The 72089-nt window shown below is 33.9% G+C and overlaps 3 protein-coding genes and 1 pseudogene across 6 annotated transcripts; 2 read left to right on the forward strand and 2 right to left on the reverse strand.

The window, feature by feature from the left end:
• The first annotated feature begins 12064 nt into the window (after window positions 1-12064).
• Window positions 12065-18273, forward strand: LOC120193812 (MLO-like protein 3). Its single transcript, XM_039196245.1, has 15 exons — window positions 12065-12324; window positions 12409-12466; window positions 12550-12779; window positions 12848-12964; window positions 13044-13104; window positions 16350-16438; window positions 16540-16614; window positions 16696-16784; window positions 16896-16945; window positions 17020-17060; window positions 17131-17304; window positions 17405-17440; window positions 17519-17586; window positions 17683-17743; window positions 17836-18273. The coding sequence occupies exons 1-15, from the start codon at window positions 12193-12195 to the stop codon at window positions 18142-18144; spliced, it is 1590 nt and encodes a 529-aa protein (XP_039052176.1). The 5' UTR covers window positions 12065-12192; the 3' UTR covers window positions 18145-18273.
• A 2700-nt stretch (window positions 18274-20973) lies between these two features.
• Window positions 20974-25772, forward strand: LOC120194029 (annotated as a pseudogene).
• A 1670-nt stretch (window positions 25773-27442) lies between these two features.
• Window positions 27443-43011, reverse strand: LOC120194154 (tRNA ligase 1-like). 4 transcript variants are annotated; one of them, XR_005522948.1, is made up of 29 exons: window positions 42862-43011; window positions 42676-42762; window positions 42334-42609; window positions 42176-42226; window positions 41633-41715; window positions 40996-41095; window positions 40408-40486; window positions 39790-39913; window positions 39060-39166; window positions 38159-38287; window positions 37402-37466; window positions 37120-37269; window positions 36515-36675; window positions 36363-36394; window positions 35506-35681; window positions 34026-34105; window positions 33569-33634; window positions 33185-33474; window positions 32429-32536; window positions 31777-31874; window positions 30899-30959; window positions 29847-29923; window positions 29678-29749; window positions 29527-29603; window positions 29046-29126; window positions 28646-28748; window positions 28145-28300; window positions 27606-28059; window positions 27447-27575 (listed from the first exon to the last, which is right to left on the reverse strand). XR_005522948.1 is itself a non-coding variant. In XM_039196544.1 (28 exons), the coding sequence occupies exons 1-28, from the start codon at window positions 42994-42996 to the stop codon at window positions 27667-27669; spliced, it is 3417 nt and encodes a 1138-aa protein (XP_039052475.1). In that variant the 5' UTR covers window positions 42997-43011; the 3' UTR covers window positions 27443-27666. The 4 variants fall into 4 exon arrangements, 3 of the variants coding, with proteins under 3 accessions (XP_039052475.1, XP_039052476.1, XP_039052474.1); XM_039196544.1 differs by having other exon boundaries at window positions 27443-28059; window positions 42334-42634; window positions 42701-42762; XM_039196545.1 differs by having other exon boundaries at window positions 27443-28059; window positions 37402-37469; window positions 38171-38287.
• A 27457-nt stretch (window positions 43012-70468) lies between these two features.
• LOC120194116 (dof zinc finger protein DOF2.1-like) lies at window positions 70469-71824 on the reverse strand. The gene is made up of 2 exons (XM_039196510.1): window positions 71677-71824; window positions 70469-71364 (listed from the first exon to the last, which is right to left on the reverse strand). The coding sequence occupies exons 1-2, from the start codon at window positions 71701-71703 to the stop codon at window positions 70642-70644; spliced, it is 750 nt and encodes a 249-aa protein (XP_039052441.1). The 5' UTR covers window positions 71704-71824; the 3' UTR covers window positions 70469-70641.
• Between the last annotated feature and the right edge of the window lie 265 nt (window positions 71825-72089).

Genomic DNA, 72089 nt, shown 5'->3' on the forward strand with positions numbered 1-72089 from the left:
AATGAAAAGGGGATGATATATGAAGTGTTTGAGAGGAAATGAAGTAATTTTCGGGTTGAAAATATGATTTCTGGGCAAGGGGAATCGGTACCCATTCAAGGGGAACCGATACCCCTTCAAACGACAAAATTTCCAGAATGTCATGAGGGAATCGATACCCCCTCAGTAGGGAACCGATTCCCCTTAAAGGAAAAATGGGAATATTGGTTTAATAAGTTCGTTTAAGTTGCTAGTATCTAATTAAAAGGTGTAGGTATCTAATGATTACCTCGAAATGTACATTTATGTAGATTCTACGCATAAAGAAATTCCGGAACGTTTGGCAAGTAAGATCGATCAAGGGAAAGATAAGAGATTGGAATTGACTAGTGAGGTCAGGTGAGTGCATATTCATAGTATACGATGTGCGATGGGAATAACTTGCGATGAGTCTATTTCCTAAAGTGTTACACATGAATTCATGATTAAAGGCATGAGTGGAATATGCATGTATGTATGCTTGATTATATGGATTGATCTGTTCTTTTATGTGTTGGATGATAAAGTATAAGTAATTCCATAAGAAAGGTTATGAATTATATGAGATATAAACTATGTGATCATAGTAAAATATAATTATTATTATATGATAAGTGAAATAAGCTGGATAATATTCTATAGGATGAAGTGAGAATAGTACACTAACTAGGATTTGAACATAAATGATAAGATGAACATATAAGATAAGCTAGATGGGAAAGATTCATATGTTTAAATAAAACTATAACACATGGGTTGTATGATAGAAAATTATGATTATATGAGAAGATTATAGGAGTTATATGAAATTGAATTAAGTAAACATATTAGATTATATATAGAGAAATAATAGTGAGATATGTTTATAAGTCTGCCCTAGATGATATGAATACGAAATATAAGAGTGCTATATGATTTATATTAGGATAATCTTGAGGATATATATATAGATAGATATGAAATGAAATGAAATGAGTTATATGAATACACAATTATGTGATGAAATGGTGGATTACCTGAACATGTGAATATATATATATATATATATGTCTAAGAGAAGCATAAGATTAAGATATAAGCAATGTGACTATAAGTATATGTGCTCTAAGTGATATGACTTATAAGTATTTCTATTATAATGTTACATGATATGTTATGTATGTTAAAGGAATTATGTGATGGTATAAGAATTGATATGAAATATATATGTGAAAACAAGTATATGTTATGAGACAAAACCTATGATTATAAGCTACGTGAAAGTGTTCCTATCTGTTATATGAAGTATGTGATCATATGAAAAGAAGCTATGTGATAAGTGATATGTGAAAGTGAATTACAAGTTTATGTGAATATTTGAAATGAAATAAATGATAACGCCCATGTTATGTGTCATGAGAGCTAGGGTATAGTTGGCATGCCAAGAGTCGAGGGTCTACGCGTTCTTCGGGACATAATTCTTTGGAACATGTGTGAAGTCTGGAAAGACACATACTTGATCCCTAGCATATGTATATGATTCTTAAAGAATTCTATGTGGTCCTTATGGACATTATTATATGGCACTACGGTGCAATTCTACGCGTTCTTCGGACATATGTATATTCTTTGGAACATGTGTGAAGTCTGGAAAGACACATACTTGATCCCTAGCATATGTATATGATTCTTAAAGAATTCTATGTGGTCCTTATGGACATTATTATATGGCACTACGGTGCAATTCTACGCGGTTCTTCGGGACATATGTATATTCTTTGGAACATGTGTGAAGTCTGGAAAGACACATACTTGATCCATAGCATATGTATATGATTCTTAAAGAATTCTATGTGGTCCTTATGGACATCATTATATGGCACTACGGTGCAATTCTACGGGGCACTTCGGTGCATTTATACGAGCTGTGGTAACAGCATAGTGCACAACTCTATAGACTCACATATCGATAGTTCTCACATATGTACATGGGCTAATCCAGAGATATGAACAAATATAGTTAGTGGTATGATAATGCTATGGAAATGATATGTTGTGTGTGTATAGTGTTTGATTGAAAAAGTATGTGATTATATGATAAACTGTTAATGATGAATTATGTGTATGTATGTATTTACTGCAATTAATCTGATATGATTTTATACGATATGAAAAATGCATGGAATTGCTATAACATGATAGAACAGAACATGCATGTATCAATATATGTTTTAAAGTGCATTATAAGTTGTTATGCCTCACTAAGTCTTCGACTTAGCGTGTGATTGTCACACGTAGTTTCGAGAAGAGTAAGAGGGATGCGGAGCAAGACATGTCAGTTTTCCTTACCAAAAGATCAGATTAGAAATATTTGACAAAGTATGTATTTGATTATGTATAAAGTGTTGGCATGTAATAAGTCATTAAGTACGAGCACTCTGATAAAGTCTTTATTTTGATTTAAATAAAGTTTTAAATTTCCCGGGATTTTTCTTAAGAGTCAAGGTTTGAAAAGTCAATGTGACACTTCGGACTCGTATTCGGGTCGGATACGGGTTGGGGGTGTTACACGTTTATTGTCAAATAGTTGAGAGTCTTCAGAACATATACTATCACTTGTATCAACCATAAATTAATATAAAAAAATACCTCTTCGAAATTTTTACACGGACATTGTTTTGGGATGAGTTACGTACTGAAGGTTTGCATGGAAATATTTGAGAATGGATTTTAAATTAAGGAATTTTAAGATTAGGTCAAGTCAACATCTTAATTCACTCGTACAATTAAAATTAACAGAATAAATAAAAGTCAGTAAATCTTACTTAGACTTATTTCAACATAAAATCTTGAATTAATAGATAAATAATGATTTCTTAAAATATTTAATATAATCGAATTAAGTATTTAATGTTATATATTATTATTATTTAAATGTTAAACCGACAATAACTTTTTTCTCTCTAAACTTTTAATAGAGGTTTAACTTTTCTTTATTTTTTGATTTATAGACGGCAAAACTAGCCTTAATGTTGATTATCGCCACGTATTTTTCTTATTTTTTCTTTATTTTTTATATTTTATCTTTGATTTTTTTTAATAAATTAACCTTTATGATTCATTTTTTCTTTGTCTTTATAGTACGTTTTCCTTTACATTTTGGCATATTTTTTCTTGTTTGCTCATTTTCTTTGTTTATCTTTTTCAGGGTTGAATTTGATATAATCGCGATTGATCAAGATAGTGTTTATTTGTTATCATGATAATCTTTCATGCTTTGAACCTCGTATTGGGTTAGATATGCGATTTGTATTCGTAGATAGTTTTCTCACATTGATCAACTCTGATTAGCAATATTTCGGTGGTTTTTCAATTGCTTAATCTCCTATTATGGTTTGTTTACCGATGTAATCAGATATGTTCGTATCTACCTTTCATTCGAGTTTACTTGGTTAGATTTTTTAACATTTTTCTTGTATGATTTTATGTTATGTTAAGTAGTTAGGTTCTTGTATTGATGAATATAAAAAAATGTCCTATTATGGGTTTAGTTTACACTTATAATTGCAAACATTCATTATAATTCAATAATTTATATTTTTAATAAAACTAAATATTTAAAAAAAAAATTGAACCACTCCCCAATATCTTCTCCTCTCCTTTTTCCTTACAACTTTTTGTTAATTTCTATAGATCAAATTAATTTTTTCTTTTTTGATTTTGTTTAGCTGACGACGGCATTGATTTTGATATCGGTTATTGACCGTCGATTGTATTTTCTCTTTGTTTTTTTAATTTTTTTAATAAGAATAATTATGTCTTTGTGACATGTTTATCTTTGTCTTTATGGCACGCTTATCTCTATATTTGTAGCACGTTTTTCTCTACCTTTTGGTAGTTTTCCATTGTTTGGCCGTTATTTTTGTTTATCTTTTTTCTTAGGGTTGTATTTGACATTGCCACGACTAATCAAGATGGTGCTTATTTGTTATCATGTTGATCTTCCCTGCTTTGGACTACCAAATTGATTTAAATAGGCGTTTTGCACTTGTGGATAGTTTTCTCATGTCGCTTGACTCTGATTTGCGATTTGTCAGTGGTCGTTCAGTAGTTTCATCCTCTTTTGTGGTTCATTTTTCGATGTAGTCATGTTTGTTCGTATCTTTATTCTGTTTGAGCATTGGTTAGGTTTTTAAACTTTTTCCTTTTTTATCCTTGTATGATCTAGGTGACTATTTTTTGTGTCATTGGTTATAATAAAATGTCCTAATTATAATTTAGTTTACGACTATGCTCGTAAATCTTTATTATAATTCTGAATATTTTCTAATTTTAATAAAACTAGCGGTTCCTATAAAAAAAATTGAACCAACAATCAACATTCATTGAAAAATATATATATCCAATAATTGATTGACATCAAAATTAAAGTAAATTATTTTAATTAAAAAATCCTTTTTCTTCTCCTTCAATGTATATTCAAACAACCCTCTCCTACTCCTAGCACGGCCTTTCACGACTACCGTCAAACCTTCTCCGACGAACTAAAATCATACAAAAAATGAACCACAATCAAAGCAAGATGTCAATTAAATTGCAATGTTTAACCTCAATTTTTCCATTTCTTCATATTCTCAATAAATTTTCATCTTTATCTTCTCGCATTCCATTTCACCTCATGTCATCTATCAACCATTAATCAAACACCCAATCAATTTTGTGCTTTATCCATTATAGTTGAATTGACCATCACATTAGCCCATAACCATCCTCGCTTAACCTCCATCTTTCCTTGTGATTATTGTTGCTAAAACACTTAAAAATTGAATCTCAATTGAGTCAATTTAAATTAAAAAAACCAAAAAAAAAAAGCTCATTCGACTTTGGTGTATCTCCTTCGATTATAGCCTTCATTTAAAGATCTAAACTGTACAGAGTCCTCTCCTAGAGCGGGAAACAACATATCTCCATTCAAATTTCGTCTAATACTAAGTATCATAGTTTTATGAATAAGAAAATAAAACGTTCAATGTTAGTTCGTGGAATTTTTGGAATGTTTTTGTTAAACAAATATCAAAATTAGATTTAGGAGGACGAAATGAGTTTAATGAGAATTTTGAGATTCATCGGTCATTAACTCCGATAACCAAAACGACTGTTAATGTAGTGATTAGTCATTAGGAGCAATGACAAAAATTAGTTTGGTTCGGATAGACAGAGAAAATGAGGGGGGGAAATAATAAAAAGAAAGAAAGAAATTTGAATTTATATATTATTTTGGAGTGGATTTATTTTTTCTAAGAATTTAAAATGATGTTATTTTGGTGTAAATTATCATATCATCACATCATTCGTGGTTGAACAAGATAGTGACTAGAACAAGAGGGCAAAAGCTTAATGTGGTTCTTTGGAAAGCTCGGCGTCTTTAGGTTAATTTTCCATGATTGCTTTCTCGGCGTCTTTAGGGTTATGAAACTATGGGAATGCTCGGCTTCTCAGCAATTTGCCTGTGGTATATCTCGGCGTCTTCTGCATGCTACAAGGAATGCCAAGGTGGATCTCTCGCGTCTTCACCTGTCGTCTGATGTTGATTTAACAGTTGAATATAATAATAGGAGTGCTCGGCGTCTTTAGTTAATAGGGTTACAGGGGCGTTCGATTTCCCGGCGTCTTAAGCTATACATGGAGAATATTTGGTTGCAGGTGGTCGTGATATCTCGGCGTCTTCTTCTTCCGAGATTCGTTCTGCATGCGCCTGTCTTCTTTGTGTCCGAAGCGTGAGATTCGTCTGAAACGTGAGATTCGTCTGAAGCAAGTTGGTTTACTCGAAGTCTTTAATTACTTGTTATAAAATAGGGATGGGTATTGTATTTCATTGCATGCAGTTTGTTGTAACTTACAGAAGCAAGTGAGAGATTTTTTTTTTTGCATTAGATTCAATTGAAGCTGCTGCTTGAAGTGATATTGGAGATTTTTGTTGGTTCGGTAATTTTTCGAGCTTTGGTTTAACGTCGTTCAAAAACACGTAAGTTCTTTCTCGTTTCCCATGCGAACTCTGTTTTTTTCGTGTTGAAAGAATGCTCATATATGTTAGGAGAATGATACATTTAAATTTTGTTCATGAGACCATAGTAATGTAATTTAGAGTACTAATGATAATTTAAAATTAGAAAATGTAAGTTTGATGATTAGGTATACAGAAAATTTAAGTTTGAGTATTATTGTTAATTTAAATTTCGTGTAATTTTTAGTTTGTATTTTTATATAATATTATTAGAATTTTTATTTTGATTTAGTGGGTAAAAAATTCCCATTATGTAATCCTGATATTTTTACCGTAATAATAATGTATTTAAGTATTTTTTTAAAAACAATTGTTAACATAATTTATATTTATTATTTATAGTTTTGTAAATAATTAATTTTCATTACATTATTAATGTAATTTATTCTGAATATCTATATTTTTACGTGTAGAGAAATGAGCAACAAATTTTTCACGATTGTCCATTACAATGGACATATGATGGAAAATGAGGTCGGAGTTATTTTTCAGTCTGAAACACCTATAAATATGATGTTTAAAAGGGACATCACATTTGCAGAGATCAAGGAGAGGATAGAAAGAAAAATACGTGCTAAAGTTGATGGTTTGAGGTGGACATTTATGGTATGTCCCAATCCGGCGGTGGTAGAAGCAATGGAAGCAAATGAGCGTATGGCAACCTCAATGTTTGTTCATGACTTCGATCGAATTGGACATACTTTTGTTGTCATCGCATGCATACGTCGCAACGAAGGAGCATATCGAGAATCATTTACTGTTAATTTACGACAAAGATGGTGTGATTGTGGCCGCTTTCAGGCGTGGAGATATCCGTGTGCTCATGCAGTCGCTGCATGTATGCATACTGGAATCAATTCATACACTTATGTTGATGAGTGCTTTCACCTACAGAGGATATTAAATATATACAACCATGAGTTCAGACCGATCCCAAATGAATCTTATTGGGACAATCGCGATCATGATGAATGGTTGCCAAATCCACTACTTCGTAGAAGTCCAACGGGTCGACCGGAATCTACTCGTATTCATACCAGTATGGATATACATATTAGAGAGAAAGGCCAACCGAAGAGGTGTGGATTATGTAGAGGTGAAGGGCATTCAAAAAGAAATTGTCCAAACCTTCCACAGTATAGACCTCAGCAGTAATCTTATTATTTTATAAATTTTTATATTATATGCGATTCAATTACTCGAGTACATATTTAATAATAATGATTTAATGATTTAACTTTAATGATTTAATAATAATTACTTTAATGATTTAACTTTAATGATTTAATAATAATTAGTTTAATGATTTAACTTTAATGATTTAATAATAATTACTTTAATGATTTAATTATTTAATGATTTAATAATAATTATTTTAATGATTTAATGATTTAATGATTTAATAATAATTACTTTAATGATTTAATGATTTAATGATTTAATAATAATTACTTTAATGATTTAATGATTTAATGATTTAATGATTTAATGATTTAATGATTTAATGATTTAATAATAATTACTTTAATGATTTAACTTTAATGATTTAATAATAATTACTTTAATGATTTAATGATTTAATGATTTAATAATAATTATTTTAATGATTTAATGATTTAATGATTTAATGATTTAATAATAATTACTTTAATGATTTAATGATTTAATGATTTAATGATTTAATGATTTAATGATTTAATAATAATTACTTTAATGATTTAATGATTTAATGATTTAATGATTTAATGATTTAATGATTTAATAATAATTACTTTAATGATTTAACTTTAATGATTTAATAATAATTACTTTAATGATTTAATGATTTAATGATTTAATAATAATTATTTTAATGATTTAATGATTTAATAATAATTACTTTAATGATTTAATTTTAATAATTTAATAATAATTACTTAATTTTAATGATTTAATTTTAATGATTTAATAATAATTACTTGACTTTAATGATTTATATTTACTGATATAATAATAGTAAATATATTCGATTCAATTACTTTAATTTGATACAAATAATTAAAATAAGGATTACAACTCTTGTCGGTGTCGGGGTGTTGTTGAGTAATAATGTCGAGGCCCACGTCGGTTTCGTTGTTGTCGTTGCACTTGTTCAGGAGTTTGTTCAGCATAACCAACCTGCTCATTCATCGAGGGCATAGGTTCTGGTGTTGTAAATACATGCCCACCACCACTATGCTCTCCCATCTGAGGACAAACACTCGTACTTGTGATCATAGATGTCATCTGATCAAAATCATTTGTTGCCCCAAACATAGGAGGGAACATGAGTGATGTGAGGAACATGCTGAGGAGTGTAGGGCGTAACACCAGAATCACCAACCATTGACTAAATGATCTTGTGTGATCAAAAGATTCTGGTGGGATATTATCCATTGTCTCTTGTTCTGCTCCACGGTGAGAAGAACTCCCCCCACTCCCAGTCCTTCTTGGTTTCTCGGGTTTACCGAATTTTTTGGTATACTCTATAAATTGTCGCCTTTCTCTGATCGTTGTCAAGAACGGCTTTCCATGTTCCCAAAAATAATTCAGGTAATCCGAACTCTTGAAGTCAAAGTCATCTGGTTGTATGGGAGTGAGCGTTGGCAAGTATGAACCCCTGTTGTTCCAATGATTGATATGGTTAGCATGCCTCACCGACCAATCCTCACCGACCCTACCCCGCCCATCTAATCGATGGAGAGCATCATGATTCTCTGGAATGACTGGAATATGTTGGTGGAAGCCGAACTGCCTCAACACTCTATCGGCAAATTGGAACTCCACAAACATGAAATGGATCAATGGTGTAACAGCACACCAATATTCACAACCCTCCCAGACATGTTGCGGTACGCACGACATAATTTTTGATCATGGTACGGCCTCCAAATAAACTATAAAATAAAATTATATAGTTATTATTTAATTAAATAATTATAAAAATCAACAAATTAATAAATAACAATATTATAATATAACATAATATTGTAAATTCACTTATTAATTTTATATATACCTTAACTTTGCATTTGATGTCAATCTTAAACCTAAACTCTTTCACGTTGTTGTGTGCCAACCCCGTTCTTTCTATTTTATGCCTCCATCTGTATACCAATCAAAATAAAATTTTGTAATTATTTTTCATTTACAAAATATTTTTTATTTAATTAAGATAAAATATTTTAAATCAATAAAATTACCTTCCGGCAAGAGGAAAGTCAACTGCAGTTCGGCTAATCGGTGTTAACCATGGAATTCTGTACCACGCCCACGATTGTAATAACATCGTGCATCCGCCGATTTCAGTCGTGTACGCATCATTAACAATTAATGATGCCTTGCACATCTCGCGATACAAGAATGCCAATATTGCTGATCCCCAACTATATTGACGGGTCATAAAGAAGTTCTCCAAAAACGGAAGATATTGTATATGGACAAGATTACTAGATTTATCTGGCATCAAGATTCCGCCGATCAAAACGTAATATATGCTCGAGTTGCATATATAATGTCTCGCTCACTACATTGTGGATCGAGCTTAAACTCATTTGCCAACCAGGATAATCTCAGTCGTGACCCTTTTGCTACATCTTTGTCTGGTACCTTCCCAAGGTAACGCTCACATATTGCAAACATGTCAAGATCTGTATTTCCAACCACTGCCATTCCATTTGTAGGAACCCCTAGTTGTAAAGCCACATCCTCCAAAGTGATCGTACATTCACCACATGGAAGATGAAAAGTATGAGTTTATGGTCTCCACCTTTCAATTAATGCACTTATCAAACCGGGGATCAACCGAAATTCTCTTACAAAAGCAACATCATAAAAACCCACTGTTTTCAAAAATCAACAATACGTTGATCTGGCATCTCACAGTTGATAAGTCGAGGACGAAGGACTCGTTGTTCGTCATCCTGCAATTTAGTAGTCATTGTAATTAGAATTAATACACCGTTCTCAAATAAAAAAAATAAGTCGATCATATTACCAGTTCTCCCAAATTACTCGAAATGTGTCGACCATCTAGCCTCAAAAGAACATTTCTTCGGCCATGTTTCAACAAATCTAGACAAAAAAATTAAATATTACACTCAATTATTACATTGTTTTATTCAAATAATCAATTGCATGTTATCTACTTAATAAAAAATAAACATCAAATATAAATGATCCCTAATTACTATTTGCTTCTCAACATTTTCAAACTTTGCAATTTAATCACTAAATTTATAAATTCTTTCAAATTTAACCAATTAAGCATATTAATACTAAATTCAAGCAGTATACCAACTTTATAATTTACTCTAACTTAAATTCCTCAAATTTTGCAAAACGATCCCTAATTACTATTTGGTTCTCAACATTTTCAAAGTTAGCAATTTAATCCATAAAATTTAAATTCTTTCTAATTTAACCAATTAAGCATACTAATACTAAATTCCAGCATAGTATAGCAACTTTTAATAATTTACTCTTATTCCTTAAATTCCTTAAATCTTACAAAATGGTCCCTAAAACTTTACAATGTTCCAAAATGGTCCCAACCTTATTTCAAATTATGTAACAACATATAAATTATTATTTCAGAGTGTAACAACATATAATCACAAAATTAATAAACTTATGAAACTAAAATTATGAGATCAATATGAAACCATAAACCTTTAAAATAAGAATCAAATGAGATATAGGGCTTGAGTTTAAATTACCTCAGGCTATGCTTTGTGATCTTACTGCTGATCAATCTCCCTCTCAAGCTCTCACTGCTTCTGTAATTGTGAATTGCCTCAGCCCCAAACTCTCACATTGCCTCAGCCTCAGCCCTAGCATCTCTTATAAACACATTCGTAACTCATCCATATTTATTTGTTAAGAAGACGCCGAGCTATCCAGCTTTCCATGCAAAGACGCCGAGAAATCCTTACCTAAATGTAAAGAAAACGCCGAGAAATCCATCAGTTGCATGCCCCCCACATGCAGACGTGCAGGACCCCCACATGCAGACGTGCAGCCTTGCAGGACCCAGGACCCGTGATTTCTCCTTGCAGAACCCGTGCTCTCTCCTTGCAGAACCCGTGATTCTCACGTCCAGTCCCATGCACAGCACTGAAGACGCCGAGAGTTCCTATGAAGAATCCAACTGAAGACGCCGAGATATCCCACAGGCAAATTGCTTGAAGACGCCGAGCATTCCCATAGTTTCATAACCCTAAAGACGCCGAGAAAGCAATCATGGAAAAATTAACCCTAAAGACGCCGAGCTTTCCAAAGAACCACATTAAGCACTGTATATTTCACCCCATTTGGGGAAATAATAGGCAAAGGGCATTAGTTTGGGAAAAAATATTCCCCACATGCATTATTCTGGCATTTTTGCCAGAACAAGAGTAATGTTGTAATTGAGTGATCAAATTGATTTTTTTATAAAAAAAATGACCAGAACATGAGTAGGTTTAAAGTTGAATGGTAAAAATTGTAGTTACCCTTTATTAAATTTTCTTTTGATATTTCATAAAAATAATTTTATATGTTTTCATAATTAAATATATATTCCGGTAATTATATAATAATTCAAAATGAACCGGTATGCCTCAAGTCGTGAAGTAAAGTAGACAAAAGGTTTTGACGAGAACAAAATCTGATAGATGCGACCTACCCCGGCCTCGCCCCGCTCAACTACATCTGGTTAGGTTCGTCTGAGAAGATTTGACTTGGTCCCAATTATTATTTTAATATTGAATTTAAAAAAATCAAAATTTAATATTAATTTTAAAATAATAAAAACAAAAACTCAGGAATAAATCTAAATAAAAGAAAAAAAAAATTAAAGGACCTACAACTTTATTGACTATGCCGCTTCCAAAGCCCGCCAAAAGTCTCCTCCAGGTTTGTAGCGTTGAAAGCAAGAGGTTGCACACTACTTGCAGGATTCTCACCGCCATGGTCATTGGCCCCGCTAATTAAATTCCATAATTTAGGGTCCTCACCTTATTTATTTCTCTGACACTACTTTTTATTGCTTTTGATCGATCGCTCTTATCTGTTACAAAATCAACGCCCTCCTCGATGCGGATCCAGTTGTTGACGTGAAAAACCAACCACCCATGGCTGCCGGAAAAGAAGCCTCCACCACTCGCTCTCTTGAAGAGACCCCCACTTGGGCTGTCGCCGCCGTTTGTTTCGTCATCGTCTCCCTTTCCATTCTCATCGAATTCTTGATCCACCTCATCTCAAACGTACACAACTTAATATTAATTTCTTCATATAGATAGTCGTCGACCGTTTGGCGATTAACCAGTTGTTTAAATCAACCTTTGTAGTGGCTGAAGCGACGTAGGAAAACTGCACTCTATGATGCCGTCGATAAGCTTAAATCAGGTAAAATCACGGAAACTGCTTTTTTTTCTTCCTTTTTTTTAATGATTTTGGGTTCATATTTTCTTTCGACTTTGTTGTTGCAGTGCTCATGGTGCTGGGTTTCATGTCTCTTACTTTAACGGTGACTCGGAGCTTCATCTCCAGAATTTGCATACCCAGTGAATTTGCAGATTCCATGCTTCCATGCCGGAAATCCCTTGAATCTATAAAAGCTAAAAAAGATTTTGTTTATGAACAAATATGGAGCGTCGATGCATTACGTGGAAGAATATTAGATGATGATAGTAAATCTTCAGATTACTGTGAATCCAAGGTTTGTTGTTATTTGGCAAGTGTGAAGTTATTAAAGTGTAATTAATTAGTAACAAATGGGAATGGCAGGGAAAGACTTCTCTAATATCAGAGGAGGGGGGGAACCAGCTGAGCATCTTCTTGTTTGTGTTGGCAGCTATGCAGATTGTGTATAGTGTGCTCACTATGGCTCTAGGAAGGGCTAAGGTTCATCATTGTTTCATGTTATTTAATCCTTTTTCTAGAGCTTCATTTTAATTAATTAAATATATTCCTTAATTGTTAGATGAGGCGCTGGAAAGCTTGGGAGAAGGAGACGCAAACGATTGAATATCAAGTTGCCAACGGTAAATTTATTACTATATCTCACCCTTTTTTTTAGTGAATATCGAACATAAAACATATAAATATATTTAAAATATTTTTATTTTGTGATATTTTTATAACTTTCGTGCTTAATTAGAAAATAAATGCCTAGATTATACTGTTTTTTCTTTAAGTAGGTGTTTACTTCTTTTTTTTCCGATTCATCAAAGTGTCTAACGTTACAAACATTATCATTTTAGGTGTCTCGGCTGAAACGTCTTTAAAATATTCTATTAAGTGACACGTATATGTTTTGGTAATTTTAAAAATTTTAATTAAAATAAAAAACTTAAAATTATATATTAATTTTTTTCATAAAACTTATAGAAAAAAATTCAAAACTTTCAAAACTCTAATTTTAAACCCTAAACCCACGTTGACCATCAACCGTTACCGTTGTTGAACGTCCCCCGACCTCACCTCCCCCCATCAATCAATAACCCCATGAAAAGTTATCGGAATAGGAGTCAATCCACGATCAAATGCCGCAACCTCGACGTTACAAATTAAAATCCTATGCGATCCTGACGACTAATCGATGATAAGGATAACGTCGACAGTGATGTCGTGGCTGGAAAGAACGGCATTGGTGGGTTAGGATTAGAGATTTATGATTTCTAGGGATTTGAGATTTCTTTTTGTAATTTAAGAGATATTAGGATTTTGTTTAAATATAAAAATATTTTTAAGTGTTTAAAAAGATAAGATTCTCAAAATTATCATGATGTGACATGTGTCATTTAGTGGAGTTTTTTAATGACAGTTATAATTTCAGCACCTAAAATGATAATGTTTGTAATATTAAACACCTAGATGAATCGAAAAAAAATTAGACACCTATTTAAAAAATTGATAATTTAGGTAGTTATTGTCTAATTAAGCCTAATTTCTATATGGTTTAATTTCTATATAGGCAAGGACAGCTAGAATCTATATTGAATTGTTTACATATAACCTTGTACTCTTTTTTCTAATTAAATAACGTAAATTTAATTGTGTGGCTCTCCATCGAGCAATATAGTCTACTCTGCAGTTAAAATCACAATTAATTATCTGTCTCGTCCATAGTCAATGAGACATTTATTCATAATATCGTTTATTTCATTTCTCTATTTCTGTATCATATAATAAAATATTTAGAGAATTTCTTATAAGAACATATTCGAGACTTTACTATATTTTTTATATATTAATATCTTATACATATCTTAAAATTTAATTTTAAATTTTAAAAATATTTTATAATTTAATTAAAATCAAATCAAGCCGAATTAAATTTTAAAATCTCTCCAAAATTCTATATAATTTATAAATGTTAATGCTTGAGCGATATTGCCATTTAAATTTAAATATATATTTAATGTTTAGATTAGATATTTTTTTTTAGAGAAAATAACCTCATTGACAAAAAATGTCTTATAATATACGATTTTAACTAACTTTTTTTGGATTTGCCAAAATGACAACTAAATCGCAATGCGATCGATAATTCGCAACGCGATCTCCGGTATCGCAAATCAGTTTCCAGATTCGTAACGCGAACTTCGACTATCGCAATGCGAACTTGGACTATCGCAACGCGAACTTCGACTATCGCAATGCGAACTTGGACTATCGCAATGCGAATATGTAAATCGCAATGCGAATATGTAAATCGCAATGCGATAGTCCAAGTTCGCGTCGCGTTGCGATGCGATAGTTGACTATCACATTGCGATTTACATATTCGCATTGCGATAGGCGAAGTTCGCGTTGCGATTTATTCCAAATTCGCTGCGATAGTCCAAAATCGCAACGACTTGTGGTATTGTATTTGTTTCTTAAGAATTTTCTCTAAAAAAATAGTATTCGCGCGGACGTGTCGAAGACACGTATTGCCACGACCACGACCACGAGACGGCGGCAGCGGCGGCGTGAGAGTCCCCCTTGTTCTCTATCACTCAACAAGGAAGTAGGAAAACCAAGCCTTAAATACCATTCCCAATAGTGTTTCCAATACTATGTGGGATTGAGCATTACCAACACTTGTTTCCAATACAATGTGATTATTCAGGAAACAATTAACAATCATGCACCTTAAAACAACTGAATCAGCAACCAATTACATTAGTATTATACGATTAAATATGTCATAATTAAAAGTCAATCTATAATCAATCGCGATTATTGCAATTTTAAGCAAAACATTCAAAAATAATATCACTATTTAAGGCTCAATCCCACATAGTATTGGGAACAAGTGTTGGTAATGCTCAATCCCACATAGTATTGGAAACACTATTGGGAATGGTATTTAAGGCTTAGCTTTCCCACTTCCTTGTTGAGTGATAGAGAACAAGGGGGACTCTCGCGCACCGCCGCCGTCGTCTCGGGTCGGGTCGTGGTCGTGGTCGTGGTCGTGGTCGTGGTCGTGGTCGTGGTCGTGGTCGTGGTAATACGTGTCTTCGACACGTCCGCGCGAATACTATCTTTTTAGAGAAAATTCTTAAGAAACAACCGTCGTTGCGATTTTGGACTATCGCAATGCGAATATGTAAATCGCAACGCGAACTTCGACTATCGCAATGCGAATATGTAAATCGCAATGCGATAGTCGAAGTTCGCGTTGCGAATCTGGAAACTGATTTGCGATACCGGAGATCGCGTTGCGAATTATCGATCGCATTGCGATTTAGTTGGTCATTTTGGCAAATCCAAAAAAAAAATTGGTTAAAATCGTATATTACAAGGCATTTTTGGACACTGAGGTTATTTTCTCTTTTTATTATCTTCAAATTGCTATTTTAATTAAATATATTTTTTCTATTGAATTGATAATCGAACTTTGATACTCATTATTTGCTTAGTGTTCTTAGCAAATTTTAAATTTTATTTTAGAAAATACACTATAACATCATAATTGATGTACAATACAAGCTTATGTTATTAGATCATTAAAAATTAACATTGTTAAGAAAAATACTTAATATATATTTCAGCATTTATTTAATATAATAATATCAAAAGAATGTATGCATAATACAATCTTTTCAAACCATTTCTTATTTTTTTATAAATTTATAAAAAATATTAAATAATTCTAAAAATTTCCCAATATATTTATAATATATATTTTAAGAATATATTATAGTAAATATATTAATCATTTTCATAATTTTCACAACAAAGTACTAATCCTGTTTTTTTTTTTAAATTTTATTTTCCAAATAAACTTTGAAAATATTAGATCCCAATCGCTTTAGGATCACAAGACAAACGACTTTTGCACGTCGCCACATGAATTCATGTGCAGAGACATCAATCCTTTTGTGGATGGTAAGGCTTTTCCCTTTTCATCAATTTTGAGATCGATTTCTTTTATAATTCAGTGAAGAACAAAATTTATGTTAATCGTATTTAATGTTTTAATTGTGCAGAGCTGCTTCTTCCAACAGTTCTTCAATTCAGTGGCCAAAATTGATTATTTGACCCTACGCCATGGCTTCATCTCTGTTAGTACGCCATTTGTCCTTGTAATTTCCGTCCAAACTGGATTGAATATGGTTTTAAACCGAAATTCTTTATTTTTGCAGACTCATTTATCAACAAACACTTCCTTCAATTTCCAGAAGTACATTCAACGATCACTGGACGATGATTTCAAAGTCGTAGTTGGCATCAGGTACTAATTCCTTGCTCATTTCAACTCGCTGGAAAACCATTACTTCTTTATTAGAACATAAAACGAAAGGATTAATACCAAAATTTTATGCTTCTCTTGGATCAATTTCAGCCCTTTTATGTGGCTCTTGGTTGTTATCTTCCTGCTGGTAGACGTACACGGTGAGTAAGGAATTAAACCAGTTAAGTTTTTGATTTTTAATACTCTGATATTCTTTGCCATATGAATTTAACAGGATGGAATGTGTATCTATGGGTGTCATTTCTGCCATTGACAGTAAGCACACCGAATTTATTCCCGGTTGGGCAATTTTATGAACATCTTACCAAGTCAGTTGTTCCATCAGATAACGTTGATCTTGGGAACCAAACTGCAAGTGATAATGGCAAAAATGGCACACCGAGTGAAAGATCAAAACAGTGTAATCCGAGGAGCTCCTTTGGTGCAACCAAACGACAACTTGTTCTGGTTCAATCGCCCCACATTTGTTTTGACCCTTTTACATTACACCTTATTCGTGGTTAATAATTCTTCCCCGTGACAACTATATTTGAAAAATGTTATTTTCCCCCTACTTTTTTGTTAATTGGAACTAACACCTTTTGTCCTTCCCATCCCAGAATGCGTTCGAAGTGGCATTTTTCGTCTGGGTCACGGTATTTATCAATCATTTTTATATAAAAAAAACTTTTAGTTATTTTTTATTATTATTAATTTTCTATCTTAATTTTCAGACACAATATGGACTCGAGTCCTGCTACCATGAGCACAGAGAAATAATCGTAACAAGGGTGGTGTTAGCGTAAGCTCCAATTCCCTTTTCTTTTGTTTTACTTTTCCATATAATATATATAATTGTTTTAAATATGTAATAAAATATAATTTAATTTGCTTGCAGGGTGACGGTTCAAGTCATATGCAGTTACGTTACTCTCCCCCTCTATGCTCTTGTGACCCAAGTAAGGTGGTTTTATGAACGTTGTTCATATTTCCCAGCTCTAGCTTTGAAGTTGTAAGCAAAATTGTTTTTGCATTTTTTGGGAATTTGTAGATGGGATCAAATTTCAAGAGAGCAGCGTTGGAAGTGCAGACCGCGAATGCAATAAAAGAATGGCACGCCGGGGTGAGACTGAAACGGAAAAAGCAACGACAATCTTCGCCTGCCGCCGCCGATGATTCTACGAACAACAACGCCGCTGTTTCCGCCGTGGATTCATCGGCTCATCAGCATCAAACGCCGGCTTTGTTGGAAAATGCTAGCTTTGGGGAGATACAAGAAGAATCAGGCCCTGCTATGCCTACTTCCGTTGCTGTCGATATACACATGGGTTCCTTGGAGAAGTCCGTGGCCAGAAATTAGAGATGCTCTCACCAGCTCCAAAGCCATTTTTGTTTACTTTGTATAGGATTTAGTAGATCATCATTCAAAATTTGATTCAATTACAATTATTATCGGGATTTTAACTCATTAGTGGCGATTTTATCCGTCACCGTTGCTTATTTGTTCGTATAAAGAGAAGGAAATTAGATGAAATTCACGAAATAACAGCCAGCGAGTTTTTATTAATTTGCGTTCAAAGTAAATTTATAATTGACTTTAAATGTTGCTGTTTTGGGTATTATACAAGTGACATGTGTGTCATGGTCAAGTATCATATATGTGGATCTCATTAGGTGGGTTGATTATATTTTATATTAAACAAAATATATATTTTTATATTAATTTTCGAAATTGATACACAATTAATCTCAAATTTAGTACCCAAGGACTCAGATCCTCAACCTTTATATGATATAACTAATGATTTGTTGTATATAAATATTAGATTTAGTGATGAAAGATGTAAATTACCCAATAACAAAAACACACTTTTACAAATCACCCATTACTTAAATGGGCTGTAAACCTCCCACGTAATGGGTGCTTTTATTTTCCTTTTTTTCACATTTTCAGATGAAAATTTCAAATTGAAATCTAACTCTTCAATATTATTGATCGACGTGTCAAATATCGGAACGTACAAACATGATAGAAATCTCAATTTTGGTTTACAATCGTGTTGTTTTGAAACATCAAACAGGGTTGATGCCACCTACCCAACTGCATTAATCCATGAAAAATCGCAGTCAAGAACCTGGCTCCATTCACCGACTTGTAAGACAAGGATGGATTAACAATTTCGTATGGTAAAGATCTAACCTTGTAAGAATCATCAAATCATTAGGGTTACCCTAAACATGTTAGATAATAGAGAGCGACCTCACACTATCATGACAAAATATAATATATGATTATTTTTGTTTTTATTTAATTAAGATACGATCACTTATCTTATCGACTTTTAACTGTTTAGTTCCTAAAATTCTGACTGTAGTTAATGGGTAAAAGTGAGAAAACTAAATAGAATTGATCAAATATTATTATGTTTTTTTGAAGTTGGTGAAAAAATATACAAAACTAAAATGAAAGCGATCAATCCTCCAATTTATTCTTTTTATTTTCGTGACTAATTTAAAAATGAAATAATTTTATATTATAAAATTTTAAAAGAGTAATAAAATATCATATTAAATTTTATTAAACTCGACTAAATGCTAAATTTTAATTTATAGACCTCGACAAAAGTTGGGAGGGCCACTATATGATTAAGTGGAAAACGATGGGTCCATTTGGGCTGGGAGTGGGTTAAAACTAACCATTTTCGACTCGGGTTTTATTACATTTTATACCGACCAGTGAGATTGGTACCAAGTCGGGTCAATTATCACTTAAACCCATTAATAATTGATCCAGATTAATACCTGAAGTATGTTAATAATATCTAATTAACATTAGTTATCTAATAAATAAATAAAGGGGGGAGTGGCAGAAGAGTGGGGGCCGTAATGCCGCGGCAAATGCGCAGCCCATCACTTTCTCTGCTAAAATCATCGATTATCGCATGTCTTCTATATATTTTTTTAATTTGTTTGAAAAAACTTAGCCAAATCTAAAATAAAAGGTTCACGCGCTGAGTAATGTTACGAGGGGAAAATATGAATAAAGGAAGACAGAGAGGATGACGAGACTAGGGATCACCCGCCCCCCCCCCCCCCCCCCCCCCCCCCCCGAAAAAAGAAGAAGCGAAGAGCTGATGCTGAAGTCTGTCCGTCTGACTCACTGAGTCCTAACAACTATCAACACGCCCACGATCGTTGCTGCCAAAAGCTCCCCCCGCCCGGTTGGCCCCATTTTCCTTTACTCTAGATTATATATATGAGATATTATAATTTTTGTTGATAAATTGAGATTTGAGAGTATTAATAACTCCTACACATTTTGAATTTTGTTTTTTACTTGGTGATCCCACTTAAATTTGTATAATTTTAGTATCTTAATCAAACATGTTAATAATTTATTGTATTTATAAGAGTATCTAATTACATTATTTAGAGGTATTTTTTATAATTTTTCATAATGTTCAAATACGAACATAAAATTATATATTTAATTAATAAAAAAATTAGTACCATCTATACAAGTGTATCGAGTTTTTATTATTTTTTATTAGTTTAAGATGAGTATAAAATAATATATGGTAGATGTTGTATGTCGTTTACTAATATGATAAAATTATTAATTATATTTTCCCACTCGAAGGAAATAATAATGAACAACCGAACATAAAATTAAATTATTTCTAATAATAATATTATTTTGCGAGTCAAACGACTTTGCTCAAATCGTTTTGTTTAACCCTTCGTTTAGTTGAATATCGATACCTATAAATACAATGTTTATAAGTAATCATTACTCATTATTATTATTATTATCACGTTCCACTGATTCTAAGACGTTGGAGAAACATTAGTACTTTATTTCAGCAACACGGTTTTCTTCCCATTTGGTTCATATCTTTAAAGTCCAAAAGCCAAAAGCCAAAAGCCAGTGCTTGCATTGGCTTTATGCTTCCTTTTGGTTGCTGTGCTTACTGTGAGCAACTGTGTACGTCTGCTGTGCTGCTCTCCCTTTTCAGTTACTGGAATCATGCCTTTGTATTCCTTCTTGTTATTATTTGACACCCTTTTCTCTTCTTCTCTATCCTTTTTCAAAAACGCCACTTTCTTCTTCTTCTTCTTCTTCTTCCATTGTTCATCTTCTTTCATTCTTCTCATGTTTAGCTTTGCTCTTGTTGCTTAAAAACATTTCTCGGCAATGTTTTAACTTCACTTCATATATGGTCTTTTCATCTTTCTGGGAAACCTTTGTCTTTAATTACTCGCATCCTAATATTTTTTTCTTAAAACTTTCCAGTTATTTTTTTAACTGGAGGAGGTGGTTGGTGATTCGTTTGTACTTGCACTGAGGAGGAAAGAATAAAGTAAAATTTGGGTTGTTCATGGAAATTGATCTGAACCATGCAGTGGATGAGGTGGAGAAGACTGTACTTTGCAATGGGGGCTGTGAAAAAGCTAGTGCTTGTATTTACTGTTTGTCTTCTTCATCTTCATCAACATCCCCATGTTCTTCAAGCTCAGGTTCAACTGCTCCTTATTCATCTTCCACTTATTTGGAGCTTTGGCGTGCTTGTGCTGGCCCTCTCACTTCACTTCCCCAGAAGGGAAATGTTGTTGTTTATTTCCCTCAAGGTCACTTGGAACAACTTGCCCTTGCCTCTTCTTTCTCTCCCTTCAAAACCTTTGATCTTCCTCCCCAAATCTTTTGCAAAGTGATGCATGTCCAGCTTCTAGTAAGTAACTCAAATTTTCTTCTTTTCTACATTGAAGTGCGTCTTTGCATCCTTCCTAATTATAACTTCACTTTTCCTCCAAATTTGACGACTCCTTTTGTTTTCTGTCATTAAGGCCAATAAAGAGAATGATGAAGTGTATACGCAGGTCACCTTACTTCCTCAACGGAAGGTATTATAATTCTTAACTTAAACAATAATAGCTGATTCAGTAGCTTTCATTGGTATAGAATATTTGGGTGTTGTTTACTTGCATGGTCTTTAAGAAATTTTGTCATCTCTTCGGTATTAGTTTTATGTGGAATTGAGGTTCAAAGTGCAACTTGTTTTCATTGGTCTAGAATATTTGGGTGTTGTTTACTTGTATGTTCTTTAAGAAATTTTGTCATTTCTTTGGTATTAGTTTTGTGTGGAATTGAGGTTTCAAAGTGCAACTTGTTTAGCATTTTAATGAATGAATTCCAGTTACTGTCAGCGTAAATATAGTTTTGGTGATTTCCAGTTTGCTATTTTCTGCAGTTGGGAGAGCCTAATTTGGAGGGTAAGCAGTCAGATGAGCAAGGTGTGGATGCCGATGCTGATGGACCGCCTTCGAAACCTACTCCTCACATGTTTTGCAAGACATTAACAGCTTCAGACACTAGCACCCATGGAGGGTTTTCTGTTCCTCGTAGAGCTGCCGAAGACTGTTTCCCTCGGCTGGTGCGATTTTATACTCATAAATCCTCATGTGATATTCACCTTGCTGTTTATTTATCCTAGAAGCCTCTTGTAGATATAATGGTGTTTGGCTTAATTTCAGGATTATAAACAGACAAGGCCCTCACAAGAGCTTGTTGCCAAAGACCTCCATGGAGTTGAGTGGAGGTTTCGCCATAAATATAGGGGTAACTGCAGCAGAGAGTTTGACATTTCTGATAGTATTTAGAATGTTCTGTTAATGTTTATTAATTTTAGGTCAACCGAGGCGACATCTCCTTACTACCGGTTGGAGTATTTTCGTGAGTCAAAAGAATCTTATTGCTGGGGATGCAGTGCTCTTTCTGAGGTTTGTATAACTTTTATCGATAATGATGCATATGAAACAGTTTGGAGAGCACAACACCATATTGATAGTAAGAAATTGGTAAAAAAGTTAAGTTTATAAAAGGAAGTTGGATTCCTCATTCAAATGGTACAGCCATCATAGACTGGAATATGTTATGATACTCGAGAATTATATACCCTTTTACACAGAGATTGTAATGGGGTGCTCTGCCATGTCTTCCCATGGCCTAGTTGTTTGAAGTTCGCTGATCTATTCTCAACATTGTAGGGGTGAAGATGAGGAGCTGAGGTTGGGAATCAGAAGAGCTGTTCGATATGATACTCGAGAATTATATACCCTTTTACACAGAGATTGTAATGGGGTGCTCTGCCATGTCTTCCCATGGCCTAGTTGTTTGAAGTTCGCTGATCTATTCTCAACATTGTGGGGTGAAGCAGAACAGAATTCATATCCAAATGTTCTGTCTCCGCTGACTGATGCAATATCCACCAAAACCGTGTTTCATGTCTTCTACTGCCCAAGGTAAGTGTCTGTTTCCTTCGAGGTTGAGGCAGTGACTGGCATTTGGCCGAAAAAATGTAAGATTCACGTAACAAGATCTAGAATTAACAGTATTCTTTATTAGGTTAGAAATTTTAATGCACACGCTCTTTACAGAAGTGAATGGTTCATTCGAAAACATTGAGGCTATTTTCAAACTGATTGTTAAGCATCTCTTAATGTTAGACTTTAGATAAAAGTAGCTCTTGGAAGTTGCATTCCAGGAGCATGCTGAAAGTTCGTTTCCAACACCTCATGTTCTAATGTGATTAAGGTCTTGTGTTGCGGAACTTGTAAGCCTATTTAAAATACTGACCTGGTGAGGCATTTGATGTGAAATGAAATGGTAATGCTGCTTATTTGCTGAAATGCAGGGCCAGTCATTCGGAGTTTGTCATACCTTTCCAAAAGTATGTGAAAGCACCATAAATCCAGTGTGCATTGGAACAAGATTCAGAATGAGATTTGAAATGGACGATTCGCCGGAGAGAAGGTCTTGTTTAATTAGTTGCAGATCATGAAAAAGATCAATTGCTATCTTTGTTTCTTTTCCCTTTTCCCTTTTAATGGTTTCATTTTCCGAATATAACACAGTGATGCTGTTTTATAGGTGTAAGGGTGTAGTGACAGGAATAGGGGACTTGGATCCTTATAAATGGCCTAACTCAAAGTGGAGATGCTTAATGGTGAGCCCCCTAATATAGATCCTGTGTACTAATGCTTTTAACTGTATAGCTTATCTCTTGAAGTCTTATGTTTCTCCGAGTTTTCATTTTTCTAAACATACCTGAGTCTATGCATATCCAAACTCGGGTATAGAGAGATGAAGAAAATTGAAGATACCCGTGTTAGACACACCCGAGTCATAAGTGTAGTCTTTATCACAAAACTAGGCAAGTGAACATTTATGTTCATTTTATCAACATACTTTACATGTGTTCATCTATTTTATGCTGAACATGGTGAATGGTGATAAATTATTTTTCAGAATGAAAAATTATCGATAAAGCAAAACCAGCAGGAAGGAAAATATTGTTTTTCCTGTTCTTAGTGTTAACACTTGGCCGAAGAAAGATTCAAAGCTATTGAATGGATATTGCATGGCACTTTTTAGTACGAAATATTTATTACCACATTTAACAGGTCGGGTGGGATGATGATATTGTGAGTGATCACCAAGAGAGAGTTTCTCCTTGGGAAATTGATCCTTCTGTTTCTCTTCCACCCCTGACCATTCAATCTTCATCGAGGTTGAAGAAACTGCGGACAGGTCTGCAGACTGCTGCACTGAACTCCCCTATCACCGGTACAAATCCCACTAGCATCGTAATAATGTTGTATTTTAATACTTTGATTAAGGTACATGTCATTGAAATGTTCTTTTATTCAGGAGATGAGTTTTTGGACTTTGAGGAATCTGTAAGATCCTCCAAGGTCTTGCAAGGTCAAGAAAATGTAGGTTTCGTATCACCCGTATACGGATGTAACACTGAAAACCGCCCACTCAATTTTGAGATGCAATCTATGGCATATCAAAGTCTTGCATCAACAGGAATTGGAAAGAGTAATCATAGTGAGTTTACAAAGGCTCACTCCACTTCTTACACAGGCTTTGCGGAATCTCATAGGTTTCCGAAGGTCTTGCAAGGTCAAGAAATTTGCTCCTGGAGGTCCCCGACACACAAGGCTGATCGGGACCTTGGTGTTTGGGCAAAAGCCAATCTTGGCTACACTTCTTTCAACATGAATCAAGCACCCAACTCCAGTTGTTATCCCCTAGCATCTAAAGGCCTTCGAAATATGTATTTTCCTTTTACCGAGTTTTATAAAGTTGGCCAGGAACCTACAATGTACTCTTATGCATCTACACTTCCAAGGGGCAATGTCTTGTTCGATGATTCCTCAATTAAGCCTGGGGTTATTATGGACTGCCTCAATAAACTTAATGACCATAAGCCAATGGAGAATATTAATAGTCCTGCCTTCAAAAGAAATTTGAGGAACCAACAGGATGACTGCTGCAAAGGAAATGTGGCCGGATGTAAACTCTTCGGGTTCTCCTTGACTGCAGAATCACCTACTCCGAACTCAAAAAATTCTGGTAAGAGGAGTTGTACGAAGGTAAGTTATCTTAGGGTCGACTTTAAATTTTAACCCTCACTTCGTACTACTCTCCTGCTGACTTTGACTTGGCTGACTGAAGGTTCACAAGCAGGGCAGCTTGGTTGGAAGATCCATTGATCTCTCAAGACTCGATGGATACGAAGACTTAACGACTGAACTAGAACGTCTTTTCAGTATGGAAGGTCTTCTAAGTGATACCGATAAAGGGTGGCGAGTTTTGTACACTGACAGTGAGAATGATGTAATGGTGGTTGGAGATGATCCATGGCAGTAAGTCTCACGCTCCTTGCTATATCGGCTATCAAGCTTGTTGCATTAAAATATCTTTGCTGCTATGATGAATTTTTCGTTGTGTTTGCAGAGAATTTTGTAATGTGGTATCACAGATCCACATATACACACAAGAAGAAGAAGAGAAGATGAGTTTAGGAATGGGCAGTGATGACACTCAAAGCTGTCTGGAAGAAGCAGCAATGATAATGGAAGCATCGAAATCTTCCTCAGTGGGGCTGCCTGATTGCTCTCCACCAGTCACAAGGGAATGATCAGTGTTTTGCTATTGAATCCTGAAGCTATCTATCAAGTATTACTGATAGCTAAAAAGTGGCCTTTTTGGCCTGAAGTTGATTGAAGTTATTCAAGTCTAATGCTTTTTAGGTCATCCATGGATTCTCTTACTAGTTCATTTCAAAAATGGCAGAAATGTGGAGATAATCCCACTTGAATATCAACTTAATACGTTTGTTGTTTCAAATCCGAATCGTACCGGTGCCAGTCACATCGGATTGTACCACTCTCAGATCGGTACCAATTAATTTACGACACCAGGGTTGCTTGACATTATACAATGGATAAATTGGATTGCCAATATTGATCGTACAAACAAGTAGTGCATGAGCTTAATGAATACAACATTAAGGGCTTCAATTTGATAAAATATCATCTCTATAAATATCTGGAATTTAAATCCCAACCTACAGGATATTTGATCCTGACATCTTAAAACAGAGGCAAAATGGTGGATCTTTGAATTTTCCATCTCCCTTACCCCCATCTGCATCCAAAGGGTTTTGAACCATCGGATCAAATTTCCGCTTTGTTCAGAGTAAATCATACAGTGTACAATTTAATAGGTTTCACTGCGGGCGAAGCAGATGGTAACAACCCTATTACAAGGCATAAATTAGAAAACTGAGCTGCTCCATTGAATACTAAAATGACAACCGTTGTATTTGATAAAACTCAGACGGCCCTTTCCCTCTAAACCTAAGATTAGGATATAAACTCATTCACCACTACAATTAGGGATGGGTATGAGACCTGAACGCGATGAGTTCCGACCCGATCGGGTTAGATTTTTTTAAAATAAATTCGGGTTCTGGTCGGATTTGGGTTTAAGATGAAAAACACCCGACCCAAAAAAAAATTATCTTATATATTTAAAAATAATTACAATAATATCCCTCTATATATTAATTTTTTTAATTAAATTACTGTTTTTATTGAATAAAAATAATATTTTTTTATTATTTAAGATCGGGTTCGGGTTTTTAAATTATATATCGGGTCGGGTTCAGGTCGGATCTCGGGTAAAAGATTCCTTGTTATCGGGTCAGGTCGGGTGGATCAAAAACCCGACTCATGCCCATCCCTAACTACAATAAAAAAAAGACTATTTTATCTAAAATTTTTGAATTCAAACAATTATATCTACAATGATATACGTGCGGGTTAAAAAAATTCTGAAGAATACTATCTTATAATCATCACAAACTATTAAAAAAACATAAATATAAGATTAAGATTTTATATGGTTAGATAAGTTTAAAATTACACTTAAAAAATTCTCATAACTACAATTATCTTATCTATTTTAAATAGGGCTGTTCAATTGGTCGGTTCGGTTAACCGACAGAACCAAACTACCAAAAAATAGTCAATCGAATTATTTTCTTCTTAACCGTTAAACGAACTGAAATTTTTTCGAAAATTTGTAATCGAATCAAATAACATTAGGTTAACCGGTCGATCAATTGAATTAACCAAAAATTTTAAATAATATATATTATATATTTAATGTTTTTATTAATTCGATTAAAACAAAGTTTAAACACTCATAAGACTAAATAATATATAAATATAAATATAATATATTAAATATTTAAAATTTCGATTAATTTGATTTCCTTCCTATGCCAAATTTGTACAAAAAATTTACTTGTTATGAACAATGAATTTATTAGGGGCAAAAGTTCAGTTGAACAAAAATGTGGCACTGCACTAGGCACATTCCCCTTTATTGTGTACCCGGAAATCTCTCGTGATGGGAACTTGGACTCACCGATTCTATTTCTCATTTTTTGTACATCCAATTCGATTCAATTCCAGTCCGAATCATGAGCAACTCCCATGAGCTAATGAAGAAAAGATTATGAAAAGTTCAGAAAAATTCCACTGTACCTGAAATGGTGACGGGTGGGTTGATTTCAACAACGGTTGCCTGCCCTTCCGAGAGTAATTGTGGTAATGTGTTGGCCTCCTTGGGCTGCACTCCTACCCCGGTCCATATAGTAACGTGAGGCCATTCATTTTTTGAGATTATCTTTTCGTCGTCAATGGAACCAAGTTGGGCTTGCAGTGCAGCCATTTTATCAGTGAACAGAAGAGCATTCAGTTCCACAGGAACCTGACGATGAAGGTAAAGACTGTAACTAGCCACAGATGTGACACCATGACTTCTCTTATGAGCAAGAGTCACATGAGCCTTCTTGAGGAAGTCATCCATATTTTTTTCCTTGAGGAATGCCTCGACGTCGGCGTTCATACCAGACAACTGTTCATTCACCGGAATTTCCGTTGCTCAGATTTCTGTTCAAGGAATTCAGAAAAAAATTTTGAGGACAAAAAATTTCGCTCACCTTGTCAAGGAGGCCCTTGACTTCTGCAGCAGGTATATTGACAGCAGCGAAAACAACAGTTCCAAGTTTCTTCTCAGCACTTGGTAAGGTGTAGTCACCCTTTGCTATCTTTCTCAGTTGTTCTAATACTTGCTGAACTGCAAACTCAAATGGAACCTGACAAGAGACCAACGAAAGAAATTCAATGCGTCTCAATTCGGAATTTATAGTTTCAAGGCTCACAATCCTTATTGGGTAACCAACGAAAGAAATTCAGTGCGTCTCAATTCCGAATTTATAGTTTCCGGGCTCACAATCCTTATTGGGTAAGGACCAAGTCCATAAGTACCAAGAAGAGAGTTAGCGAGAGCTGCTGGAAAATGTAATTATACAAACTAACCAACAGTACTATTGTAGACAGCTATAAACCAAGAATTTTTAAGAAAATAGAGGTGAAGAAACCCTGTCCCCTTTTACTCAAAAAAATGCATGCTAGTAGAAGATGATGATAATGATGTTGACCTGAATAGAATTAAGATATTCAGCATTGGTGGATACGATGTCCCTTGATTTCTTCTCCCATTTAACCCACTCCTGTGCGTATGAACCTTTATTTGACTCCAATCTAAGGAAAACAAGAAAGGAAACAAGTAAATATATCCATCAAAATTAAAGCGCTAACAAATAATAATAGTGCCACCAATAAAAGAAACCCTGTAATAGAAATCAATAATACTATAATCAGTTCAGGGATCATTTAGAAGGAAACCAATTTTGAGAACCTGCATCCGACTTGTTGATCCACTTGTTTTGTTCACTTTTTTAGGAAAAGACTCTTCCGAGGAAACAATACGTCCAAAAGTTTAAAGAATCATACTAATTTGTGCAAACAAATAATGTCTTTAAGACTTCTTTTACCAACCTTCCATGTCTCTTAGTGTGAAGATTGTATAGATCTATTCCCTCTTCCAACACTGATATCAAAGAAGCAGGTAGGGGACTCCTGGAGTTGGAAGAAATAAACAAAACATTAGTCTGATAAAAAGCAAGAAATAAGTGTCATTCAATTGCATTTCATATGATAAGCGAATTTTTATCATATATTGGGCGAAGGGAAGGATGATGATAAAATACCATAGAATCAATATTTAGAGGATAGTACAATCATACAGATCAAATAGGCTGGTTGCCACCACTAATATATTGTTACTTTCCAATTCTCTTTAAATGCTTTATTTTCTTTTTAATTATTTTTTCTTGGCTTCTCTTAACATTCAAATAGATATCCTTATTAATATTCACCTTATTTCTAGTCTCCCTCATTCTTTTTGATGGTTCCTTCGTTTGTTAAGAGTAAAATAATTATTAAAATAGCTTAGTAGTTTCGGTGCCAATATTCTCACCTGTCAGGTTTCAGCAATGGCATCTTAACAAGAGAGCCAAAACGTTCAACCAATTCCTCCTCAAAATATTTGCGACTCTAAATATTTGAGCAGTTGTTAGATATTATTCAAGGGAAAGAGGACTGAGACCAAAGTTGGGACAGCAAAGTACCTTTCCATCATAAAGGTGATAAAACATTAGCATGACATAGCCAACATTTGGAGATGACTTGTCGAGATTACCCTAAAATTTAAAGATTTTTGAGGATTAGCTAGATAATAACAACTGCGAGAGTGATGTTTACATAACAATTAAGCTTAAAAGAAACACAATTGAGTACCGGATGATTGACTCGCTGAAGCACACGAAACATGAAAACAGCTAATGCATCAAGTGCAAATGGATTTGAATCGGTCCCTGCAAATTGATGGGGAAATTTATCTAAACTGAAACAACTTGTTTTCTTTTCTTCCTTTTGAAGAAAGTTATGTTACACACAACAAAATATGATTATAGTAACAAAAATATTTGTATCAACCATTTAACATAATATTTGGCACCCTAAATAGTCAATTTCAGAACTAGAACCAGAGAGTGAGAGTTAAATTGGCTTTACCTTTTTAATAACTAATTCAATTAGTTAAATGAATATAATAATCTCTAAAATTTCAATTTACTAGTCCTACATAAAACCTCATGTTTACTTAATTTTATATACCAAGTAACTTGGGCACAACAGTCATTTAATATATATCAATATAAGTATATTAAGTCCGACTCAAGTAAATATTTTATTTAAGAAGGAATCAAAGCCAGATATAACAACATGCCTTAAAAGTACCAGAAATTACCCAAATCTAAAAATTGAGACAATCAAAATTAGAGCTATGTTCCTTTCCTCGGAAGGGAAAGCTATCTTACATGATAAAATAACCCAAGACCCAACCTATGCAAAACAACTTGACTGATGAAATGACCGATTCTAACCCATTTGTTTGCCACTATGGTCGAACAAAAGAAACAGACCAGGCAGTGGCGGATCTTGACATTAAATTTTGATTGAGGGGTCAAGTATAAACAGACGTCAAGATAAATTTCTAAAAATTTTGGGGTAGCCATTATATATATGAAAGGAAATTTAAAAAAGAAATTGAGGAGTCATATTCCAATTTTTTGGGGAGCCAAGGCGCCCCCTCCCTCCTTATATGCTCCGACCCTGCGGATTAGTTTATCTGTATACCACCCTAAATTAGAAGTTTGAATTGAAATAGCAAGGATAATTTTAAGACAACCATATGCAGACAAGATATCAGACTAGCAAAGAATAGATGATTTAACTTTTACAACAGATAAGGGAGAGTGGGAGGGGGAATTTATTGGCACAGATATAACCTTCAGAATCAGGTATGATAGGAACAGCTGAAGCTCTGGTGCTATGGCACATGTTTTCAATCTGGCATATACAAAAAGGACAGTCAAATAAATAATTGTGAAAAACCAACTCTTACGAAATTATAGCAAACTCAGAAAATTAAAGCATCTCATAAGCTTTCACTTTTTCAAAAGCCCAAATCATAAGTTCACTTCCCTGCTGCTTAATTTGGGCAGTGATACAATACTAATAATAAGAAAACTCCTTAGTACATCCACAATCAAGCAAACAAACTAAAGACAAGGAATTGGAAATTTGTGATTGTTATTGACATAGAAGATGTCTCAAGTCAAACTAAATGAACTTCTTAACCGACTCAATTGTAAGCAAATATATTCTCCATTAAAAGGCATGAATATCATATATATTATGTACATTTATGACTAGTATTTCTTGTACCATATAAAGGACAATATCAAAATGTAATCACTTTGGGGTAGCTAATCTTTCAAATTATGTGTCGTTTTCATCCATATAAACTTTTTGATCATCAATATAAGAATCAAGATATACCATCATTTGTATATAGGATATACGAATATTCAATTAGGCTTTGTTTCGTATGAAGGATCGAAATGAGGATAGAAAATTTGTTAATCTAATGGTAAGCTAGAAAATAAGAAAATGACAATGAATATCAAGCATTTGATTGACGAGTTCTCTATCCTTAGTACCAAGCAAAGCCTAAAAGTAGACAACTTAGTATTTTTGTAGTGCAGCTATCAAAAGTTGACAATACAGTGCTAAAGTAGCAGCTGTCAAACCAAACCCGCATTTATCTTTTGTTAATTCCATTGAAAACGTGCACAGTAAAACTGTGTCAAACAATGAGACTTGCCTGTTTCCAGACTTCCTCGTTTGGTGCATTCTTATCAGCAAGTATTATAGAATAGGGCTTTTTCTTGCGCTCGTCAGCAATTTTGGGCCAATATCGTCCTGTTAATACAAATAGCATAACATCGATTACTTCACGTAATTCTTAACAAACCAATAACACATCATCTCAACTGCAAGTAGCATTCCTACTATTGGTCTAACAGAAGCAAGGGCTGTGAACCATATCGAGATGTATGGCCGAACTACTATATCTGTTTGACATGACTAAATGTAATTCGTTCAATTGATATATTTTTGTTAGATTTCACCTAACATATATCAACCATGTTACTAAAAAATGACAATTTTTGCTGAAATATTTTGACAAACTGTACCATACAAGTTGCTTATTACTTCAAGCAATAATTTATATACTGATTCCAACTGAACATTGACATTCGACAGTTAATGCTGTTGATACTCCAACTATTTCTACCCTGACTATCCGCGCGGGGGGGAGAGGCCTAGATAGACATATGCATAAAACAATTGGGCATATACATACTTTTAGTTACAATCAAGAGTTAACTAAAATGCTCAATTTCACTGAAGAGAAATGTTTTCAAACCACCAAAGGACACATGTTATGGGTCAATTTCACATTTATTATATACCTTTGATAAGGTCACCCATCAAACTCTGAACTGGTCGATCATCTCCAAGTCCTCCTGGGGTATTTAATAGTTCTCTGCAAAGTGCAGACTTTGCACAACCTGGTATGCCTGAAAATAGCAATTATGTTAAGAAAAATACACAAACACAAACAGTAAATAGTAAAAAGAACAAACCAGAAAATCTTAAAACATTCATAAGAAAATGCAATATTAGATGATTTGATGCACATATTGATTAATATAAGCCTAAAAGAATTGCTAACCATTTTGAAAGTAGCATTAAGCAGATTTTCCATGAGATACATGACTGGAAAACCACATGAATTTTAAAACAAACCATCACACAGGTAACTTGGACAAATTTACATTATTTGGAAAACTAAATTGAGAGGACCCCACATTAGTCCTAATTCTTTATCTTTTAGGAATATCGTGGAAGTGGATATGAATACACAAAATTATGCCACTATATAGTCGATCAAGTTTAAGCTGCAAGTTGGATAGCTAAACCACCTCGTTGTGGTACATCAATAAGTTAATTAGGAAGAAGATTCATCTAAGAATGAAATTTTTGGAAACTTTTAACAAATCCCATGGTCCTATGATCGGTTCTCAAAACTCTGTTTGCCATCAACACCACAAGATCCCAACTTTTAGTATCCAAAAAAAAACACACCACAGAACTGCATAAATAACAGTAAAAAGTATTATCAACAAGACAAGTGAGGCTTCAGCCAATCCGAAAAACAATATTACCTGGGAAAAATACAATCAAACCCTCTTTGTTCTGAATAGTGTCCTTGACTGAGGGACTAAGACTTTCTGGTGCTGCCTCCCGTTCAGTCGCAAGATCACCCTCTTCATCCATGCCTCCCTCAACAACTGCCAAGAAATCTTCGGTCCTTACCAAGTTCCCAGCAGATCCAATTAGAGCCTGATTTTCTGGACTGCGTTTTGCAAACTGTTCAAGAAATGGCTCTGCTTCAGAAAGGTATATTGCTGATGATAATTGTCTGTTCCCACATTTCCTTCGAATATACACAGCCCTGGAATTCGGCATGAAATATAAATAAAAACCTAAGAAAAGTACCGGAGAATGAAATCACATCCAAGTGTACCAAATTAAGTTTTCAACATTACCATTCATCAAGCATCTTGCTGAGTGCTATCTGCTTTCCTGCTGAAGTGCCCCAAATCTTCATTTGCCTAAATACCAGGAAGGAACAAAATTCTCCATAAACGACCTTAACCTACTACACAGATTTATTTGATAACACATATGAAACAAGAGAAGAGGGAGAAAATTTAATACTTAACATGGCAAAGAGATGCCTCAGCATCTAGCCATGATTACTATCCAAAACCAATAACCAATGCCTCATATAAATTAATTACTATTTCCCCCACACAAAAATAGATTGTTACTAACATGGGAGAGAGATGTCTCAGCATCTAACCATGATCACTATCTAAAACCAAGAACCAATGCCTCATATAAATCAGTATACCATTTCCCCCACACACACAAAAAAAGATTGTTACTTACTATAATTCACTAAATAGAAGAGCATCACACTACTTTCCTTTCAAAATTTACCTCAGGTAGTAAGCCTTGTAAGCAGCTGGACCATCCTTGAAAAGAACTGACAACCCATTGCGGATCAGAAATGTTCTCAACTGGGAAGGAAAAAGCATGATAAAATCAGAGTTAAAATGAATAAAGCTTTCTTGAAATGAATGTACATCCTCTAGCAATCTCTCTCTCATAATAATGCTTAAAACGCTAAAGAGTCATGCAGGAAACATAATAAGCCTTGTATTTATTACAACCTTGGTTTTAAAAAGCGTAAAGCGCCTAGGGTCCTAGACGCCGAAGCGCTAAGGCGCTAAGCGACAGCGCTCGCTTTATGCACACGAAGCGCCAGAAAGGCCGAAATTCACAAAAAAAATACAAAATATTTATAAATTATCTTATAAATACTTAAATATCAAAGTGTCAATACATATATTCAAAACTTACAAGTACTTAAACACCAAAATATAATTCTCAATTTACTTATAAGTTATAAACACTTAAATACTTATATACGATTAACCATACGACTATATGAGCATATTAATCTCAAAAGATGGTCTACACCAAAAGTAGTCTAAAGTGAGACGAACAAAAGTATTTTTCTAAACCCTCAATTCCTTATAACTAAAAATCCTCTAAATCATCATCGTCATCAACTCGGACAACACCATCTCCTTCATCACTAGACACTCCAATATCTTCTTCCATCTCATCTTCCATCTCATCTTCATCAACTAAGCATCTACGAGATGGTCTGCTAGAGATAGGATTATGAGCAGGAGATTTTCCTTTATCATTTCTCGATGGTCCGGCTCCATCATTCACTACTTTTGATGCTCTAGTTAGATAACTAGGCTCATATGCACCGGAAGCGTTAGCAACATCACTCTATGTCAAATCCTCAGCAACAAACACCGCCTCATCATCATCTTCATTATCTTCCATTCTTCCCATCAACCACACATTGCTCTCATCAATATCTTGCAAAAGAATGGGATCGGTCTCCTTTTAGCTCGGCGCTCCAAGGCATGATTGAATTTCACAAAACCATGTCATTCAATCTAGATTGTGCCAATCTATTTCGTTTCTTAGTATGAAGCTACAAGAAAAAAAAAAACCAAAACTGATAATATAATAGCCCGCTAAACCCTAAATAAACCCAAAAATCGTATATGCTAAAGCCCAGAATCGTATCTTCTAAACTCGCGATTAAGCGCCGATTAGCGCTTTGCTAAAAGCGCTGCAAAAGCGCCGATTACCACCGCTTAATGAATTCGTAGTGCTTTTGCTATGCTGAAGCGCCAGGGGCCTCGCTCGAGTAGCTTAGCGCTTTAATCGCGCTTAAGCGGCGCTTTTTTAAACTAAGATTACAACAACTTCAAACTGCAATTCTGAGCAAGGAAAATATACCACTTTCAATTAATACGATGAAGAATCATGAAACCTTATCTCTATAGTAACTAAACAAAAGCTCATTGCATCAAGAGGTTTATAAGTATACCTTATATGTAAGGAACTTCAATTTAATCATTAGATTTGAATCTTCATTGGCTAAACCATCTATTGTGGATGTGCTACTGCCATTATTTACATGTCGTACTACATCATTGTTGCTTTTTGCAATTTCAGCAGCTCGTTCCGCGTTTGCCTTGAACAAATTAATATCAATAAAAAAACCTGAGAATAAACAAAGAGCATGAGAATAACAAACTTTTTTTTCACTCAGGGTAGTATTATTTCTTGAATGCTTTTATAGGAAAGAAGAAAATGGGAAGTAACATCATCACACAGGAAAATGGGAAGTAATATTGTTCAAGTGAAGACTAACAGCAACAATGTTTAGAGCAAATTCAATCAAATTTAACCCAGGTATTACCCATCAAACTGTTTGAATTTACCATTTCACATTTTCAGATAAAAAAACCTGAACTGCTTAATCAATTTTTGGGTTAACCAAACAACATAATACTATTTGCTTTCTCAATAGAATATTCCTTCCAATAATTAGATTGTCTAAACTCTTATCAAGGTCTAATAGAAGATATCCTATTATACACTCATCATGTAAAAAAATTGTTTTTGCAGATAAGATGTACAGGTAGCATACAAATTGTATGAGCTAAAGTTGCAAAATATATTTGAATTTGTAAGCAACTAGCAAAAAATAACATATTAGAATAAGAAGGAAAAGCTTATTATGCACGGGTACAAGATGAAGAAAAAAGCTTCAAAAATAAAAACAAGATTAACAATTTTACGAGCACCAAATACTCACAAATCACAACCATGTTCCTAAAGACTTGAACATGAATCTTTTTTTAAAAGGAAAGTCTAGGTATCTAGATAAAACATATTTACCTCGATAAAGTGGCCACAATCCTGGCTTGTGCCTGAAACATTAAAAAAAAATCTTCAGTAAGAAAATGCAAAATAACATGAATTTTAAGAACCTATAAGAAGAACAGAAAAAAGATGGTCATATATAAGGAAACTAAGAATTCAAGAAATACCTTATCTCTTTCTGATAACGTCTAAATGCCGAGTCACTATGAACATGGATGACCATTTTATAGAAAAGGTTATCACTTGATACAGATTCAGCTTTGTGGAAGTTATGATAACATTTGAATGCAGCTGGAAAACGTTTTTCTCTCATCAAACGAATCATTTCCTGGTTTAGCAAATAAATCAAATCAGTATTCCGCATGTAAATTAATTTGGAAACAGGATTTAAAAACCAAACTTCAATCAATGTAGGAAGCTAAATTGGCTACTCAAAGGGAGTGCTTGTTGACACCGCAAGAGGCAATGCTACAGGGCTTCAATTTCTGCTGGGCTGGTTCATAACTAAAGATGGTAAAAGCTTTTTTCTGCTCTTTTGCATAGAAGGGTATGAAGGGAGGATTAACAAATTGGTAAGTTGAGCCCAGGCTACTTGATTTGCTTCATTTCAGGGTTTAGGTGGTTGTGTGTTTACCATTGGGTCAAGTAATTGAATGTAGGAGGTTGATAGTTCATGCAGTCCATTTTTTGAGGTTATTCAGGGTTCAATTTCACAGGTTGAATAAGCACAAGTTGTACATGTGGAAGAAAAGGAGAAGGGAGAATGGTCTACCTGCAACTTAGCCGTTGAATAATCAGCAGGATGAGCTTGCAAAAATTTAGAAAGTACAGATCTGTCTGCATTTCTTGAATGTGAATCATACCAGTCTGAATGATCAGGACAGAAGGAAGAACCAACATTATGAAGGAGGGCCTTTATTTGCTGCGGTGGTTTCAAGAAAAGCAAAAGGTTGAAATTTAAAAGTAGATCATAATTGATAGAATTTATTAGTCAAAAGTATAAAAAATAACCAGAAGACAAGTATAGCATTCCATAAAGGAAATTCCATTTCACCTGTTTTTCATCAGTCCTATTTACAGCACAAATTTCTCTTAGACTTGGTCCCAAATCTATGCCAGCTGACAGAAACAGGGAAATTCCATAATTCAATAGCAGAATTAATTGGTTTTGACCAAAGAGATACATGTCTTTAACAGCCCAAAAATAAACTTATCTGTCCGTGACAAGAAAAAACTCGATAGGGAGAGAGCGGGATACATTCATCTAACCATAAAAATATATTTTTAAAAAAATAAAGTGAATGTCACCATAATTGAGAGTAATAATTCACAGGTTTTGCTTGAAGCTAAGGAATCAACAAATGAAGGAATATGATGATACAAGCTAATGTAGGCATAGGCAAGGGTATTTAGAAATCCGAGTCTAGCCCAGTAGGGTCATACAACCACCCTTAGAAGGTGGCATCTTGCAGATCTGAGGTTAATTCTCATCACTGACAAGTGACAATCCATTCTCTATCCCCAGGTTACAGCCTCCTTTGTACAAAAAAGAAAGGGTAAGGCCATAAAGATGCTTGTGCATTTTGACGAGGAATTAAACTATCTGGACCTGGTTGAACCATAGTAGACATCATGTGCTTTCTAGATAGCTCATTCTGCTTCTAACTGTAAATCAAGATGTTCTCCGCTTAACAGCGTGTTAAGAGTGATTTAAGGGGGAAAAACTTGATGAAAGACAGGCGTCTTCACAAGAAAATTACTTGAGCGACAAAAAACATAAATAAAATGCAGGAGAACATGTGTCATTATACCTCCGTCAGCTGGTGGAGAAGGATGATCTTTCAAGACCTCCTCCATGTGTTTTGTGCTCTCATGAGTTACAATACGAGCTACAAGACCCTCCAAGATTTCTCCCTGCACCTTAATATGATCTTTTGAACCTGCACGCCAATAAAACGGTGATTAAATGCTGCTCAATTACTTCACAATAAATTCATTTGAAGTTACAAGAGAGAAGAAGTACAACATGAACTGAATCCAATAACACTGAACTTAACTTTTGAGTATGCTAAAAAGAGATTTTAGAATAACATATAAAATGTACTATTACACAGCCTAGGCGATAAGACCCCATATTGCTTCAGATAAAAGTACAAAAATATGCTCACCTCCTTTAGGTAAGCCACAAATTTTGAAAAATAATTTATATCAAATAACAAAGTAGTTCTTTATATCATGTCTAGAAAGCTCAAAATATATGATCATTTAATGACATTAAAGGGTTCATTACATTCTTAATGTGTTTTAAAGATTAACAGCTGCATAATTAAGCAAAAGTCATAATTAAATACTAGCACAGTGTCTAAAAAGAAATTAAAGGGACACTTGAACATGCCTTCCATAAGCATTTTTCCTTTTAATTACATTTAGTACATTAAATGCCGTCTATTCTTTCATCCTACTTTCTCATTTCAATATCTCTCACAGTCCCGCTGAGTGGTAATAGATGGACTATAACTACATCATGCAGAATTGATTGTTCATATGATTCTTCCATGGTACAACGAAAAATAAGAGAGAAAGATGGGAATGTTGTTGCCGTTTTTGAAATGTAAAATCACCTCAGTAAATGGAAATAATTCCAGTATAATTGGATTTGTTGAAGAAACAGAAAGTGAAAACTGAAAGATATTTTAAGTAAAAAACTTTTACCAGGTACAGATATATCCGCAACTTCATCAAGAGCGCTACATACAGAAGTTGCTGTTCCTTCTTCATATAGCAGATCATAAGCAGCAAAAAATGATGTAACTGACTTCCTTCATTTATAGAAAAATAATCAGAAGCCATAAATTGCAGTTTCATAATATATATGCATCTAAGAGCAAAACACATGAGAGCACCCAAAATCAAGAAATTATACTTGCAAACCACAAAGAAAAATGCAATTGCAGAGAATAAATGCAGAAAAAATATGTTGTTTGGGGGTGAGGGTGGAGGGATGATGCTTAAGAATGGAAAATAAGCTAGTACTGTCACAAGCTTGCAATGAGCAATGTTAAGAAACTCTGAACTTACAAGTCAAAGCACAGATAAGAATTCATCCCAATTATACTGTAAAGCACAAATGTGAATCCATTCCAAGTATAACAAACAGAAATTTGAGTTTAAATTACTTCTCAAAGAACTCAAGGGAAATAAAAGTGATTTCCAAAAACAAATATAAATTTAGAATTTCCACTTTCTTGTTGATAACTTGATTAAACAAGTCTCCAGCAATCACAAGAACAAACTAGAACTGAAATACTAGCACAAATATCTGATCCTCGGTCATCACTATAACAGAACCTTTCAAGACCATATATTTTAAAACAATATAGATCTAAAACAATTAATCATATCACTTCTTGAATTACGGTAACTAAAAGTCCTATATCATCACCTTGTTGAGAACAACCACACATGATTAGTTGGTAGACACCATTTACGACAAAAAGCAATCACTTCAGGAGTGGAGTAGAACTTTGGCTTTCCATTGCCCAATTCAGTGACAGCTGTCACTACCGCTGAAGGAACCAATAGCGTGTAAACATTAGCATAAAGCACACAATTTTAAAACATGGAAAATATTACTGAAGATAGTTACATCACAAACCATATAAAACAATTTTAATTCTTAAAAAGTGAAACAAAAAACCAGTATTCCCTCTTGCATCTCATTAACTAAGATGAAAAGGCTATTTTATTGACTGTTTATTTTTACTGAAGTACCCAAGTCTGACATCGTGTCTGACATATGTCCAAATATGGCCAAATTTCAAAATCCTGAAAAATAGTGTGTGTCGGGCACTTGTGCATATCTCACAGCCAAGTCCGAGAAACGTATGAATAAAATTACCCTTATGGGTCCCATATCATACGACAACACTAACAGAGAGACTCTACATATTGATAAATATGTTACTTTATATTACTATATGTTTAAACAATTTTGTTAATCATCAACAAATTAGATTGACAGCTAGTTAGACACATAAAATATAAGAGACAAAAACTTAACCATAGTCATCTCGAGGACGCTGTCCATGGTCTCCTAGAACTGCAGTTACCAACTCCATTGATATGGAAATTCGATTCCGCTGAAAGAAATTACAAAGAAATAAACCTATCAATTAAGAAGCCTAAATAAATTTTAACAACCATTTGATCAAATAAATGATCAAAATCTTTTTTCATGAGCCTTCAAATTAAATCCATAATGACAATCTTCTTTCATGAGCCTTTAAATCAAACCATCACCATGTCATCAACCTCCACTACATTAGCAATATTTATATACGTACAAATGAAAAGCAAAAATAACATGCAAGTGCAACATATAGATAGGAAATCAAGCGAACTCTAATTGGCTAGAATGTCATGAATTAATAACGTTTTAATTTTGCATATTTCCTTTGCACTTTATGTTCGTCCACACTAGTTACTTAGAATGATACCTCGACAAAATAATTGAAACACTGAAATAACATACAAGAGATAGAGATTGAGAAAACTCTAATTGGCTAGAACAATATGAATTAATAATATTTTCATTTTGTGGATTTTCCTTGCACTAATGTTCATCCAAACCAGTTGCTTAGAATGCTACCTCAATGAAATCATTGAATTGAGCTTGCATATCTCCAGCTCTACTTCCCCAAGCCTCACGAAACATGCGCCCAAGAACAAATACACCAACAGCAGTGTAACTGCAGCAAAAGAGTAAATCCATCAGCTGGGGAACAACAAAAGAAACGATAACAAAAATGGAGAAAATTAATAATCCTTAATATCCATTTTTCAAGATTATAGATTCCCCAACCCCTAAAAAAGGTAAGGCACCTTTACCAAGGCAGAGAAACTTCTACGCTAAGCATCCATTTTTCAAAGGAGAGAAATACCTAAAAGGAGTATCTCATCAACACATACTCTCATGCACTTTTTATATTTTAAGAATTGAACCTTGCAAAAAGGGGGTATGCCTATCTCTCTGCAGTCTATGGTATAACAATTACCTTTTCTTTCCAATACACTGCACATCTAATACTGATTTTCCACACAAAATATAACCAAAGATAAAAAAACAAAGTATACCTATGCCATTGCATAACAATACCTCACCCAATGGTTAATTGAAATATCTATAAATGCATAGAATCATTAAAATAGAGAAACAAAAGAATGATAGCCAAAATAAATTTTAAACTAAGGGAGGGAGAAGAGGATTCAAGATTGGCTGAGCATACATGTTTCCAAAGCTGTTTTTAGCATAGGCTCCACCCTCATGACCAGCATACATAAAAAGAGATCCAGAGTGTTTAAGTGAAACCTGCAGTAATTTCAAATGTATAAGAAATAAAAATTGTTTTCAGAACAAAAGTAATAAAAAAATAACCATCGTTCAGTTGTCACTTTCTACTTGCTACTTTTGGAAAATTTGAACTAAAATCTTGAGAATACAAAGTATGAAATTAATTTAATATACAACAATGTAGTTGATATACTTACATTAATAAGCATTTACTCATTTTCTAACAAACGGTACGATTCTGTATTTTGTTCCTACTCTTTCAATTTCCTTTTGAATAACTTTCCAGGGAAGTATCAAAATCAACTCTTAGAGGAACTTAAAAGAAAATATCTTAAAGTTATCATGTCAATGGCCTTTTTGAAATGATGTACAACAACCTTTTAGCTAAAAGAAACATAAGCTTCTGAGTAAAGAACATTCACCACTATTCATTTTCCCTTTTTTTTATAATAAAGGTAAAGTATAGCGTGATCCATACCTCCAAAGTAGCCAAGCCTTTAGACACCATCTCGATCATCCGTATCCTAATCTAAACACAATATATGACCATAATCAAAACGAGTAAAGAGAGGGGAAAAGGACTTCAAATCGCTTCGCTATCCAATAAAGAGGAATTTTTTTAAAGAAATTGTTTACCTCCTGATCAGACTTTTCGTTCTCAAATTTCGGATAGAAAGTAGCTCTGATTTGAGCGAGTGAATAAGTCGAATTGTCAACTTTGAAGTTTTCTAACAAATTAGACTTCAAAAAGATTTTACTCAAATCAACAGTTTCCTTCTCGGTTTGGACATCAACAGGGGTAAGGGTAGCACTAGCGACAGCGGCGTTGGATCCAGTCACGGTTCCATATGACTTCGGCTTCCAAATTTGTCCCTCGGAGATACTCAAACCACCGAGTTTGGTAGTAACGGCCTCATCAACCGATGAAGAAGCAGATGTAGCGGCATTATCAACCGATGAAGAAGCAGATGTAACGGCATCATCAACCGATGAAGAAGCAGATGTAACGGCTTTTGGCTTTGAATTGGGTTTCCATTGTTGTTCTCTATTTCCACCGCCCCTTCGCTGCATACAAAATCAGAAAAAACAAAAGTTCCTTCTCAGCGAAACAGGTGAAACAAACACTACTTCTTCAGAATTAAATTCAAAAGAAAGTTGAATAACCTGATTTTGGGACATGATCAGATTAGAGAACTGACGAGGACGAGACAAAGGAAAGCAATAGAAAGAAAAAAGAGAGGATTTATGAGCAGCAGATGGATGGGTGAGCGTGCAGAGAACTCTTCGCGAGGCAGACATTCAATATTTGGAGAAATGGAAGTTTTGTTAAATATATTAGGCGTAACCGCCTCAGCCTGAGACTGGCACAAACTGTTCTGTTACACTCAAGAAACAGCAGCTCTTGTAAAATATTCCGCTACCCTAACACACTTGCGCCCGGATAAGGTGGACTGGCCCACTTGCGCCCGGTGAAGGTGGATTTACAAATTATTTTTTATAAAATTGTAGATCTCTATGAACATATATATATATATTTAGGGGGTGTTTGGTTAAATGATTGTGGAACATTTTCATGTTGATTGGCTGGGAATCTCATTTTCGGTAATGTTTTATTACTAATAGTAGATTTTTTGGAGTATATTACCGGGAATGTCATTACCTCCCTTCCCTTAGGTATTGTAACATTACCGACATTTTGGACTAAAATGCCCTTAAAATTTTATTTTTATTTCAAAAATATCATTCTTCTGTCATTGAATAATAAAAATTCTACGAAGGTTAAATTACAAATTTATCTTTAAATTATTTTAGATTTATAAAAAAAATATATAATTAAAATTTTATATGAAGTTCAGGGGTTAAAAAATTTACCCTTTCATTAAACTTTTTTTATATTTTTAATTTTGTAAAAAAATTATATAAATATTATGAATTTAATTTTTTAAAGAAAATATATAAATATTTTACAATTTGTAATATTATACAAATATATAATAAGGACAATTTGGTCAAATATACATTCCAATAATCTTTTATTCCTTTAACCAAAAACGGTAATCTTACATTTTTGCTAAACCAACCAAACACAAAATACAACATTCCTAATAATCTTATTCTCTGGTAATCTTTTATTCCCACTGGTAATCTTACATTCCGTGAACCAAATGCATCCTTATATGGTGTAAAATTAACCAGAATGAAAATATATATAATATACCAAACAATGTATAGTAGAATGAGACATTAAGTCTTTTAAGTAAGGTTAGGAGTTCAAATTCTAGTGTTTGCGAATGAAGCAAATTGGGGTTGCTCTCGTCTCTAAAGTACCTAATCTGGATTAATCGATCAATAGATAAGATATCAATGATTAATTCAAAAATATATATTACGATAAACAATTTAAATTATTTAGAAATTAAAGAATTTAAAACCTCTTAAGCTTTTTTTAAAACATTTTCATAACATATTTTTAAATTTTTTTATATTAAAATTTCAAATAGTATCACATAATGTTTTATAATTGTTTCATATTATTTCATACAATGAAGATAACAATAAATATAATTTGTATATCTAATTTGACTAAAATATAATTTAGATATTGATTCAGAAACAAAATTAATTTAAAAGATTAAATTATTTTTTATTGTAAAATGTCTATAATATCGCATTCTTTCTTCACTAACATGCAATTTTGTTTTTCCTTTTTAATTAAAATCTTGCAATTTTTACGAATCCCTCCCTATGGTATTATATTTTTCACTTTTTATGTATGTTTTTGTAAGACATTGATGAGTCAGGTTTATTGCTTATTTTAATAGGATTGATTCAAAATTGTTGGGTCAGATTTTTCAAAAAAAAAAATTGTTGGGTCAGGATATTTGTAATCCAAGTTAATTCAGTCACGTTACTCTTCGATAGAAAAGTATAATCAAGAACGTACCATATCTTATCTAATTCAAATAATAAATACATAATTTATTTCTCATCGGTCATTATTTTAAGCGATTATATTATTATTTCAAGAAATTCACATAATTAAAAAATATACGAAAAAAAATTCCTTCTTTAGCCAATTTTTTTTAAATATGATATTTTATTAGAGGCCAATAGGTCATCAATTACAATATGTCTTATAAATCTGGCTCATCCAGAAAAAATCGTAACAGATTGGGGTTTGACAAAGCCCATTACGCTAGAGCATGTGCTACTCTATTAACCTCTCTATTAACATAGAAAACTTTTATCTCGAGGAGAGCAGCCCTCGAGCCTTGTTGAGTAACAATTTGATAGTAGAAACATCTTTATTGCAGTTAACGAGCCTATTTACAATTGTAATTGCGTCGCCTTCGACAATAACTCCATCCCCAACCATTTTCAATAGCAAATTTAGTCCCTTGAGTGAAAGCTTCCACTTCAGTACCCTCTGCAGAATTAGGATATTGGATCCGTCTACACATTCCTCCAAACACCATGCCATGAGCATCACGCACAACCACTCCTACAACTACAACCTTACCTGTAGAGCTATAGGCACCATCCACATTGATCTTAATAACCTCAATTGATGGTTTAGTCCATCTGCTAGTTTTGATAGGCGTTTTCTTCGGATGTGTCCAACTTCTAAAAACCTCAAAGAAGTCTGAACAAAGATTCCAAGCCGCTGCGACAACATTTTTGTGCTCTTGAACGACCCCTTCATGAATAAACTTGTTATGCTTATTCCAGATGTTCCAAACAGCACAACTAACTGTGTCAGTCCAAAGAGGTCAAGATGTACTATTGTTCAATCTAACCATTCCTTACAAGTGTTTCCTTGCCACCCAATGATATCATTGCTGAGGCCAGAGGTGTGAATAATACCTTTCGCTTAAGGACACTCCTTGAGAACATGAATTGTTGTTTCTAAAGTGTCAATACAAAAAAGGCACTTTCCTTCAGACAAACACGCTTTAGCTAGCTTTTCTCCAGTTGGGATCACATTATGACAGATTCTCTAACCAAAAATCTTTATTTTTGAAAGAATAGGGAGATTAGTAAGAGTTTTCCATATTTTTTCATTGTCCTTCGGGATTCTCTGTCTGAGTAAAAGTCAATTATTACCGAATTTTACTGAATAACACCCAGTGGAGGGGTGGCTCCAGATGAGTTTATCCCTGATATCGGAGCAATCAAAATATCAAGAATCTTATCAGCATTTTCCATGGGGAGAGCTCTACAAAACAAATTTTCATCCTACTTGAGAACTCCAAAAATCATGAAGTTAGAACAAAGAAAAAGGTTAAGGCTATTGTCAGCATACGTATTCATCCATCGAATAGGGGAGGAGTTGCCCTACTCATCCTAAAAAACTTTTGTTGACTATAAAAGCCAATTCTCCAGAAGAAGCCATCTTTATTTTATCTATGCTTGATGGTTATGTTAAGGAAAGTACTCGCTTTGGGTTTTCGACAAGTGTATTTTTATATTTTGAAATGACAAAAAGACCCTTATGCTTTAGTATACTATAAAATACTATCTTAACTTTTAAGAAATATTTTGACTAAAAACACCGACAACACAAAGTTAAGCCAGTGTAACTTTTAGTTACAGGTTAAATTGATTCAACTATTACATAGGTCAATAAAAATTATCTATAAATTATAGTAATATTTTTTGCTACAAACTAAATATAATAACTAATACAATTATTGTTTAACGAAGTTTGGGGATTTTTTTAGTTAAAACGAAAGAATTTTGGTTAAAAAATTAAGATTTATTGATGACGGTCAGTAGTCTAAATTTAAATAAATAGAGAAAAAAGTGGATTTTATAAGGACTAAAAAGTGATGTGGTTTTGTTAAGGAGTGTTGGAATTCAGGGATTTGAGTTTATAAAGTTAAGTTAGAATCCTATCATCGTCACTTTTGGTGGACAATTTGTAAATTCTTATGTAAATCTTAATTAGTCGATTATAAATTCTAATTGGATCTTAGGTATATCATGACCCTGAAGAGAGTCACTCTTAACCTAAAGTTTATTGTACCAATAAAAAAAAGTGGTGTTGTTTTAATTTCAAATGTCATGTGAATTCATTCTTTGGTGAGGATGGGTATTAAAATTTAATTTTCGGTAATTATTTATTTCATTGATTGTATTCGTCCTAAAATTCTATTTGTGTTTATCATATATAAAAAATTATATTATTAATATACATACTTGTCCACTTTCAAATATATTTATGAACTTGTCCTCATGCTAGTATAATATTATTAATTATTTAATGACAAAATAATTAGAACAATACTGATTTAAAGTTTATGTGATAAAATTTTAGGAAATAATTATTAAAATAAAAATTAAATAATAAAATTTATAAGTTACTCGCAAAAATTGATGTGATGATGTAAGTGGGGTAGTTATGTTATACGGTGGCTTAATATAAAACTAAAAAAATACGTTATCGAAAATGTTAATATTTTTTTAACATTTTTGATAGAGTGTTACATGAAATATTATTTTTTTAATGGAAATGTTAATTTCGAAACCTAAAATAAATATTTCATATATTAATATTTTCGGTAGAAAAAATAATATTTTAAGTAATGTCCGATATTAATATTTCTAATAAAAAAATAATATTTTAAATAACACTCTACAGTAAATATTAACAAAATTTTAACATTTCTGATAACGCTTTTTATTTTATTATACATCCCATGTAAGTGAAGAAAACAGTTTTCATTTTATTTTGATATAAAAAAGATTGTTTTCTTGACTATTGGAAAAGGAAATTGCCTCATTGACTTTAGCGATTGACTGTAGCGTAGCTACAGATGACTTCCAATATAAACGTTTTAAGTGAGTTGCTTGGAAATTACTCAAAAAATTGTGTGAAGTTCCATTCCATGTGTGATCTGAGATCACGTCGGTGAAGAAATTGAAATTTTATTATGGGTTTTTTCTCGACTCTATTTTCTTCAATAGGTCACTGAAATTTTCATGTATTTAAAAAATTAAAAAAGTAATTTTATTTATTTATTATATAAACGTTAATATTTGATGTAATAATTAATTAACTTGAATTCAATTTTATAAAACACATTTTGAAAAATATTTTTTATTGTTTCAGGTCGGATCGGGTCGATTTTTTAAGTTATATATCGGATCGGGTGAAAACTTGTTTTGATCGGGTTGGGTCTCGGGTGGAGGACTCCTTATTTTCGGGTCAAGTCTAGTAAACCAAAAAACCCGACCCAACCCGACTCATGCCCATCCTTCATAAACCTACCCCATCAATCCTTACGCAATTTTTTCTTTTTACCAATAAATCTTAAACTTATTATTATCATATGGAATTATAAATTTAATTATAAATGTATTAAAACTGGACCGGACCAATCGATTCGATTGGTTGAACCAGGAATCAGTTCTCTGTCCGGTCCAGTTAACTTCCGAAACCGGTTGTACACAGAACTGGTAAAGAACCGGTAGAACCGACTGAGAACCGATAAAACCAGGGTGAACCGGCTGAAAACTGACAAAACCGGTGTGAACTGCCGGTTCTGTTTTTATCTTTTAAAAAAATTAAACCAAACAACGTCATTTGTTAAACGAGCCAAGTCCAACTCGAGTACTGCTAAGCTCGACTCGAAAACTTTAAAAGTAAGCCCAACTTGACTCAAAACTCACGAGCTAAAAATTATCAATTTCAACTCGAACTCGAAATATAATATTGAAACTTGAACTCGAAAAATCTCGAACTCAAAAAAAAAATTAGAAGCTCGATTGAAGCCTGAAATTCGAGCTCAATTGAAGCGAAAGAATAGTTCGCTTTGTGCTCACCAAAAGGCTCCATGATTTTGAATGTCAAATTACTTCTATTATTTATAGAAGTCACTTGGGATGCTCTTCTATGTTTCTTAGCCATCTGGGATTGTTTTATTCTCATATTTTTACTTTTTAAACTTTTGGGATGCTCTTTTATGTTTCTTAGCCATGTGTGATTTTTTTTAAATTAAACCAAACGACATAGTTTGTTATGATTTTTTTCAGCCCCAAATTTATTTTTTTATTATAGTTATATAATTATATTTATTATTTAATATGTTTTACCTTAAATATTATGTTGTAGTTAATTTGAATCATTTTGTTTCAATTGATTTTATGGTTTTTAACTTATATATGTTATGACTTGTGATATTTTTATACCTTTTAATATTATAAACTTAAAAAAAATGTTACATATATATTAATATTGCTTTGAATATTATGTAAAATTTTTTAAAAAAATTATTTTATATAAAATCTGGTTTAAACTGGTTGAACCATTATTGAACCAGTGAACCAATACCTTCACCAATTCAAGGTCCGATCCAATTTTAAAAACATTGATGATTATTGTCTATATTAAAAAACCATTATTAAAAGCAATAGGTTCGAATCTTTCCAAAGCCTCGGTTTTCAACTGTTATGGTATCTTTTGTTTGCCCTTAACCCCTCAAATGGGAAAATTGCTTTGAAGTCCCTTAAAAATAATGAAGCTTTAGATTAATCTGTTAATAAAATTATACTTTTGCCACTCACAATTTATTATTTCGTTTTGTTCCCTTAACAAAATCATGGATACACCCCTAGTGCCCTTGGGCATATTTTTTAGAATTAAAGAAATAAAGTTTTACAAATACATCGTAACTCAATGCAACAATATACAAAAAAATAAAATCTCCATGTTATTAGCATAATATTCTAACAATTATTCATTTAATTTTTAATAAAATATAAATTAATATATAGAGAATTGAATTACAACTTAAATATTTTTTTATTAAGCTAAGGTGCTTACAAAATAGTATATCTTCTAAATATTCATAATTATTTGATAATGAACGCTCAATCACCTCTTGTTATAATCACCTCTTGTTATAATCGCTGGTACTCAAACTCATAACCTTTAAGAATAATTTAATTATAACACTATTTTTATAAATCTTAAACATTTATTTTTTAGTGATTGAGATCAATGCCACTTGCAGTCACAATATGCACAGCACAGATCAAGATCGCTGGTATCAGACTTTCAACCATGAACCTTTAAATAGAGAGAAGAATCCCAACGGCCCATGTATCAAAAGATATCATGACGTTTATGATAATAAAAAAAGAGATGTATTTAATTAATATAATTTTTTTTTTGGATAATCAATTTCATTACCCAAGAAAATAGGAGACTGCTACAAGAGAACCATGGTTCAACAACCAACAAAATCAGCAGAGCAATTGCCTACAGCTTAAACGCAAAATAAGCTAAACAAATAACAGAAACAACGAGCAGAAAAGAGGGAGAGTTTCTGCACAGCTTCACACAATGCCCCAATTTGCACAAATGGCAGTATTTCTCATATCCATTCTATTGATGTGCCAACCAAACAATCGAATTCGAATTGTTTCCATAATATCTTCCAGGATTTCGATCATCGGCCTTGCCTTCCCCCCAAACAGTCTGCTATTCCTTTCTGCCCAAATGCCATACACATGGCTCGTCAGAGATAAATAAAAATATTAAACAATTAAATTAAAATATAACTATTAAAAATTTTCATTTCATAAATTTAAGATGTAAGTTACACAAATATAAAATAATAAAGTTAATGAGAAATTTTATAATACAAATATTATTTTAATTTATAATAAGAATATAATGTTAATACATATTGAATATCAATTAAATTAAAAAATACATAATAAAATATTATTGTAAGCAATAGCATGTAAAAGTGTCACTAAAATATATATATATATATATATATATATGCATAATGCTATTTAAGACCCTCAAACTTTTTTGGGGGAAACTACTGTAGTTTCAGAAAAAATTTTGCACTCAATGTGATTCTTAAATAAATAATAATAATAACCGAACTCTATGACCAACATAATCAATCGTTATCGTTACGACGCTTACATCACAATTCATAAAACTTACATGACAATATACGATGATAAAGTTACACTTCACGATGTTGTTATAGAAATAAGTCATGGATTGTAACACTATTAACCCGTATACAACACCGAATACGAGTTAGAAATGTCACACTACACTTATAATCATTCTATGTTTGAAAAAACTCGTACAAATTTAAAACCTTTAAAATTTTCCAATTTAATCCTTTCAATAAAATAATTTGAATCGCGTAACGTCAAAATATAATATTTAAACATTCAATATCAGTTTCAGGCAGCAACTTAACAGTTTGATATTGTTTTATATAATAAAATAAACTGCCTAATTTAAAATTCATTTCAATAGCATTTAAAATATATTTAATATACTACTATATATTTATACTACTATATATAATTAAAGTAGTCCTAATTTATTATTACAAACCATTTAACTATCTATCAAAGCAAACACAACAGTCATAATATACATGTCACTAACAAGTCAAAATAACATCAGAGATGTCTTACTGACACTGTAGGTCGATATGATTCCCAAAAAACGATGCTCGTTGTGCTCCTCACTTCACGTCTTTGTCCTTTTCAAAACATACGCGTGAAAATCATCACACGCTAAGTATAACTTAGTGAGGTATTATAAAATGAAACCAAAACGATACAAAATATAAAATATCGTAGTAAATCAAAACAATATAATTTATCAAATAAATTGTTTGAATTTTCAAACCGACTTAAATAAGTCATTTTCTCATCAGTAAACCTGTAAAACCAATTTCTCACACATTTACAAAATCATAGCAACCAATGCCAAACCACAATAATCAGTAATATAATCATTTCTCTTTCAATCACATATTCAATGCTTTCGCAATCCAATTTCATAGCCCAATGTACATCTAAAGAGAATGCAATGTATGTGAGTCAGACGAATGTGCACAATATGCACTCTTAGTGCCTCATCACTAAACAATAATAAGTACTCAAAAGCGTCTCAGATAACTTGCACCAACGGTGCCACATGTAATGTACATAAATGTACTATATAAACATCAATAATCAATGATCACTCCACCTCATGGCATACCAATTGTACTTATAATTCTCAATGCCACGTACAATGGGCTTTACAATAAAGTCATTTCATTTGCAAATCCAATATATCCATCGAGTAACATTTTCAAACATCATTTATCAAAATCAGTGCCTTTAGGCAATTCATACCCTAAAATAATTCATAAAACATCTTTGTAAACATTATAATTCCATCATTTGATTCAAACTATTCTTTTTTTTAATATGAGGTTGACTTTTCACAAGTCTTCATCAATCAATATAATTAAATAAATAAAATACATTCACATTTGCCTCATTATTGAACATTTTATAACGATATCATTTTATTCTCGAACTTTATCCTTCGCTTTCGACTCGTTTTGATCACAAGATTTATAGTAGTCTGGACAACATCATATAAACAACGCAATATTAAAAATATATGCTAGTATTATATTAACACAATCTAAACCCAATAATACAAATTAAATAATATATAGTCGATATAAAAATCACTTCACCAATCCATAACAACTTCAACATTTCAAAAACAACTCTTTAATTCCATAGATATTCGTTTTCATAACCAACGACTCAACTTTCATAAACCTTGCATTGAAGTCACAATGTATGAATTCTTTTAGAATTCACACTATCTTTTCCAATTAATTTATAGTGATCCTTCATCATTTGTCTCAATTGAAAACAAATACTCAAATTTCCAACATTGAAATAATAATTTCAATTTAGTAGATACACATTTAAAACATTGTAATTAAATCCCAAAACTTCTAGCATCATTCGAATTAGCCGCTAAAATTTCTCAAACTTGCAAATTTGATCCAAAACAATATTCAAACTTAAAATTCAGCATCCAAGTAATAATTTCCAGCATTTAACACTTACAATTGAGTATTTATACTTCAATATCCATAATTTCTAAAACTTACAAAATAGTCCTTTTACTATCTCAAGATTCCAAATTAATTCAATTCAACTTCCAAATCTTGTAAAACTCACATAATATCAATTATAGATCATAGGAAATTTTTGAATATTTTCCTCCTAATTTCTTCCCTTGGACGAACCTAACATGAACCGTAGGGCATGGTCTTTATTCAATTTCAAGCATGAATTCAACTTCATATGACCAAATTCATGCAATTCCAATAATCTTAACATCAAATTCAATCAAAAGTCAACCATTCTTCAATAAACCTAGGTTGGCCAAATTTTTTATATACTTTTTTGCCTAATTTTGATCATCATAAAGGGTTGAAAATTAATCTATATCATCAATAACATAAAAAATAAGCTTTAATTCTTCAAAATCCAACATGTTCTTCATGAACCCTAACCACGAAGTTCATAATCCTAGCATGTTTGTTGGTAATGCTCAATCCCACATAGTGTTGGAAACACTATTGGGAATGGTATTTAAGGCTTGACATTCCACTTCCTTGTTGAGTGATAGAGAACAAGGGGGGCTCTCGCGCACCGCCGCCGCCGTCCGTCTCGTCTCGGCTCGGCACGGCACGGCACGGCTCGGCTCGGCTCGGCTCGGCTCGTGGTCGTGGTCGTGGTCGAGGTCGAGGTCGAGGTCGAGGTCGTGGTCGTGGTCGTGGTCGTGGTCGTGGTCGTGGTCGTGGTCGTGGTAATACGTGTCTTCGACACGTCCGCGCGGATACTATCTTTTTAGAGAAAATTCTTGAGGAATTTCTCTTTGAAAGAAACAAATGGAAAATGTGAAAGATATCAACTGATATTTATAGGCTGCTGAGGACTGTTTGAATTTCAAATAATAACAGCTGAATTATTTTTATCAGAAATTAAACAGTTTATTCCTAAATTAAATCAGAAACGTTAAGATGTACCTGGACTGATTTACAGCTTTGTACAGAGGAGACAAGCTGTTAATATCAGGAGTTACAGGAGTTATTTGATTTAATTCCAGGGGTTACATGATATAATTTCGGGAGTTATAACAGCTGAATAATGATACAATGAACCTGGACTATTTCTGAGTCAGGTTCATCTAGTCGTTTCAGCTGTTACAAATAAGAGGTTTAATCCTGAAATTTTATGGACGACTTTAACCCTATTTCTAGCCTATAAATAGAGAGCTATATTCAGCTTCTCAACTCACTCCAAAACATTCACAATTCACTTACCAAAGTGTTTTCTAAAGTTCTCTCTGTGAGTTCTCTCTGAGTGCTTTCCGATCAGAAGTGCAATACCACCAGCAGTCCACTCCGGTTTCGGGTGTACGGAATTCGGAGCGACCGTGTTAACCTCGGGGGACGGTCCGCCTACTGCAGCGATTACACATCGAGGCGAATTCGTTTCTAAGGCAGTGGTTCTTACCACGACACGGTTTACGAATCTGTTCTTCTTAATTACTGTTTATATTTTCAGTCAGTGCTAACGGTGTAGTTTTGCAGTTCATATATCCAACAATTTAGAAACGAATTCCCATAAACTGCAATCATGTCGACACCTTTGAGCAAACTCATTCCCGATCTTTCCAAGCTCGATGCACTTGATGGAAAGAACTATAGAAGGTGGTCCCAAAGAATTCTTATATTCTTCGAGCAACTTGATCTTGATTACGTGTTGCTCAAGCCACCACCTACCATGCCGCCAACCCCAGCTGTTGGTAATGATGCTGATGCGGTCCTCAATGATGATGCCTTAGCAACTGCCGCCGCCGCTCTCGCTACTTACGAGAAATTCGAGAAGGATAACAAGACGGTACGAGGACATCTGCTCAGCCACATGTCAAATAAACTATTTGATATGTTCCTTAGAGAAAAGAGTGCCAAGGCAATATGGGACACTCTCGACAAGAAGTATGGTGCGGATGATGCGGGGATCAAGAAGTACGTTGTCGGCGAATGGCTCAAATTCCAGATGACAGACGACAAGCCAATAATGGATCAAGTCCATGACTATGAGAACTTAGTCGCTGACATCATCGCTGAAGGGATGCAAATGTGTGAGGTGCTGCAAGCCAATGTACTCATTGAGAAACTGCCCAAGTCCTGGTCCGATTACCGTAACTCTCTTAAGCATAAGAAGAGAGACATTTCGCTTGAAGAACTTGTGGGCCATATGAAGATTGAAGAAGCCAACCGTTTAAAAGATAAGCTTACTAATTCTATGAGTAATTTATCTTTTAGAGCTAACTTGGTTGAGTCCAAATTTAAGAAGATCATGAAACGTGGGAATCAAGACAAAAAGACGAAACCACAGAAGGCTACCAACTTCAAGAAGTCAGGAAAGGCCAAACCGGAAGGAAAGACGTTCAAGTGTTATGTCTGCGGTTTACCTGGCCACAAGGCTTACCAATGCCAACACCGCTCAGACCGCCAGAATGACAACAAGCCACAGATGCACGTTGTAGAAGAAGATGATGAGATCATTGCTGCGGTGGTCTCAGAAGTTAATCTGGTGGAGAACAGTTCAGAATGGGTAGTTGACACTGGCGCTTCGAAGCATTTCTGCGCAAGGAAGGAGTTTTTCACTGAGTTCGAGGATGGAAACACTGGTGAACGTGTGTACATGGGGAACTCTAGCAGCTCTGAAGTGCTAGGCAAAGGCAAGGTTTTACTCAAGCTGACTTCTGGTAAAACTCTGGCTTTAAATAATGTTCTGTTTGTACCTGCCTTGCGTAGAAATTTGATAAGTGGTGGGCTTCTGAATAAGGCAGGCATTAAGTTAGTTTTTGAGGCAGATAAACTTGTACTTTCCCGAAATGGTGATTATGTGGGGAAAGGGTTTTTAAGCAATGGTTTATTTGTCATAGAAACTCAATTTAATGAAAATAAAGCTACCACTTCTGCTTATATTGTTGAATCCATTGATATGTGGCATGCTAGATTAGGACACGTGAATATTCATGCTTTAAAGAAATTAATGAATATGAATGTTCTGCCTAAACTAGACACAACTAGCTTTAACAAATGTGAGATTTGTGTAGAAGCTAAGCATACTAAACCTCACTTTAAGACTGTTTCTAATAGAAAGACTGAACTGTTAGAACTCATTCATACTGATCTAGCAGATTTTAGAAACACTGAAAGTAAAGGAGGAAAACACTACTACATAACTTTTGTAGATGATTATTCAGATATACAAAAGTTTATCTCCTAAGAACTAAAGATGAAGCTGAAAACTTCTTTCTTATTTATAAGGCAGAAGTTGAAAATCAGTTAGATAGGAGAATCAAACGAGTTAGATCTGATAGAGGTGGTGAATATGGATCTAATTTCTTAAAAGATATTGTGAAAAGAATGGCATAATTCATGAAACATCAGCCCCCTATTTTCCTCAACAGAATGGTATAGCCGAAAGGAAAAATATAACTTTAAAAGAGATGATGAATTCTTTACTAATAAGTTCTGGGTTATCTGATAACATGTGGGGGGAGGCCATTCTATCGGCAACTCATATCTTGAACCGAGTTCCTCATAAGAAATTAGATTCTACCCCATATGAATTGTGGAAAGGATACGCTCCTAATTTACAATACCTGAAAGTGTGGGGGTGTCTGGCTAAAGTGGGCTTGCCAGACTTTAAGAAGTTCACCATCGGACCTAAAACCGTTGATGCAGTGTTTATAGGGTATGCTACGAATAGTGCTGCATACAGATTCATGCTTTTACAAGATTATTCTATTTGTGAATCAAGAGATGCTGTTTTCTTTGAAAATACTTTTCCTTTAAAGGAACCGAGAATAAATATTGAAACAAATAGAATATATTCCATCAACTTCTTCTAGTAAACCTGCTAGGTCTTCTGAACAAAATGATTTTGAGCCTAGAAGAAGTAAAAGGCAAAGAGTTGAAACCTCTTTTGGACCAGATTTTATTACTTCCTTTATTTCTGAGATAAATGATTTAGACTTCATTTCAGATCCTAAGCTCAAATTTTTCTATTAGATGAGGATCCTAAAACTTTTGAAGAAGCTATAAGATCTATCGATGCTAGTTTTTGGAAAAGCGCTGTTAATGATGAACTAGAATCGATAATGTCTAATCATACTTGGGAATTAGTTGACTTGCCTAAGGGATTCAAACCAATCTCCAACAAATGGGTCTTCCGGAAGAAACTAAGGCCAGATGGTTCGATTCAGCGATACAAGGCAAGGTTAGTCGTCAAAGGGTTCACTCAAAGGTTTGGTTTAGACTACTTTGATACATACTCTCCCGTTACAAAAATCTCAACGATTCGTGCATTATTTGCACTAGCCTCTATTCATAAGTTGCAGGTACATCAAATGGATGTTAAGACTGCTTTCTTGAATGGGGATCTAGATGAGGAGATTTACATGGAGCAGCCACTAGGTTTTGAGGCACCTGGTATGGAAGGCAAAGTTTGTAGACTCAAAAAGTCACTCTATGGACTTAAGCAGGCTCCTAAACAGTGGTATGAGAAATTTCATAAAACTATTCTTAGTTTTGGTTTTGTTGTGAATGGTTCGGATGCTTGTGTGTATTCAAAGATGTTTGAAACTGAATGTGTTATCATAAGTCTTTATGTTGACGACATGTTGATTTTCAGTTCTAACATTGAGTCCATTAACAAAGTTAAAAATTTCTTGTCCACTAAGTTTGAAATGACAGATTTGGGAGAAGTAGATGTAATCTTAGGAGTCAAAATTACCAAAACTGAGAAGGGATTTTCTTTATGTCAAGCACATTATATAGAGAAAGTGCTAAAGAAATTTGACAGTTTTGATGTCGTCCCTGTTCGAACTCCTTATGACCCTAGCATACATCTAGTTAAGAATAAAGGAAGTAGTGTTTCCCAAACTGAATATGCTAAATTAATCGGAAGTTTAATGTTCTTAATGAACTATACTCGGCCTGATATTGCTTATGCTGTGAGTAGACTAAGTAGATATACTCATAATCCGAGTGGTGAGCACTGGATTGCGCTTAAACGCTTACTGAAGTATCTTAAGGGTACTGTGAATTGGAAACTTGAGTTTGTTGGCTTTCCTGCGGTATTGGAAGGATATTGTGATGCCAACTGGGTTTCTGATAATGATGAGGTAAGCTCTACGAGCGGGTATGTTTTTACTTTGGGTGGAGCAGCGATCTCGTGGAAATCATCAAAGCAGACTTGTATTGCTCGTTCTACCATGGAGTCAGAGTTTATAGCTCTTGACCTAGCTGGGCAAGAAGCCGAGTGGCTCAGAAGCTTGTTAGCAGATATTCCGTTGTGGGGAAGACCGACTCCTCCAGTTTCATTGTTGTGTGATTCACAAGCTGCGATATGTGTGGCTAAGAACCAAGCTTACAATGGTAAGAAAAGACACATTCGCATAAGACATGAATCAGTTAGACACTTGATAAAGAATGGAGTGCTCTCTTTAGAGTATGTGAAGTCGGAAAGGAACCTAGCAGATCCACTTACCAAAGGGTTAAGTCGGAAGCTGGTCCTAGATTCGTCGAGGGGGATGGGTCTAAAGCCCATTGGTTGAGGAATTCATGGTGGATACCCAACTTAGTTATCTAAGTTCCATGTGGTCAAACGAAACCATGGAAAGACTCATAGTGCACATTCCTACTGCCTATCCCTATGATGAATAATGTGCATGCCCAGGATGAGCTTAATTGCTCTTAATAAATTCATAGCCCAGGCTTTGGGTGGTCTTAGTGAGAAAGACTTGATGAATTTACCGATTTTGGCTGAATATCTATTCTTAATAAGTTCATAACCCAGAGTGAGTGGGTAGGAAATGATGAACTTACCGACAGAAAGGTTGAGTTTGTTAAACTCTTAATAAATTCAAATCCAAGTATTTGGATGGTTCTAGTGAGAAGGACTTATTGAATTTACCGATAAATGAGGTTGAATATTTATTCTTAATGACTTCTTAGCCCAGAGTTTGGGTGGTTCATTTATAATGAACTTGAAAAAAGTCACCATACCCTTTGTGAGGTGAGCTATTATAAAAGCTCTTAATTATTTCATATTCCTTTTTAAAGGGTGGTTTATGTTGAGATAAACTTGATGAAATAACCTATGTAAGTGAGAAGGGTTAGCCGCCTTCTATGAAAAATGTTGGGCTATTTTTCTAGCACACTTACTAGAATCCTGAGGTAAGATGGCCAAATATATACTTTTGTATATATATCTTACACATCGAGGACTCAGGTGGATGAAGGGGTTAGTTGTGTGTTATGAGTTTACCCTGATCTTAGAAAGTTCCAGACTAGTTTCACTTATCTAAGAGAAGGATTGCTCATCATCACTATGTACTAGTTCCAGATATGTTCACTAGTGCTTAAGCAACTAATCTCGCTATTACTCTTCTGGAAAGCTTGTTTTCGAGTTTCAGAAGATTTCTTTCGCATTAGTGGGGGAATGTTGGTAATGCTCAATCCCACATAGTGTTGGAAACACTATTGGGAATGGTATTTAAGGCTTGACATTCCACTTCCTTGTTGAGTGATAGAGAACAAGGGGGGCTCTCGCGCACCGCCGCCGCCGTCCGTCCGTCTCGTCTCGGCTCGGCACGGCACGGCACGGCTCGGCTCGGCTCGGCTCGTGGTCGTGGTCGTGGTCGAGGTCGAGGTCGAGGTCGAGGTCGTGGTCGTGGTCGTGGTCGTGGTAATACGTGTCTTCGACACGTCCGCGCGGATACTATCTTTTTAGAGAAAATTCTTGAGGAATTTCTCTTTGAAAGAAACAAATGGAAAATGTGAAAGATATCAACTGATATTTATAGGCTGCTGAGGACTGTTTGAATTTCAAATAATAACAGCTGAATTATTTTTTATCAGAAATTAAACAGTTTATTCCTAAATTAAATCAGAAACGTTAAGATGTACCTGGACTGATTTACAGCTTTGTACAGAGGAGACAAGCTGTTAATATCATGAGTTACAGGAGTTATTTGATTTAATTCCAGGGGTTACATGATATAATTTCGGGAGTTATAACAGCTGAATAATGATACAATGAACCTGGACTATTTCTGAGTCAGGTTCATCTAGTCGTTTCAGCTGTTACAAATAAGAGGTTTAATCCTGAAATTTTATGGACGACTTTAACCCTATTTCTAGCCTATAAATAGAGAGCTATATTCAGCTTCTCAACTCACTCCAAAACATTCACAATTCACTTACCAAAGTGTTTTCTAAAGTTCTCTCTGTGAGTTCTCTCTGAGTGCTTTCCGATCAGAAGTGCAATACCACCAGCAGTCCACTCCGGTTTCGGGTGTACGGAATTCGGAGCGACCGTGTTAACCTCGGGGGACGGTCCGCCTACTGCAGCGATTACACACATCGAGGCGAATTCGTTTCTAAGGCAGTGGTTCTTACCACGACACGGTTTACGAATCTGTTCTTCTTAATTACTGTTTATATTTTCAGTCAGTGCTAACGGTGTAGTTTTGCAGTTCATATATCCAACAATGTTTTCCATGAACTATTTATACCTATTGATATAGAATTGCAAGTAGGTTAATTCTCTATCTAATAGCTTAATCCAAAAATCAACCATGGAAGCTTGAAAATCAAATTAAAAATCCCCTTTACCAAGCTATGGAGGTCACGACTTGAGGATGAAGAAGATATGAAAATTTCTTGATTTTTCTACCATAATTATCATAATACACTTGGCTTGATTCTAATATAATTGTATTTAAAATTCAATTAATGTGAAATTATCATTTTGCTCTTAATGAAACATGATAATTTCAACTTGCCATTATAATATATTATGATTTAATATTCCAAAGTCAAAGATAAGCCAAAAAAAGTTGACTTTCCATCATTGCCCATGTAATTTTTGAAAATTACAATTTAGTAACTAAATTTCCTAATTTCGGTTTAACATGAAAAATCGACGTTAATTCCACGAATCCATGTTAAATTTCACTGTTCTAAAGTTTGGAAATAATATTTCTAACCCTTTTCTATCATCCTTCAAAATTTCGAGAAATTTTGGTTCGATCAGTTTATCCCAATCAAAATTTTGATTCCCACAAAAATAACAATTTTGAAATAAACTATGCATTTATGGGCCAAATTATACAACTTTTAAAATTATATTTTTGGTCCCTGACCCACGAAAACGACAATTTTGAAATAAACTATGCATTAATGGGCCAAATTATACAACTTTTAAAATTACATTTTTGGTCCCTAAACTTTTACAAAGTTTATACTTTGACCACTAAACTTTGATCACTAGGCATATTTTGGGGTATTACATGGACGATGATGTGATAGATGGATTTAATTTATTTTTGTTAACTAAATTTGAGGGTCTAATTGATTTTTTGAAAAGTTTACAGACTTATTTATTCTTTTTAGAAAATAAAAGTTATTTCAAATTTAAAATGAGAAATATAAACAATTATTAAGATATTCAATACATTAACTACAAAAAAATATAAATTTAATTTTTTTTATAAAAAAAAAGCTATAAAAGTTTGAGGGTTTCAACTTTCAAATATCATTGTGTCAGAAAATTGTGGTTAGAAAGACTTTAGTTCGTGTAAGTTAAGTTAAAAATTTATATCATTTATTTTTCTATTTTTCAAAATAATGTTAATAAAATACTGAAAACAATTTGTTTATGTTTTCATATTTTCATTTATTTTTGTTTTCATTTTCCAAAAATTATTTTTTTAGTTTTACAATCATATACATTTTCTTCGATGTTTTTTATTTTTTAAAAAATAAAAACAAAAACAATTTATATTTTCCAAAACTAAACAAACCCTAATTTTTATTTTATTTTCACCCTATCTTTTTACTCATGGGTTAAATTTGTTATTTTATTTCTCTAACCAATTTTAAGATTAGAGCTTGAAATATTTATTCATTTACATTGTACTGTCTAACGGGATATCTAATTTTGTCTTCTTCCCCGGCAGGTCTCTTTGCTGTAACTGGGCTACCTGTGCTTGCTTAGCTGGGCTTCACTACTCCATCGTTAACTATGCTCCATCTTGCTCACTGCTGGCTGGCCAGGGTCTTCTCTTTTGGACTCAATGTTGACCCGGTGAGTATAGGGTCTTAATTCCTTTTCACATTATCTCCCTATTCCCTCAAATTCCCAATTCCATTAGCCCTAACCCTATCCCCTCTTGTTCATCCCCAATCGTCGCCCTTTCAATTCTAGATGCTTTAGATACTGTCATAACACGATCGGTTTTGGGTTTGGCGAATGACGGCGATGGGTGGGTTGCTGTTATGCAGCGGCGACAGTAATGATAACAACCATGGCTGCACTGAGAGTTTGAAATTGAGATAATTTAAAAAAGGGATCCCAAAACAAATAAAATAATTATTTAAATAAACCTTAAAATCTAACCGATTAGACGACAATTATTATTGCTTTAAACCTGAAACCTTGGGCATGAAGAATTTAAATTGAGCCCAACCTTGTACTTCGTGGTGTGAAAGTGACATCAATTTGCTGGTGCTTATATATAAAAAAGAAGCTTCAAGCTGGAGTAGGTGTGGTTCCTTCCACAATAAAATAAAACATTAATTAGCCTTTCACCATCTCTTGTTGAAGAACGAAAGCATAACATATAAAGTGCAGCTTTAAATGGACATTTAACAAGCAACAAACATGAACTCATATTTTAATCAAAGTGCACGATAACAAATTAAGTTACTTATTTTATTTTGGATGATTCTTCTTCTCTCGGCGAGTAGTGATGAACACCACTAATAACGAGCACTATTAATTTAATTTATAAAAATCTAAATTCCAAAAGACTGAAAGTATAATTATAAATTAGTTAAAAATTTAAAGATAAATTATTTAAAATAAATGATAAACTATAACAGTGATTACCTAACAATTGTCCCTTTTTATTTTGACTAATATTTTTGAAATTTTGTTAATCAATTCACTCAACTATTTAAATGTATTCAATTAAGTCACTTACCGTTAATATTTAACGGAGAGGCTTATATGGAAGATAAAATATTTGGTAAAAATTACAAATTTGGTCACTGTTACTTATATATTCTATCCATTTGATCTTAATTTTAATACATTTAACCCTCAAATCTTCCTCAAATCTTTAATTTTAAAAGATTTTAAAATTTACGACATATTCTATATTTATAAAGTCATCTATTTCTCATACTCCATTAGTGCCCAAGTAAGGTGGCGAGTGATGGGGAAAAAAGGGCTTTTCCATTCCTGTAAATGCCATATGCTTGAACTTAGTTAAAAAGTTACTTTCGATGAACATAAGTGCGAACAATACAAACCCGATGAGTGCCTCCGAAACCAAGTATGCTCTTTGGTTGACTGCAAGCCAATGAATGTGGCATCGAAACCAAATGAATCTATGCCATTTTCCTTCCAAACACTATCAGCCTGGTAATTAGCACCAAAAATCAAAACACAAGTGTTCCAAATGAAACTGAAAGACCATCCAACTATAACTTGATAAAATTATGTAAAATAGTTAGTTTTTCATAGAGACTGTGTATCGTAATATTCTACTCTTTCACGCTTTGAATCTCAACAGTGTCTCCGGTTTTCTCCACCGTGTTATTTTGGTCTTCAACGGTGTCTGCACCGTCATCAACCTTAAGACTCTTCTTACCCTCAATTGTATCTCTGCTGCAGGCCTGTAATCTGGATAGTTTCTGTGGTTTAGAGAATGCAACCATTGTTGGAAATAAAACACTTACACAAACAACTTTTATTGAAACTTAAAGAAATATTACAAGAGCATTCTCACTCAAAACCAAGAACTACAACTCACTCTTATAAGACTTTGCTTCTTCACTCACTTAGAAGCTCTTAATTTTTCTTGATTCTTAAACTACATTGGGGAGGGGTATTTATACTACTTAAGAATAATCCTACACCACACAAATAATTTAAACCATTAAAGTCTACAAATACCTAACTCTCATCTAACTAAATTGATGTAAGCAATGACATCATTAATTAAATGATGTAAGCAATGACATCTTTACTAAATGATATAAGCAATGGAATTAATTTAGTTTGGGTTTGGGTTTAGGCTCCCATAATGGATCAAGTTTATGATCCAACACCCCCCTTAAACTTGATCTCGTGACCCCTAGTAGGTTCCTTAATCTTATGAAGTCTTCGCTTGTCAGTGGCTTGGTAAAAATATCGGCAACTTGATCTTGTGACTTCACGTATTCAACTTCCACATCCTTTCTTGCAACACGCTCCCTTATATAGTGGTAGCGAATATCGATGTGCTTGCTTCGATCATGGAATACTGGATTCTTTGCTAAGGCAATGACTGACTTGTTGTCGACACAAACCTTGGTAGGATCTTCTTGTATCAAAGCTATCTCATTCAATAGATTTCTAAGCCAAATTGCATAACAAACGCATGAGGTAGTAGCAACATATTCCGCTTCACAAGTGGACAATGTGACAATCGGTTGTTTCTTTGACATCCATGTGAAAGCAGTATCTCCCATGAAAAAATACGAATCCAGTAGTGCTCCTTCGATTATATATGTCTCCACCCCAATCACTGTCGCTATATCCAACAAGCTTGTAATCATTAGAAACTGAATAGAACAAGCCAAAGTCAATTGTACCTTTCACATAGCGAAGAATTCTCTTTGCGGCTTTAAAATGGGTAGTTGTTGGAGATTCCATGTAGCGACTAACCAATCCAACTACGTGAAGAATATCGGGTCTCGTGCAAGTTAGATAGCATAGACTTCCTATCAAACTTTTAAAGAATGTCTACACTTTCGCCTTCTTCATGTTTGGTTATCTTGATCCCGTATTTTGCCGGTGTGCTTATTGGCTTACAGTTCTCCATCTTGAACTACTTCAGTATCTCATTTGCATAGCTTTCCTGTGAAATAAAAATTCTATCATTTTGTTGCTTAACTTCAATGCCAAGGTAGTACGCTATGAGCCCCTGTCATCTCGAATTCTTTCATCATCACATCCTTGAATTCATTAAACATGCTTGGGTTGCTTCCGGTGAAGATCAAATCGTACACATAGAGGCACACGATCAAAATATTTTCATCTTTGATCTTGATATATAGAGCATGCTCGTAGGGACATTTGATGAAGCCATTCTCTTGGAAGTACTTGTCGATTTAACTATTTCATTCCCTTGGTGCTTGTTTTAGCCCGTAAAGAGCCTTATTCAACTTTAACACCTTGTCTTCGTACCCTTTGACTTCATAGCCTGATGGTTGCTGAATATAAACTTTCTCTTCAAGAACTCTATTTAGGAAGGCAGACTTTACATACATCTGTTGTATCTTTCACTTGTTTTGAGCTGTCAAAGAAATGATTAGTCTGATAGTCTCCAATCAAGCAACTGGAGCAAATACCTTATCATAGTCAATTCTTGCCTTTTGACTATAGCCTTTAGCAACTAGCCTCACCTTGTGCCTATCAATCTCTCATTTGGCGTTTTACTTTGTTTTGTACACCCATTTGACACCTACCACCTTATGTCCCTTGGGAAGTGAGGTAAGTTCCCATGTGTCATTCTTCTCGATGACCTTGATTTCTTCATCCATCGCATCTCTCAATTTATTTTCTTGTACCGCTTCTTGAAAGCTCACTGGTTCACAATCGGCAAACAGACAAAATAATGTAAGATTATCTTGTCGTTCAGTTACTTCATAGAGATCTCTAAGGCTTCTTGTGCATTGCACAGCTCTTTCACTTTGACTCCCACTTGTCGATGACGAAGCTGATGAGTCTCCTTGAGTGGTTGATGTTGGTGAAGGGGGTAGAGTTGCAAGCTCTTGTTGAGATTCATTTAGTTGTTCCCTCATTGTCTGCTCATCTTCTTCAAATTGAGGGCAGCAATTGAAGTCATATGTATGAGAGTTAAAATCCCATTCTCCTTCTTCATTGAAGACCACATCTCAACTAATCACAAACTTCTTATTGTTTGGATTGTACAACTTGTAGCCCTTCAAATTAGCATCATAGTCGATGAAGATAAAACTCTCGCTTTTATCATCAAGCTTCGTTATTCTCTCGTCTGGTACGTGAACATGGGTTATACTTCCAAAGGTTCTCAAGTGGGAAATGTCAGGCTTTCTTCCACTCCATGCTTCTTGTGGTGTCTTTCCCCATACACTTCTTATTGGAGATTGGTTTGTCAAGTAGACTGCACACGCTATTGCTTCCGCCCAAAATTCCTTGGGTAGTTTATTGCTTTTGAGCATTCTTCGTGCCATGTCGAGGATTGTTCTGTTCTTTCTTTCTGCCACACCATTTTGCTGGGGGGATCTAGGAACTGTCATTGGTCGACGAATTCCATTTGCTTCACAGAACTCTTGAAATTCCCTGGAAGTAAATTCTCCACCTCGATCGGATCTTATGACTTTGATCTTTCTACCGCTTTATCTCTCCATTGATGCTTTGAACTTCTTGAAGACTTCAAAAACTTCTGACTTCTGTTTCAAGAAATATACCCAGGTTTTTCTTGAAAATTCATCAATGAAGAGAAGAAAATAGTTACTGTTACCGAGAGAGCTTGGCTTGATCGGTCCACACACATCGGTATGGATGAGCTCAAGTGGCTTCTTGGCTCTTGTCTCTGACTCCTTTGGAAAGCTTTTCCTGAATTGTTTCCCGACTAGACACTCTTCACAAAGCTGGTCAGGATGGTTGATGCGAGGTAGTCCCTTTACCATTTCCTTCTTAGATAACAGCTCTAGACCTCTAAAATTGAGATGCCCAAATCGAAGATGGAAAAGCCATGATGCATCTTTGTAGCAAGCTTTCAGGCACTTTGCAACATCATTTTGTATGTTGATCAAGAACATTATATTCTTTGATATCAGTACTTTATCAATGAAGTTATTCTTATCATAATTTATAGAAAGATTATAATTATTCATATGAATATCATAACCTTTCTCTACCAGTTGCCCTAAACTTAAGATGTTACTTTTCATATTGGGCACATAGTAGACATTTGAAATAAATTAATGTCTCACATCTTGCAAACGAATAAGAATGTTACCTCTCCCTTTCACTGCTATTGTGGAATCATCTTCAAACGAAACATTTCCGCTTACTGACTCGTCTAGCTCCACGAACATGTCTTTTCTTTCACACATCTGATTGTTTGCACCATTGTCAAGTTACCAGGAATTTACCTGGCCACCATCAGTTTCTTTTCGTGCTAGAAGAAGAGTTTATTTGCCATCTGTCTTTTCCTCCATGTAGTTGGCCTTCTCCTCAATTTTGTTGTTGGGAGCTCTACATTCTGAAGCATAATGCCCAAACTTCTGACAATTATAACATCGAATTTGAGATTTGTCATGCCTTGAGTTCGGATTGATTCTTTCACGGCCTCGTGTTGAGCTTTCTCCTTTCTCATAGTTGTTGTTGGAATTGTTGTTGTTGTAATTCCAGCCTCGTCCATGATCTCGACTTCCACCTCGTTCATGGCATCTACCTCTGCCTTGGCCACGTTGGTTTCTATCATTGCGTTGGCTTTCATGCATGTCCTTGAGTTGCAGCTTGAGGAGTTGCTCAGTAAACTCATGCTTCTTCTTATGCTTCTCTTCGTATGCTTGCAATGATCCTTGGAGTTGCTCGATCGTCATTTCTTTCAAGTCCTTAGTTTCTTCAATCGTCACGACTATGTGCTCAAATTTAGGATCCAACGAACGGAGTATCTTCTCTATTATTCTCACATTTTCTAACTTTTCACCATTTCTTTTTAATTGATTAGAAACAACTACTACTCTTGAGAAATAATCTGAAATAGACTCATATGCTTTCATGTGTAAGGATTCAAATTCACCTCTTAATGTTTGGAGACGAACCTTCTTCACTTGCTCGGATCCTTTGTAAGAGGTTTGCAGCTTCTCCCAAGCTTCCTTTCTAGAGCTTGCACTTGAAATCTTTTCAAAACCATCATCATCTAATGCTTGATAGATGAGGTAGAGAGCCTTTTTGTCTCTCTTTCTTGAATCCTTCAAAGTTGTTTTTTGATCTGGTGTAAGAGTAGCAAAAGCATCATCATCCGTAAGCTCGTTATAGCATTTCTCTATGATATCCCACACATCTTATGATCCAAGAAGTGCCTTCATTTTGATACTCCAATTGTTGTAGTTGTTGTTGTTGAGTGTCGGAACTTGGAATGGTGCCATACCATTTGTCATGTCTCTCAATATAATGAGAATTTGCAAAATCCGATTGTACGAATGAATCCAGAATGACAAAAAAACTTGGGAGGGACTTGGATAACTCCGTCAAGGGGCTCCAACTCGGCTGACTCGGCTCAACTCGATGAGTCAACTCGATTTTCTAGCAGCAGTCTTCCGGCGGTGCGTCAGAACTCAGATTGAGAAAATTTTGGTGGCTTCGGATTCCTCTCGTCGAGACCTTCGATCTTTTCAACTCGCTCTGATGCCACTTTGTTGGAAATAAAACACTTACACAAACAACTTTTATTGAAACTCAAAGAAATATTACAAGAGCATTCTCACTCAAAACCAAGAACTACAACTCACTCTTATAAAACTTTGCTTCTTCACCCACTTAGAAGCTCTTAATTTTTCTTGATTCTTAAACTACAATGGGGAGAGATATTTATACTACTTAAGAACAATCCTACAGCACACAAATAATTTAAACCATTAAAGTCTACAAATACCTAACTTTCACCTAACTAAATTGATGTAAGCAATGACATCATTAATTAAATGATGTAAGCAATGACATCATTACTTAAATGATGTAAGTAATGAAATCAATTTAGTTTGGGTTTGGGTTTAGGCTCCCTTAATGGATCAAGTTTATGATCCAACAACCATATGTATATGTGTAAAGATTTGAGGATTGATTTTATTTAATTTATTAAAATTAGGACTAAATTGATAGAATATATAAGTAACAGTGACCAAATGTGTAATTATATCAAATATTTTAATTGCCACATCAGCTTATCTGTTAAATATTAACGGCAAGTGGCTTAATTGAATGCATTTAAATTGTTGAGTGACCTGATTGACAAAATATTAAAAATATTGTATAAAATGAATTGGGACAATAGTTATGTGGTCACTAGTATAATTTACCCTTTATTTTAAATAATTTATCTTTAAATTTATAATTATACGTTCAGTGCTTTAGAATTTTAAATTTTTATAAATTAAATTAATGGTGTTCATCGTTAGTGGTGTTCGTCACTGCTTATCGAACGTTATAGAATTTCCTTTTATTTTATTATTATAATAAATTAAATCCGAAATCTAGATTTGTTATGACTCAGTTTCAAAGTAATGATACTGAAAAGATGTGCGGTGTCCGTACTCATTTTAAGATGTCCTAATAGAGGTTATTCATTGGAGTATTAACAATCGATATATTAAATTTTTAAATACAAATTAAGCATGTAATAATTATTTTTAAACTTTATTTGTATAAAATATTTATTTTTTATTTTTAAGCTTTTTTTAATTTTAATTTTCTTCATCTAATAGTTGACAGTTGGTGAGTTATTGACTGTATATAAAATTATATATTAATTGTGTATAGAATATAATCTCAAAATTACTATCTTAAATATGAATCAATGATTGATTTAAATAATATTTTTAAGATTTAATTCATTCATACCCTAAAATAAATATTATATTAGAAAATGATAAAAATTCAATTAATTAACTAAAAAGATATAAAGATACAAGTAAACACTTTTTTTCTAAATAAACAATTGGAAAATGATAAAAATTCAATTAATTAACTAAAAAGATATAAAGAAACGAGTAAACACTTTTTTCAAGATAAACAATAAAGGATAAATACGTTCAACACTAACATAATTTATCATAAAAAATATTTAAATGATTATAAGCGTTTATTAGATTGAAATAATCAATTAAGTGATTCAAAAATAAAAAAATCAATAACTAAAGAGGTAAATATAAATTTCACCTTAAAATAACTTTATTAAATAAAGAAGAAGAAAAAAGCTAACATTTGTAAAATAAACACTAGAAATATGAAAAATATAAAAGAAATAAAAATGTAAAAGATTGGAAATAAATGGATTGGTGACCTTAGTGATGAACACTGCATTTAAGATTATAATTATTATTAAAGTTAATAATTTTTAGAGTATATTATTAAAAGTTATCGGTTAACATTTTCGCTTTTTTTTATAAAAATGAATAAATGTCAACTAAAAACTTTTAACCACTCATCTAGATATTATTGAGTATTATTACAAACAATCCTAAAATTTGTACTTAACGAATTATTTAATGAAATCATATGCGTATATAATATGATGGTGAGCTAATACAATCATAATCCCACTATGATTGAAGACCATAAACAAATATTATTTTAGTACAATTCCGAGACTAATTTTATGACAATTGCACCATCAGGGCGATCGACCGTATCTTAAGTAAGATTGTCTGGGATTAGTGCTTTTCATAGTCTTACCGAAATCTTAGGAGAGATCACAATCCAAATTTAATTAATTAATCAATTACTGATAATGTGAACGGAATAATCTGTTGTTTATTCTTAGATTGCACCAGAAATTGAGAGTAATAAGGAGCCATGATGACAGAATATCTAGGAAACATCAACTGATTCAAAACCCGAAGGAACTGCATGCAAACTAACCGAACTTTCATATGATTTTTCAGACAGTTCAGACCTGACAGACAAACCATGAAACATCTCACTCACTCTTTTTTCTCTAGCATGGTCTGCGAAATTCCCCTTATTGGTTAGCAAACAAATTTGGAAATCATTAACTTATCAACCAATAATAGAACGAAAATGGCAGCACTAATAATGAAAAAGGAACATGGGAATTACTGATGATTCTGATGAATCAAATCTCCCTCCTAAGTACACAACAACAAAAAAACTACTGAAAATATGCTGCTTTCAGACATTAAAAAAAACAAACAAACATAGAACTCCAGTTGTTTTTTTCTTAAACTACATTAGAGGGCTATTAATCATTCCATGCCAAGATGAATTGAAGCCGCCGTTCCAGTTTCCTCTTCCCGAATCAAAGTCAGCCATGGAAAGCTCTTGCTTCATGGTTGTAACTGTGCTTGCAGTACTCAACTCATCGTTACTGTACGGTACCATAAGTTGGCCGTTAAACCCCATGTTTTCAACCTCACCGGCGAAGTTTTCATTTCCGAACCCGTAGTAAAAATTCTGGAGGTTGTTCTGGTTTCCAAGTAAGCTGTTTCTGAGTGCATCGAAAATGGCGGGATTGCTGTTCATGCTAGGGTTTCCGATTTCATCAAACCCTAATGGAAAAGTAGGTTGTTTTTGGAGCCTGGCAAAGGCGAGGCTTAGGTCATTGGTATCGTAATTCAAAGGCGGGAGGTGGGAAGTGATGAGTGGGTTGGTATTGGGGGTTAATGGCTGATCTTGGCTTCTCTTTGATGATGATGAACTTTTGTTCTTCCTGCACCCGCCGCCCACTGGAACGTTTCTCAATGTGCCTCCTTTGGTCCAATACCGCCTGCATGATTTGCAGAAATACCTTGGCTGGGAAAGGCTGTAGTTGTTGTAATAGCAGAATTTGGTGTTGGTGGAATCACATCTTGGGCACTTGAGTGCTTGTTCCTGTTGTGGCCTTGGTTTCCTCTCTTGTTGTCCTTTTGAGTTAACCGACATGTTTTCCAATGAAGGGTTAGACATCTCCTGAAATTAAAAAAAACATTAATTCAATATATTGAACCAAATTATTACAACAAATAATTGATGTTCTTAATCAGATTTTTAGTATAATACTTGGAAATGTTTTGATTGATTGGAAAATTGATATCATTCATTTCATCTTCATAAACAAACGAAGAAGTAACTAAAGATCGATCTTTAAGAATATATATTCAGACAACAAAAGACCAGAAAAAAATGGAAGAAGAAGATCAAGCTCCCATATTTAATAAAAGCAGGAATTTCATGGTTAAAAACATAAGTAAAAACACTTGTTGCAATCAGAATACATAGTACCTGGTGTTGTCTGGTTGAAGGATCCATTCATCCAACTCGGTTGTTGTTTAAACAAGCGCAGTAGTAGCAGTGCAGAGAAAAACGGGGTTAAAATAAGCTTAGTATGAAAGAAGAAGATAGAAGAGTTTTGTGTTTGGTAGCAACTCCAAGCAAAGCAAAGGTATCCTTCACATATAAAGCGAAAGCTAGCCCCTCGGCTACACCTCCCGATGTGTGAGAGAGAGAGTAAATAAATTATAAATAAATTAGTTTTTCTTTTTTATTATATCCTCGTGACGAGTTTCCCGTACGAGATGACTATATGATAATCTTGAACGTCCATAAATATATATTATATAATTTCGTATTTCTTTTTAATATTTTATGTTGGTGGGGTACTCAGATATCAAACAATGAAAGAAAATTCTGGCTAA

This window comes from Hibiscus syriacus, unplaced genomic scaffold, assembly GCF_006381635.1.
Source record: "Hibiscus syriacus cultivar Baekdansim isolate YM2019G1 unplaced genomic scaffold, ASM638163v2 tig00116997_pilon, whole genome shotgun sequence".
In the NCBI taxonomy this organism is placed as follows: Eukaryota; Viridiplantae; Streptophyta; class Magnoliopsida; order Malvales; family Malvaceae; genus Hibiscus; species Hibiscus syriacus.

What these genes read in the sequence shown, in the direction of transcription:
- LOC120193812 (XM_039196245.1), top strand. Translation starts at nt 12,193, where the DNA reads ATGGCTGCCGGAAAAGAAGCCTCCACCACTCGCTCTCTTGAAGAGACC. An exon ending in CATCAATCCTTTTGTGGATG is followed by an intron (nt 16,439 to 16,539) that starts GTAAGGCTTTTC and finishes TTAATTGTGCAG; the next exon opens with AGCTGCTTCTTCCAACAGTT. An exon ending in TGTCATTTCTGCCATTGACA is followed by an intron (nt 17,061 to 17,130) that starts GTAAGCACACCG and finishes TTGTTCCATCAG; the next exon opens with ATAACGTTGATCTTGGGAAC.
- LOC120194154 (XM_039196544.1), bottom strand. Translation starts at nt 42,996, where the DNA reads ATGTCTGCCTCGCGAAGAGTTCTCTGCACGCTCACCCATCCATCTGCT. An exon ending in TGAAGTTCCTTACATATAAG is followed by an intron (nt 34,106 to 35,505) that starts GTATACTTATAA and finishes TTTCCTTCCCAG; the next exon opens with TTGAGAACATTTCTGATCCG. An exon ending in GATGGGTGACCTTATCAAAG is followed by an intron (nt 31,875 to 32,428) that starts GTATATAATAAA and finishes TTGTATTAACAG; the next exon opens with GACGATATTGGCCCAAAATT.
- LOC120194116 (XM_039196510.1), bottom strand. Translation starts at nt 71,703, where the DNA reads ATGGATCCTTCAACCAGACAACACCAG. An exon ending in CTTCAACCAGACAACACCAG is followed by an intron (nt 71,365 to 71,676) that starts GTACTATGTATT and finishes TTTTAATTTCAG; the next exon opens with GAGATGTCTAACCCTTCATT.